The following is a 72,089-nucleotide window of genomic DNA, read 5'->3' on the forward strand; positions in this document are numbered from 1 at the left end:
TATTCGTTGATCTTGGACCGTTGCCACAAATCAGCTTTGAACGTACGGGGGATCCATTACAATTTGTTGAGATAGATAATGTTGCAATTGAGGAGGAGAGGGAGGAGGAAATGGAAGAAGAAGAGGAGGAGGAGGAAGAGGAAGTGGAGGAGGAGGAGGAGGAGGTTGATTATGAAGATGATGAAGAGGAAGATGAACACATAGAAACCGATGATGATAGTGAAGATTATTATAGTGATAATTAAGTGGTAATTTTATAATATGTTGAAGTAATTATTTTTAACAATAAATAATTTTATATTGTCATTTTTAACTGATAAATGTAATTTTAATATCGATTAATTTGACAGATATGGCTGATGTTATTGCTCAATCTCACGGGGGTGATGGTGGAGGATGCGATCCTCCACGTGGACCGGCAGATATCCCAGCTGATTGTGAACGAGGTAATATTTTACACATTGATATACTCCTTAAAATTTAACAATTAATCCATATTAATTTTAAAATATTGAATTTGCATACAATAGCGCCTCCAAGTAAACGTGGACGCCATAAGGGATTGAACACGCGGGAAAAGAGGGAACAGTTGGGGCGTCCTCTCCCTCTCGAGTGGGATGTGCGGGGAAGAACATATAAAGAGATCGGAGAGTACAGCTCAAATTTCTCAAGAGAGCTCGGATTACTTGTTCGACAGTACACAGATCCGAACTGTCCTCAATGGTCAAAAGTACCAAATGCCTCGAAAGAAAGAATACTTGCACATTTGGAAGTAAGTAGTTTATGTATTTTTATGTTAATTCTCATTTTATGTTATATATGATATTTACTAATAAATGTTTGTAAATTAGGATGATTTGTTTGATATTGGGCGTACTAGATATGGAAAAGGGCATATGCCTGGGATCTTGAGAGGCATTGATACTTCATGTGCTAAAAAGTATTCTGACTGGAAGTACGATATTAAAGAGCACTTAACGATTAATGGGCCACAAAATCGTTATGGTGGTTGCACGGATACGCAGTGGCAAAAAGCAATTGACTTTTTCCGTCGCCCATAAATTACGGTATTAATTTCTTGCTAAACTTAACTATCTTAATTAAATATATTACTAACGATAACTTTTTGCAAAAACGTTCTGTGGTCAACAAGGAAAATAGAAAGAAACTGAAAGAGCTTAGCTATGGAGGTTCTCAGTCAATCCCAACCTTACGCTATAAAAATGTTAGTTAATTAATTATTTTTTAGTTTATTTTTCTTATTTACGTTTAATTATTAATTTTATAAAAATATATGTACGTGACAGCGCAATTTAGAGACTGGGCAACTTGAGTCCATCCCGGATAGCTGGATGGATACTCACTATAAATCAGGCACAGGGTGGGTGACAGAGACAGCAAAAAATACTTGGGTACGTTAAGTTTTTTTAAACATTTTTCAAATTTTTAATTGTTTCAAAATTTTAATTACATTATACATTGTATCACAGGAGGAATTGCGTGCATACCGCGACACACAGCAGACACAGGCAACTGATACTGAGAGTTCCACACCAGTTTCGAGTGCGCCTGAAGATGAAGACATATCTTTGGTACAAAATGTCTTCGGAAAACGACGGGGCCACTAGAAAGGATATGGACGTATCCTTAACATAAGGGACCGAACTCCATTTGATTTTCGTCCTTCACAAACTAGAGATGAAGAGTTGTCTGAGATGAGAGAGCGTCTTCGACAGTTAGAGGAGCATGTCCGGACTCATTGTATCACCCCGGGATCTCAATCTGCCCCACCACCACCACCCGATGATCCTGATGTTGGAGCACCGACTCAGTAGGACTTATGTATGAATTTTATTACAATTGACTATTACATTATCATGTTTAAAACAAGTCTTTATTTTAATTCAACGAATACACTCTTATGTTTTTATTTATATCTTTAATATAAGTGTTTTAATTTTATTCTATTTTCTTATATTTAATTCAAAATAAATAAATAAATAAATAAGTAAATAAATAAATAAGGGAATAACAAATATAAAAAAAAAATTGGGGACAAGTCTATACCGAGGACATTGTCCTCGGTATATACCACCAAGATGTCGGTATATACCAGTACGATGAGAAATTGGGGTTTGTTGTACCGAGGACATTTTCCACTTTCTACCGAGGACATTATCCTCGGTAAAACTAATACCGAGAACATTTTTAATGTCGTCGGTATAAGTTTTGTTTTACCGACGCGGCTGTACCGATAACTTTATACCGACGACATTGTCTCGGTATAGGATATACCGAGGACATTCGAGCTTATACCGAGGACATTTGTTCTCGGTATAGGCCCTGTTTTTTGTAGTGATTCCTTAGTTTTCAATAGAGATGATCATCAACCGATGTCGTTCTGATATTTAATTTTAGTTGGAAAGGACATTATTTGATCATGTTTGGAGAGCTTTATTAGATTCGATAATAATATTAGACAATTTTGATAATATGAATTTATTATAAAATTGGAGAGAAAATTGAAAAAGTTAATCCAACATCTAAATAATCTATATTATTATGAGATAAACGTAACGACTCTCCTTTAGCACTAGTTTTAAACAATCTATGACAATGGCTCAAACAAGTTATTTATTAACCCTATTTTGCTAGCTTTTTTCAACTTAAGCTTAATATATAATCTTTTAATTTGTTCATAATAATATTGCCCAGAGTAGATGGCTTTTGTTCATTTAATTTGATTTTTTGGAACTCAGTCACCTACGGGTAACAGAATGTATTTATTGGGATTATATATATATATATATATATAAATCTTCCTATAATAATATAGATTTGTATTGAGTATTGATATCAACAAGTGAAATTCTTTTCTAGGCATATAATATTTTGTTGGGTTTTTTTGTGTATATACATTAATTAAAATCAAAGATAATACAAAATAATATACAATATACATACAAAAATAAAATATATATGACGCTATTTAATTAATTCCAAATCAAAGAGTTTCTATATTTATATATAATGATATCAAATAATTATAGAAATCAATAAACAATATTAATTATCAAATATTAATAAAATAATTCATAAATAAAAAAGGTTTTGTTACAATAGCCACGATCATGTAAGACTAATGTATTTTCTGAAGAAAAAAAAAGTTATGAAGGTTGACCAAATGTACTTAGCAAAGTAAACAAAATTATTTATTATGTACGGTATAAATGTACATAATAAAATTATCTATGTTTATTATTAAATTACAGAAGAAAAAGCTCTTGTAAATTAACAACCAAATAAAATATACAAAACAAATTGTATATAAAAAAACACTAAAATTTGAAAAACGTACAATAATAATGTTTATTTTTTGATATTATAGAATAAAGTAAACATAATAATATACATGTATATAACTACTATAAATCAACAACTAAATAAAATATAAAAACAAACACCATAAAAAAAATTACAGTTTGTAAAGCCTACAATAATGTTTATTTTTTGATATTTTTGAAATAAAATAAACATAATAATTTACATTTATGTAACTCAAAACATAAAAATAATATAAACATTATTTCGAATCATAAAAAAAGATCTAAATAAAAAAAAACCATAATCTTAATGAATAAAAGTTAATAATCATAAATATTTGATTTATATATATACATTCAATAAAAATAAACAAACTGCTCAAAACACGCTATTATGTCAAAAAAACAAAAAAGAATATAATTAGTCCAAAAAAACATACAAAATGCATACATTAAAAAACAAAACAAAATCAATAAAAATATAGGAGTACATTTTTAGTTTGGGATAGACACGGGTAAGTAAGATGTGACGAATGAGAGAATTAATGATTTCACAAAAGGAAATGTGTTTTAATATTCCCAATCAAAATAAATATTTTAACCAACATAGGATTAAAAAATAAAAGAAATTAATAAAAACAAATCATAAAAAAAAGGAAATAAATCTTAATTATTTTTAAATTGGTATACAAATTGTATATTAATAATTAATAATGTTTATATGTATATATATTGTTATATTAAATATATTATTGTAATAAATGTAAATTCCCGTATTTTGGTGTTTTTATATAGTAACTAATTAATAGTTTTAATTTCCCCCCTCAAACAAGGATTAATTTTGTTTTTATAACTTATAAATGGATTAGATACCAATTAAACAATTTAAAAGCAAGCTAGGCATATCTATTTACTATTTTGGCCACCCTCTAGCTAACTGACTCATTGAGACCTTAATTTGAAGAGAGATGGAGAGAAAAACTAGCAAAGCCTAAGAGAACCAAAAAGATAGAGAGCAACCTAACTACACACTTGATTTTTGTGAGTTTTAATTAATTATAATTATATAGATTGTAATTATAATCATTTTGCCATTGAAGAAAACTTTGTTTCTTCAATGGCTACCTTATTATTTCACATTAAGGTTCCTATTAATTCTCTTGTTATCATTGTGTTGTTATTCACTCAACATGGCTTAGCCCAGAATTTCTTTCACAACCCTTTTTCCGGACAATTCAGTGGAGAAGGGTTCATTGGTAATGGAAACCAGGCTGAAAAAGGCTTCTTCTCATCACAGTTTCCTTTCTTCTCCTTTGGCCATAATCCCCCAGCGTCTCCTGGTGACAATAATGGTGATGGTGGTTATGGAAATGGTAATTATGGTGGTAGTTATGGTGGTGGTGGTGGTGGTGATGGTGGCGGTGGTAATGGTGGCGGTGGCAAAGAAGATAAAGAAAAACCAAGTCCCGGTGCAAGTACTCCGGCGGACGATTCAAATAACGGGCAATTTGACCCAAATGCCACGCCGAATCTTCCGACGAATTTCAAAGGGAATTGGACCATAGTTTCTAAGAATAGTGGTGTGTCAGCAATGCATATTATTGTGCTTCCTAACAATAAGGTTTTAATCTATGATGCCTCAGCTTTCCACGTATCAGACATAAAATTGCCCAATGGTGAATGTATTCCTTTCAGAGATAAAAAAACTCATAGACAACTCGAAGATTGCTGGTCTCATGGGGTGGAATTTGATGTTCTTCGCCAAGGCAAAATAAGGCCCCTCAAGGTGTGTAGTACTTATTCAAAACATTGGTAACATCATTTCTGTATTTATGAATATTGAGCAAATCGATCTATACTGTATATATATGCATCATTTGTTAATTAGTATATGGCTGACGAGATATGTATAATATACATGAATGATTTTGGTTACGTACGTACTTACTATATACATAATACATACAGTTAGAGTATGATCCATGGTGCTCATCGGGAGGTCTTACAGCCGACGGTAGCATGATAGGAACTGGTGGCTGGGACAATGGAGTCAAAACAGTTCGATATTTTAAACCCTGCGACACTTGTGATTTCGTAGAATACAAAAAACCCTTGGCCGACCCAAGATGGTAATAATGTCATTTACAAACATATACATATATTTATATATATATATATACGCCTACCACTACCAACCCATATATTATATTTTCCAAGTGACTAATCAACATTTTAAACAAGTAGAGCCATTTCAATGCATATATGGATTGGGCTACAAAATTATAATAGTACAACATGCTGAAACTTAATTTTTATGTGACAGTAATATATATATAGTTGTACAAATATGATTAGTGATAAGATAATATAACTAAATAAAAAGAAATTATAATGGTACCGTTGGTAACACTTAAAATAATTTTTTATTTAATTAATTAAAAATCTGACAATTATACATAAAATGTTAGTTTTTTTATTTAATTAATTAAAAATTTAATAATTAAATATAAAATGTACTTGGTAACTCTATTTTTATTTATTAATTTTTTAAATTATAATTCAAATTTATTAAATTTTAAAAATATAATTTTTTCACTTTTAAAAAAAATTTCAATTTTATTTCATTAATTATTTTGTGTCGTACGTGAAGGTATTCAACACAGATAACCGTAGACGACGGGCGGTTCCTAGTGGTGGGGGGTCGGCGAGCGTACAGCTACGAGTTTGTACCGGCGGAGGGAGAATCAAACGATAAAGCGACATTCCTTGCAATGCTAGACGAAACCACTGATTTGGACGAGAACAACCTCTACCCTTTCGTCTACCTCTCCACCGACGGCAACGTCTTCATCTTCGCCAACAACCGCTCCATTCTCCTCGACCCCAAAACTCACGAAGTCGTTCGGGAGTTTCCCGCCTTGCCCGGCGGCGCCCGTAACTACCCCGCCTCCGGCATGTCCGCCCTCCTCCCCATCCGCCTCGATCTTCACAGCAACACAAACGACGTCGTTCCCGCTGAGGTCATTATCTGCGGCGGCGCCAAACAGGAAGCCTACTCTCTCGCAGGTAAAGGCAACTTCATTCCCGCCCTCAACGACTGTAATCGCTTGACCATAACGGACCCTAACGCAGTTTGGGAAACGGAAACGATGCCGTCACGGAGGGTCATGGGGGACATGTTAATACTCCCCAACGGTGACCTACTGTTGGTCAACGGCGCTCAGCTTGGTACAGCCGCGTGGCAATTCGCCGAGGATCCGAACTACGTACCTCTTCTTTACCGACCTGATCATCCGGTCCATAAACGTTTCGAGGAGCTTGAACGGAGTGAAATCCCACGAATGTACCACTCCTCGGCCGCCGTGCTCCCCGACGGAAGGATCCTCATTGCCGGGAGCAACACCAACGTCGGGTACAACTACACCGCCGAGTACCCAACGGAGCTAAGAATCGAGGCTTTCGCTCCGCCGTACTTGGCGCCGGAGCTGGCGAAGCGCAGGCCAAAAATCACAGAAGAGTCGGCGAAGGAAGCAGCGGAGCTTTCGTACGGACAGAATTTCGATATTGTGTTTACGCTAAAGGGACCGAGGACGAGAACGGCGGATATCAAGGTGACGATGTACCCGCCACCGTTTACGACGCACGGGTACTCGATGAATCAGCGTCTCGTGGTTTTGGATAAGAAAGAAGTTAGCCGTGTTTCTAAGGGACAGTACCAGGTTGTGGCTACCGCGCCGGCGTCGGCAGTTTTGGCTCCGCCGGGGTATTATATTTTGTTCGTAGTTTATCGTGGAGTTCCCAGTGAGGGAATTTGGGTGCGGATTAAGTAATAAGGGTGCACTTCAGGCACTGCTGATTTTTTTTAATTATTATATTATTGTTATTATTATTATTCGTTTTTAATTTGTATCATTTATATTTTATTTGTACAATGCATGTGGTGGAATTTGTTAAACAAAAAGCCCTACTGACTTTCTTTGTTCATATATATTAATATATGTATTATATAGCTATTAGCTAGTTCAAGTTCGGTTAGTTTAAAAAATATAGAAGCGAAAGAGAGTAGAAATTTGATTTGGTTTATTAAGTTGTGCAATTATTTATTATTATTATTATTATTATATCCGAAAGATGAAATATTCTATAATTAAATTAGTATAGTCATTCATAGTTCATTGTCAAATTATGACATGATATCAAAAATAAAAAATTTATATTTTATATTATTAATCGGGAATTATGTGGTAGGATGGTACTTTTTACCTTAGCTAGCGATACAACACACTTTTTATACGGGCACTTTAGTTTTTTTTGTTTGTCTTTTTTATCTTACTATGGTTCATTATTATTCGTTTGAATTTTGTGTTTTAAAAAATAATTTTTTGGACCATGTATTTTTTAAAATAATTCAAATAATCTCTAAATCCGATTTTGATCAAAAAAACTTGAACTAAAATTACAAATAATTCATCAAACTAACAACTCAAAACAAAAATACAATTATTCTACCTAAAAACTGTGTTGTTATATTTAATTTTTTGTTCTTCAAAATCAAATTTAGAAGTCTATTTGAACTATTTTACAAAACACATGGTCTAAAAAATAATTTGTCAAAACACATAGTCCAAAGTAATAGTCCAAAGTAATGATAAAATACTCATGTCTAAAAATGTATAAACTTTTTTTTCCATGGCATTGTTGTTTATAGTCATGATGAATCTTGTGTAAGTTTTAGAAAAATTCTTAAGTTCAAAAAATTACTTTTACATATATAGATATATATAACACATATATAGATATATATATATATAACACATATGCTTCTTTGAACTCTATTTTTCAGTTTCATAATTTTTAAAACCTTGCTGGAAATTCGTCATATATAAAGAATGTGCTCTATGAGTAGGGTAAAAAGAACTAACTATCATATACCACATACACTCTCATTATTATATATGTTAGATAAATGTTATTACTTTAGTTATTTTTAAATATAAAGTCTTTGAATTTGAAAACAAAAAACAGATTATACTTTTCATATTAATTATGGTTTTACATTATTTCTTGTTATTTGTCAAGAATTTTTTGTTAGAATGTGATAACGCGCGCGCACAAGATGCCCTGAAAATATTACAAAAACAAAGACATAACTGTAACTTTTTGGTGACATAAGAAACTTTTATAATTAAATTAAAAATTAATATAAATATGAGTGTAACATTAATTAAAAAAATTAAAGACTGTTGTCAAATTATTCAATTTTATTTTACTTTTTCTTTCAGCCAAAGTAAAGAACAATGACTGCACTATTATAAGAAGAATTTTGTTGTAAGAAAAAATACAAATTTGATGAAAAGATAAATAAACTTTTGTATTAATTTTTTTTAAAAGAACGAAAATATTTCAAACACACAAAATGGAAATAAGAATTGAAAGTTTAAATTTATTTTATTTTTCAATGTACTTTAGATTTGTTTTTTAGGGAACATCAGATTTGTTTAAATTCTAAATTTTCGTTGACAAAAGTATTTTATGTTTCTTATCATAAAAATTAGCTAATGATGAATCAGTTTGATAAATATACCAAATTAAGGATTTATAACATGATTGTCATAATTTATTGACCCTACCAAAATCGTCGTTTTTCAAAAAAAATTCTTTGACAATTAAGTTTCTAAATTTTAAAATATTAACAATTAATTCTGCATTTTTAATTTTTTTTATAAGTACTTTAGATTTGTTTTTTAGGGAACATCAGATTTGTTTTAATTCTAAATTTTTGTTGCCAAAAGTATTTTATATGTTTCTTCTCATAAAAATTATCTAATGATGAATCAGTTTGATAAACTAACCAAATTAAGGATTTATAACATGATTGCTCATAAATTTACCCTACCAAAATCGTCGTTTTTCAAAATTTTCTTTGACAATTAAGTTTCTAAATTTTAAAATATTAACAATTAATTCTGCATTTATTTTTTGGATAAGTTTACCTCTTCAATTAATCAATTTGTCGCCAATTATTTATCATCAATTAGTCATCATACCCTCTAATAATAATATAATTGTTAAAAATATTTAATTTATAGATAATTGTAGAGAAATTATAGTAAATAACCCAAAATAATAGCATCAAGAAGTTAATGTTCTCATTTTAAATTTTTTTAGAGAAATACATTGTTGATTACTAAATTGTCATTTTCTATCATTTTTTAATTTATATAGGAGAGTATGACTTTAATATAGTGGTTTATGTATATTAGTTTTGTTTAGTTAGTTTTTATTTTAAAGTTATATTGATTTTTTAAGTTTTTTATGGGCTGTTGGTATATTATTTTCCAACTAATGTATATATTTTTTGTGGTATAGTATATCATTTTTTTTAATATTTAGTTTCTATCTTATTATACATAATGCTAGTATATAATTTTGTATCATAGTATATATATTTTAATGGTAGTATATACTTTTGTTAGCCTAGTATATATATTTTTTAATAATAATTTTGTAAGTTATATTGGTATGTTATTTTTCAACTAAGTATATGTATTTTGTGGTATGATATATATATCATTCAAGAATCTATAAAAAACGAAAAAAATCAAAATAACTATAAAATAAAAAATAATTAAACAAAATTAATATGCATATACCATAATATTAAAATATTTATAATAAAATAATAATTTACTAAATGACATATTTGGTAATATAAAATATTAAAAAAAGTGTTAGACTATTTTACTACAAAATTAAAAACATGGACATTTATTTACTTTCACACACCATTAAGGACTATTTTGCACCAAACCCCATAATTGTACGAAAACTAATTCAAATATCATTTTAAAAGTACAATGTACATTCGTGCTAATAATATCTCTAACTTACGTAATCAACAATTTTCCGGTAAATTAAATTGATTAAAATACAAAGTTTATTAAAGGTCATAGTCATGAATGCACATCCACACCAGCTAAATTTTCTTCTCCCTCTATTATTGAACCCAACTTCTAGCTAGCAACTAATCCATTAATTAATGTCTCATCAATTGTCTGTATCCCTTAATATTCTAAGTACTATGTATATATCGATGTCATAAATCTTTTCATCACTGTCACCTTAGAGTAATTGTTCTTTTACATTAATAAATCAGCTTCTTTGGATTTACAAAAATAAAATTTTAGAACGCTGTCTTTTCTTGAAGCTAATTCTCCAAGTTCATGAATATTAAATCTTAGCACAAAATTCTGAAAGCTCCTATAGAGAAGAGAGAGAAGTGATGAATCATCACCATAGATTGGCTCCGACGAGAAAAATCTACATCTTGCTAGCAATGTTGCATAATCATTTCTATAACTACTACTTGATAATCAATAGTTACACACACTGCAACTGGAATATATAATACTAACCTTCATTGATGAATAGAATTCATAATTGGACTCAAGGAATTTTATTAATAACTATCAGAGACTAGCTACTACTTTTGTTTGTGTAAGGGAATAAGTTTCCCCACAAAGTTCGATGATATAAATTAAGTAAAACGGAACATTTTATTTAAGGAAAGAATAGAAAAGTTTGAGTATAGCAGAATACATTTTGTCGTGCTTTTTGCGATAGAGAGCTCGGTGGTATCTGATGATGGTAAACATTGGGTCGAAGCTCCTCTCGTCAGAGAGAAGAGCTCTCACCCAGAGAAGAAATTTAGAAGAGTTTCTTGTAGAAAGAAGGAACTCAAAACAATCATGTCCAAAAGAAGAGCTTGAAATAATTTCATCTGTAGAACAGAATTCAGTAGAATTTTTCTGAACACGTAGAGCTCATAAGTGCACTATGAAAGAATGTTAGCCTTTAATTGAACGCCCTCTTTAATTAAAGATAGAACAAATGATTGTGCTAGAAAGATTGACTCGTAGACTAATCATGTTATTTTGGGGACTAATCGAGATAAGTCATTCTATCAAATTCCTTATTATTTTATCTATAAATAGTAGACGAAGGTCTTATTTTGGGACCTTGGAATCATTCTTTACATTTTCTTGATTGTGAAATTAGAGAACGAATCACAGACTAATTGAAGTATCAGATAACATTTTTACATGTACTTTCACTTTGGTTCATTCTTTCAATTTCATTGAAGAACACATTCACCAAGATTGATTGAACCAATTGAACGTGTGTTTCAAGACTATGTCAGTAATCTCAAATTTGAAGAAGATAATTAATTTTATTTTAGAAAATTATTAATTTGGGAAGATTTTGAGCCAAACAGTTTGAATATAAAGCATTTCAAGAATAAGAATGTACATAATCTCAATTCTGAAAAAATTTGCAATCAAACGAAATTATATCCAATGACCAACATTTGACAATTCTATGATTATTAGATTTTAAATGCGATAAATTAAAACGTAAGAAAACTGCTGTTTATGATGGGATCAAGCTTGTAGCTGTATATAATATAAACACTATATACATAGTTTCTTTCGTTACATATTCATTGCCTGGGATTTCACTTAATCTGGAGAAATTTCTAAACAGCGAGGATGTTAAACAAGTATTATAATTAAGTCTGTTTATTTTACACTTTGTTCATTCATCTCACAAGTAATTTTTAACCACAAACCTCTCTATCTTTGTTTTTAGCCATCTTTAGAAATGGGAATAAGTTAATCAATATGTATATGTATAAATGCCGAATCAATCAAGTAATGTATCTTTATCAAGTAATTATAGCAAGAATAAACTTTTGTCTTTACTTTTTTTTTTGAGAAACAAAACAATAATAAAATAATGTAAAGTAAAAGTTGTGTAAATTACTACCGACCCAACTGGCTGGGCCTGGGAGTTTAGGCATTACCAAAAAAAGAAAAAAGAATAAAGAAAAAGTCTATTTTTTTTAGTGTGGTCTGATCTGACAAAAGAACACATGGGCGGCTATTGAATATAAAAATGCCATAAATCCTCATAGGTTGCCAAGCTCGTGCGTGAGATCAAAGGTATTTCATTTTTACAGTGGATTGTAATGTGCTGTCAAATTTGGTGTCTAAACAAATAGGCAAATGTCAAAGATAATTAATGTATAACGGTAAATCCTTCTAACAAACTATAACTTTTTTTAAGAACAAACTATAGCGTTAATCATATTATTATTATTTTTTACAAAATCATATTAAAAATTTTACATAACAAAAATGAGACTTTTCAGTTTCTTTTATTCTCTCTATAACTTTATATTTATATATATATAGGGAAATTCTTTTATAGGGGCTTTATTTTAAGCCATACTAATAGGGCTCTCAGTGTTTACAACTCGTGAACAGTTTTCGGCGCAATTTTTTTATGACCGTGTATATTGTAGCTATTTAGAGCATCCTGCAAATTTTCAAAAAATTCCGAATAGTTTACAGTACCGAAAACTAGGTTCAAACATGTTGTTGCACACGTGACTAATTTTTTTTATGCGTGTGGAAAACATGTTTGAACCTAGTTTTCGGTATTGTAAACTATTCGGAATTTTTTGAAAACTTGGAAGATGCTCTAAATAACTACAATATACACGGTCATAAAAAAAAGTCGCGCCGAAAACTGTTCACGGGTCGAGAAACACTGAAAGCTCTACCGGTAGGACTTAAAGTGAAGCCCCTATAGAAGAATTGTCCATATATATATTTATACAATTTTTTTATTAATTTCATTTACAACAGTTAAAATTAAAAAAAGTTTCCCCTCATAAACAAATTCAAAGGAGCTTCTCCACATAAATTATCTTTTATTGGTTGTTTCAATGTAAAAGGTAAGTGTTAACCGAGATTTTCGGCAACTCTATTAATGAACAATATTTGCTGGTAATAATAATAATGAGAGTAGAAGATCGACACGGGGTTTTTACGTGGTTGGGGCGTTAACTAGCCTTAGTCCACGAGTCTATATATTAGAGCTAGAAGCTTATACAATGGAGTTTTCTAGCTGTATCTGAACAGAGTTTCTGCCTTCTTTTTTCTTGGACCCTCCTTTACGTTGTTCTACAGCATATATTTATAAGCTGAGGGGAATACCGGGTCTGGGCCGGTTCTGACCCGGGCCCATCAGAGAAATGAGTGCAAGGGGCCTTTCTAGTGGAGGCCCAATACAAAGAGATATACAATACACGAAATTCAAACCAGCTAAGGCTCAATTGGTTGACCTGAGATATAAGCTTCGCCCGACAAAACGGCACTTTGGCTCTGACCACTTCGAGTCACGAGGCTGATTTAGGAGACAAGACCGGTCAGGGTACTTGGCTGCGCAGTCCTGACACATCAGTGAGCAATCCCGAGGCGACCCTTTCTGCAGGCGAAAAGTGGGGGACAATGCCCACGCGAAATGAGGCGACTTCAGGATCCTGGACGCTTGGCCCTTCACCCAGGGAGGGGATGATCCAGGTCCGTTTACCTTTGGCCTGCTCTGTTTACCATAGGCTCGGACCACACCAGGGTCCGGGACAGGAATGCATAGGCCGCGACGGTCTAGGCACTCTGGCCATCGCCGGGACCGTTCTTACTGAGGACGAACCCGGAGGGACGTCCCGGACCCCTCCAATGGGCCCAATCTGGAGTCCCTGGTCCGTACCAATCCCCTTGGGCAATACTCAAACCCAAGGACCCTGGGCCGGGCCCATACGCCGATCTAGTCCTCTGACCGTGGGCTAGGGCAAAGGCCCAAACCCCTGCAGGAAATGGGGATAACAATAAGATTTTAAATATTTTTTTTACTGCTAATATTATTATTTTTGAATAAAAGTATTATATATTCACATATATATATATTTTAATAATATGATATTTTATAAAATGATCTTAGAATTTGTTAAGTGGCGTTTTAAATTTGTTATGCGCTTCATGAAAACTTTTTAAACTTAAGTTTATAGTATATATTTCGTATAATATATTTCTTTGATCGATCTATCTATATATATACACACATTTATATATTTATTTATAACATGTAATATATATACATGGGAATTTTCTTATAGGGGCTTCACTTTAAGCCCTACCGGTAGGGCTCTCAGTGTTTACAACCCGTGAACAGTTTTCGGCGCGATTTTTTTTATAACCGTGTATATTGTAGTTATTTAGAGCATCCTGCAAATTTTCAGAAAATTCTGAATAGTTTACAGTACCGAAAACTAGGTTCAAACATGTTGCACGCGTGACTAATTTTTTTTATGCGCGTGGAAAACAACATGTTTGAACCTAGTTTTCGATACTGTAAACTGTTCAGAATTTTTTGAAAATTTACAGGATGCTCTAAATAGCTACAATATACACGGTCATAAAAAAAAAGTCACACCGAAAACTATTCACGAGTCGAAATACACTGAAAGTCCTACCAGTATGGCTTAAAGTGAAACCCTGTAGAAAAATTGTCTTTCATATATATATATATATATATATACTTATTTTTATAAGTAACTACTGTATATATCCCCCTAAGTCAATATATTTTAAGGATTATAATTAATGCTTATAGTATCTATATATAATTTAACTTGATGTTTTATCATATTTATTTTACAACTAAATCTCAATTAGGTATATTATTATAATTTCTTAAGAATGTATATTTATATAAATAAATATATATTGTTGTTATTTCAATTAATTGAGTAATTGTGTTAGCTTCATCCTCATGTTCCATTCTATGCTCCAAGTGAACATGCAATTTAAATAATAAAAAAGATGGTAATTTTAATTTATCTATTATTTTTTCATCTTATTTTTTAAAATTTATAATGAAATGTGTGTTTTATTTTTTATAGGTTTAGCACATGATCCTAAAATAAAAATAAGTGAAGACTACAATATTTTTTATTTTAGAATGTATTTTAAAATTTAAATCCAGCCTTAATAATTTTCTAAATTAAAACTATTTGAATGGATTAAAAAATAAATATATCCTCAAACTAATATTTCAAAAAAAAATCTCAATATGTATAATTTTAGTTGAAAGTTGAAAGATAACAAATATTAGTTAGCAATACATTTTTTTTAAAATAACATAACATGGATATAAATATTTTAGATTAAATATTATATACTATCAAAACTTAAAATTAATTAGTTAGTTTCATTTGTTAGATGTTCGTAAGATACATTAATTATCTGACATTTGCCTAAAAAAATTAAAGATAATTATATAACTAAGATTACAAGCGTCAATGCTCACCAAATTTGACAGCAGATTTGAGTCCTTTCACGATAGGGCTGAGTCTAGAAACCCCTGGCAAAAGTGACCATCTCAGCACAACTAGCATGTAGAGCGGTATATGACCATACATACTATTTAATCATCATTAACTATACAAGCTAAGAACAAACTTTCGTAAAACAAAACATAACAAAGAAAAATTGAAAAAAGAATCACAATGCCATTATTTCACATTGCATTGGGATAAATAGAATCTTTACTTATGCGTACATAGTCACATAATGTTGTAGCTGATATTTAATTAGTGAACAAACACATTTAATAACTAGAATAGTTCTTGTTCATATATTTGCTAAAAGGTGTGTAAAAAACTATGTGTGCAAGTGTAAGAAAGGAAGGACAGGTTGCCGAAAGAAAGGACAAACAATAATTCATAGTCCTCTTAATTCCCCCTTCTGGCAATCTGGCTTAACATAAATGGAAAAGTCAAAACTCTTCTCATTGATTGATTCATTACCTTCCCTAATAAAGATGAGTAAACATGCCACAAAATCAATTTTAGTAATCCAATGAGAAGAAAGCACACTTTATATAAACTTGTGGTATTAATTTCATATATTTGAGTAAACAACCACAAAATAAACTTGCCATCAAGAATTTAAAATCTTCTTGTGATGTCAAACATAAACAGGGTCATGGGGCAGGGGTGGGACATAGTGTTTTAGCTTGAATCTGGCCCCCAATCAATGAGATACCTAAGCTTTTCGACTCGTCGAGGATTGAGGGGTCAGTAATTTTCTCTCCTCTTGCGGACCAAACTGGGAAAGTGAATTACAAATTAGCCAAATCATTCTTTATGACAAAGACCTCTGGCCCATGTAACTTGGATCCTATGTTCAACACGAGGACAATTCCCTTGGCCAGCTTTGAAACATTTCCCTGCTTTTGCAAAAGGGAGAAGTAAACTGAAAATTCATAGAGCACAAGATATTCAGTTGCTTGATATTATGGAACCTTATCTAAACCAAGGACACAAATTCAATCAAACAAGCAACCATACATAAAAAGTCCAGCAGTTATGGTGGTCTTAGCAAGGGTTGAGGGCCACACTGTTTTGAATGAGATCAGCATTAAATCATGAAATGCTGAAAACACTAAAGTCATGTTATGCAAGACAAAAAAGAAAGAAAAAAAAAGAATCCATCATTTAAATGAAAAGCATTTAGTAACTGAGCACACATCAAGTACAATTATACAGATTATTTATACATGTAAGTCTATTAAATCTATTAATTGATTGCAGAGAGACATAGCGAAATGGTTAAAAACCTTGAGGAAAGGAATAAAAAACAAAAGGTCTATAGCACAGTTGACTCCTGAATTTATCTAGATTAGCAAAATGGTCTTCAAATGTTAGCTTTGCATTTAAAAATAATGACCATTAACTCCACATTTGTAAATTTGTAACAAATTTCGATATCTAGAATTTGTTGAAAATTCGAAAATTAAATTTTGAACTTGTAATCATTTGAACTTATAATTCTTGTAAGCATATCTTCTCAAATAAAAACAATATAACTGTCAAAAAAATTCAATTTAGAGTTGATCGATAATTAAACTAAATTTAAGTACTTATTACAAGAAAAATTAATCGAAGAATCATTTTCCTGACTGACTAAAAATTCATGAGGCGTCCATGCCATTTACCCTAAAGTAAATGACAACAAACGAGAAAAATATACTGAATGAGTTGAAAATGTAACTAAGCTCTGCAATTTTGTTCCGCAGAACAATGTAAACCATCCACTTGAATATTTGGACAAAACGAGAGCAAACAAAGTACATGATCATGAAAAATAGTAAGATTTTTAAATTAACATAAAAACTTGTCCCACTAGCAGGTATTGAAATAGTAACTGAAAATCTAAAACAGGAAATTGTTCAGATAATTAACAAAATAGTGGCGCGACAAAAAAAAAAGTATAACTTTGAGAATACACCAGGCTAATTATTCCAAACGTGAAATAAGAATGGAAAAACAAACAAACAAAAGAGCTAAATTTTTAAAGTTCTTTGGAGTTTTGTGCCTTATCTGTTTTCCTTTGTTATTGATGGGTGGAAAATTATAGTTTCTTTCATTTTCTTTCGTTTTGGTGTACGGTTATGGATAATTTATGTAATATTCTTTTGTGTGATATGTTTTTACTTGCAGAAAAAGATCTGAGCTTGCCTTCAGGAATTTTAAAGAAACAAAACAAAAAAGAAGCCAAAACTAAAAACAAGGAAAGAAATGGCTTACAATAATCAAACCTACAGAATCACAAGCAAATGCCAAATACCTGACCTAAGACTCTGATTGACAATCCAAAACCCAAGCAATCTTCTGGCTGGTGATAAGATAAGAAGCATTGCTTAGCCAGTCTATGAATCACCAGTCCCAAAGAAATGAGCTTGGTCGGCTGACTAGAGATCAGCTTGGTCGGGCTTTGGATGAGGAATGCTGGCATCTGACAAATGAGATGGCCTAAGCCTAAGCAGCAAGCAGTTCACAGAGTGAACTCTAATACGTTTCAGATTACCCTAATTAGCATAAAAGTGAAATCACCCTCCAAGGGGAGAAAATGTGCTAAACCTTGCTTCATGTACATGGGATTAAAAAAATATCAACATTCTTGTGCTACTAAAACCTCATACCATATGATAGCAATACACTAATTAATCACATTTGCGGAAGAAAAAAGTAATCGTTTTACAAGATAGAAACAATTATACGAAAAAGCAAATTCCTTCTACCCAGAAATATAGAGTTCATTTTGGAAAGTAGAATGGTGATAGACAGAAGTAAATCAGCTTTAGCAAATTTCTACAAACCATTTGTTATAAATATGTCTCAAATGAAGTAATAGCTAAAAAGCATTAGAAGACCTTTCTACATAGCATATTAACACACAACCATGTATTTGGTGTAAATCATGCAGCCATAAACACTACCTTTAATGTGTCTAAAGTGTCATATTCCTAGAGCATTTTGAGCCAAAGTTTCCCCTCACTTGAAGTTGAGTTTCTGTCTTTCTGATGTACTCGACAGTTTGCTGGGTAACTTCAGAAGTAGCTGGCATGAAAAGTGAATGTTTTGAAAACAATGAAACCAAAGAGGATAAAATAATTATTTTATTTTTTTTATAAAATAATAAATTACTCAAAACAAAAAATTTACTTCTTAGACATATGGAAGATCCTTGGTAAATAGAATTGCATTTAAAAATTAATCAGTCAACAAAGGGAAAGATTGGCTAACCAGGAGAGAAAAGCTCCAAGGAACACCAGAGACCCCAGTCTGAAAGATATAAAAATCTAAAAAGATCATAACAGCCAGTAATAACCAGGGACCAAGAAAATAAATAAATATTGTCAACAACCTTAACATATCACAATTCACATAAAGAAGTTTGGTATCACAAAAAAGAAAAAGAAAAAAAAAACTTCACATGTCATTCACATTACACAAAAGAAATATGAATACAAGATCGCTGTGTGTTCTTATAGCATATCTATGTACAGCACAGAAACCAAGCCTTGGGTTTCTATATTTCATAACAACCAATGCATTTGCAGTAACTTTAAAGCAAAATAATGCGAGCTATAGCACTAACTGAGGAACCAATGCAAATCGTCAAACTTAACAATTTTGCAGTCCACTGATGCATCACTGTTTTCTTCTCAAACAGACGACATTGCGGAAAAGACCATCAAAATCACCTCATATCTGCAGCTTCATGAACGTCTTGGTAGGGAAACTCTTGAACCCATGACACTGCTGAAACACAATGCAAAATATTCAATTAACAACAAACAAAGAGAATTGACAGCTTATTCAATATTTGTAAATATAATATGACAAACAGCAATAGCAACAGCCAATAAAATTACCTTCCAGATCACTTGGCAGAAGACACGCGTTGAAGAGATGAAATCCAGCTACTTGAAGGACCCACTTTATTACCACTTTCATGACCAGAATTTGCAGATTCAGTTGGCAAAACAGATTTATGTGCATGCCTTCTTGAGGTGCCAGCAAGTGTATGAGAAGAAGATGGCATGTAGACATCACTGACAACCTGCAAAAAAAAGTATCAAAGTTGATATTTTTGGAATCAGATTTGCAGTTTAAGAGCATACCAGGACAAGTGAGAAACATGAATATAAAATATAATCTGGGGAAAAAAACATTAATGAATGCTAGAAAGTAATTTACTCACATTCTTTTCAAGAGGATTACCATGACTCAAATTCTTTGTCACTGGCTGTTTAAATTGCATGTGAATGCCACGACCAGTAGCATTGGTAGATCGAATGCGGTCCGTGACCTCTGGTGAGTAAGAAACATTGGCAGCTCCAGCCACTACATAAGTTACAAAAGAAATTTTCATTTAATAGAAGCCAGCTGAAAATAGACATTAACAAACAAGAAAGGGGGAAAATATGTCTTTCCTACAACTTTATTAATTCTGAAAATTTTAGCACCTATATCAAGTCCCTTCTTTTTCTGTTAATTAAAAATAGAAATAAATATAACTAAAAGGGGAGCTATACTCCACAAACCAATGAAACGATTTAGAGTAATAGAATAACAAGACATAAACAAAGCCTAAAGCCAAATCTAACCTTGATGACTACCTATATCCATTTGCATAGCATGATTATTGCTCCCTCCATGAGCTGGCTGTAAAATACAGACATTCAACATTGTTATAAGCACAACAACACAGGCCAATCTCATACAAGGCAATAAATGCCAAATTTAGAAAAGATATTTCAGTAAACACACTCACAGACAATCGAGCTTGTGTTTTATTTTTTTGTGCCTGCTGGTATTTTATGATAGTCCAGTCAAATATGTAATCAAATTCATATCCTGCCATTGTCCAACAAGATTCACCAATGAGTTCAAAATAAATAAGTGCAACAGATGATGATGGAAGGGAAAAGAAACAATTAAATTTTGAACTTTCCAACCTTCACGAGAAAACAAATCACGGAATAGCCGCTTCAAGAATCCATAATCAGGTCTTTGATCGAATGTCAACGAGTGACAATAATGGAAATACGATGCGAACTCCACAGGGTGAGATTTACATAGAACCTTTTAAAAATAGCAATCAGTTAGATTTACAATACAAGGAACTATCCAAACACAAATGAATAATTGACATGCACCTCAATTGGAGTTGATAACTTCTTTTCGCATATCTTGTCATATTTTTGCTTTTTTGTGGCAGCTTTTAAACCCTGCCATGGAAGGCTAAAAAAAAAAGCAACTCCTTAATACAAAATTATGGCAATGATGTTGTCAAAGATAATATTAACAAAAATAAACTTAAGAAATAGAACTGAAAGAAAATATGAATAACCAAATTGATAGTGCAGATTGCATAACATCAAACAGAGTATTTAAAAGTTCTGCTTTACAGATACACATACTGAAAGTGTGAATGAACAAGTTAAAGAACAAATACATCCAACAAATTAAATAAAAATGCATCCACTTCTACGAGGAGAAACTTATTCTAACATATCAATTTAAATGGTGAAAACTAATGACATACCTTCCTCTCAAGAAATACAGAAGTACATATCCAAGTGACTCTAAATCATCCCTTCGACTTTGCTCTATAGGGAAAGCACCAATAAGTAAAATTAGTGTCATTAAAGTATAAAAAAATGAAAAATATAAAAACATAAAAACATAAAATTGTTCTGCTTACCAATTCCAAGATGCGTATTGCAGCTTGCATATCTTGCAGTCCCTGTTAAGTTTTTGTTCTCCCTGTACAAGGCACACGTCAATGGAAAATAATAATAGGTGGTATAAGCATTCTTTTCTTTTCTTTGGGTCTGGAAAGAGAGATTATATGGGAAACGTGTGGAAAGGAAAAAAAATACATATTATGAGTGAATGAATTGTATAAAAACTATCAACAATCAAACAAACCTGTAAGGAATGTGACGATTGGTTGTAGAATCCCTATATCTTTTTGCAAGTCCAAAATCAATTATGTAAACCTAACGAATTAAATCAATAATCAAACATTATATTGACAAATAAGATCACATATATACAAAGATGAAAATTTCCACCCAGAACAAGGTTTAAGAAAAAAGAGACAAATAAATCGTCACCTGATTTGCTTTCCGACCAAGACCCATGAGGAAGTTGTCTGGTTTTATGTCTCTATGCAAATATCCTTTGGAATGCACATACTCTATCCTCGTAATCTAGACCAAAAAGAAATTAGGTAAACAAATATAAACTTCAGCTTTCCCAATTATATGATTTGAAGCAAGAAGGAGAGGGGCTGATGAAAAAACAAAAACAAAAACAAAAAGAGGCTGCCCTAGATAAATTAAGTGGATAATGATTAGATTGTCAACGTAAATATGAGAAAGCTTCACAACCAACCGCAGACCATGATACACTAAATACAGAGAAATTAAATTTACAGAATGTTATATTTATTGATTAAAGTGTGTTGATCAATAAAAACATATGAGCCATTTATGCTTTGTTACTGACAGCAAACGAAAACAAGAAAGCTATTAAAAATACAATGCTTACCATCTGATCGGCCAGCATTACGACTGTCTTCAAAGAAAACTTCCTTCCACAATACACAAACAAATCCTCCAAACTAGGTCCCAGCAAATCAAGAACAAGCACATTTTCCTCCCCATCTAGGCCAGACCATTTTATGCCAGGAATTCCACCTTTGATTTAGTGCATAGAATACGAACAAAAGATATTAACCATCAATTACAAGTATATGGATACACCCAAAAAGAAAAAGATAAAAAAAAATTAACAGTCTCGTAATAGCTCATACTTCCTCCTTGAAGTGTAAGGTATAGCTTGGCCTCATATAGTAATTGAGGATGCTTTGTTTTACTGTTTTCCTGCAACCACAAAATAAAAACATTAAAGTTAGACAAATTGCTCCGGAGTCAAGGAGTCCATTAGCAACCAAATTTGCCAATTTACCAACAAAAAAAATTAAAGACATAAACTTGCGGCTTAAAATTACTGAAATGAACTAAGGATTTTTCCTGCCCAAAAAATAATATGTAAATAACTTAATGAGAATGAAATTCCCTATACATAAACATGCATATACATATACAAAATTTATAGCCACATACAAAACAAAACGCACAAAAACAGAACATCAAAATATCAGCTAAAAATATACAAAAAAAATTGAAATGACGATCACTATTCAAAACTCACAATCTTGACAGCGACGATCTCAAATGTGTCGATATGCGTAGCTGCAACCAAAAATCAAAACGATCACAAAAAGTTAAAATATCCGCTTCGAATACATATACATACGAACAGAAGTCCCGATTCAGCACTAACCTAGAAAAATTTCACCGAACGAGCCGCTACCGATTTTCCGGCCTAGCTTGAACTTGCCGCCGACGATCCGGTCCATGACGAATCGAATGGATCGGATCAATCAGATCATCGAAGTGGAGCAATCAATAGTTTGCAGAATCCCGATCCAAACAACTGAATTCCGATTTTCCTTTTCGCTTTCGAGAGAGAAACAGAAGCCACACAGAAAATGAGCTCTGATTGTTTTGTCGCCAAAAACTCGGTTTGTGTGGCTTTTGGTGTTAGTGAGGAGGATAAAGAGGGAATCGGGGAAAATAAAGGGGTAGTTTCGTAATTCGGTGTAGGTGGAGAGCGCGTTGACTCTTTGACTAATCCGATTCGGGTTTTAAGGTCCGGGAAGGAGGGACCGGATTCTATTCTTTCTAATCGGAGCGTCAGAGAGAAGGAATGCATCATTACGAGGATTATATATGTTTATTACTGTGTAATCACAACTCGCCACGTCGACATAATGGCGGTGTTGATATTATCATATTGCCCCTGTTAGGTTGATGATAATAGCGGGGCCCGGTTTCATCAGAAATTAATGGGCAGATGTATCATACTGGAAAGGGCTGGCTCAATGGACCCCACATGTGTGTCTGGTTTGGACGTAGTTGAGCCATCTCTAAGGCATACGTTACTTAAGGCCCATCAGTCCCTGGAAATTGCCCTCTCCGTTTGGTCCAGTTAGGCATAGTTTTGGAAGAGTTTTTCAAATCTTAAAATTATTTTTAAGTATGTTAGAATAAAATATAAAAAAAAATATTTGAATTTAAAAGAGCTTTCAAGAGAAACAGTAACTCACCAGCTTCATTGGGAAGGACTTCTAAAATGCACGGAAAATTATTTTCTTTTTGTAATAAATCTTTCATAATACCTATTTTACCCTTATTTTCTATTAAAAAAATTAATTATATTTATATTCTAAATTATGCATATAACAGTTATGGAATACGATTCTTTTTTCCTTAAAAGGTATTCTATCTAATTTTTCTAAAAATAAGTACTTAAGATTTTTTTAGTTTTTATTTTTCTTACTATTGTTTTATATATACAAACTCTTTCTCTAACTAAATTTAGATTTTTATATTTGAATATTCAATTTAAAATTTAAATTTTTTGTTAATTACGTTTAGATTTTTATGATTTATTTATTTATTAATTAATATTAATTGCAATTAGATTTTTTTTCTTCGAAAGAACAATTAATTTTCAAATAAGTTCAGACATAACATATATTATTATTATTATTATTATTATTATTATTATTATTATTATAAACATATATTTATGGTTAAATTTGATATTTATTTTATAAGAGTTTTAATACAGTATTTACCAAACACTCTCAAAAGCTCTTTAACAAAGAAAAAAACTATTTCAAAATATAAATACAAACAGGAATTAGAAAGCTCAAACTTTTACTTCTCTTCTTCTTATGTCTAATAGTAAAAGTTATGTCAAGCAGGTCATCTACTAGGGAAGACAGAAACAACCAAAATGTTTATTAATTATTTTTATTAATATTTTAGGATTGTGATATAAATTTTAAATAAATAAATAATATATCTTCTATATAAAAAGTGTGTAGATAAAAGAAATTTTTAGCTTTAATGGATTTTTTTTGTTAACTTTAATAGAATATTTTAAATATGTAACAAAATATACCTTCAAAACTAATTAAAAATAAATATTTATTAATTATATTAATATAAATTTAAATATTATAAAATATCATTATTATAATAATATTTAATACAAGACTATATATTTAATAATTATAATTATATTAATATAAATTTAAATTCAAATGTTATAAAAGATCATTATTATAATAATATATAATCTTATTTTTTTATGAATTATTAATTTAAATATTATAATAATATTTAATGCAAAACTAGATATTTAATACTTATATTAATATAAATTTAAATATTATAAAATATCATTATAATAATAATATATAATACATAATCTTAATTTTTATTAAAAAATTATCATTTATATGTAAAAAGTTATCATATATATATATTAAAAAATCATAAACAATGTCATTTATATATATATATATATATTATTATTTATTTATTTAAAATTTATATGACAATGATACAAATTTAATAAAAATAATTAATAAATTCTGTAAATAAAACTAAGCAAGCGTACATTACACGTTATTGTATCTAGTTATATATATAAGAATGACATAAACATATTAAAAAGAAAATGTTGACACCATTTTTCGTCAACTTAATTATATATAGCAATAAACAATTAATTTATAAATAATAGAATAAATCATAGATTTTTAACGTGGTTTAGCAGTTAAAATATGTCTACGTCTACGAGTCACTATTATTATGAACACTTTGTAAAAGCTTCGGATGAAAGCAATTTGGCAGAGTCTATTCTCAGTACAAAATTGTGCATGAATACAAACGACCTAGTCCAGGCTATTTATAGACCTAGTTGTAGGAATATTTTCCCCTCAATTCAGGGAAGTTACAATCAAATGCTTAAATTCAAATAAATATATAAATTAATGATACAAATCAAATGCATTAATTAAATAACAATCCCATAAAAATAGGGACTCGTTACATGGTGTTGACCAATCCCAAAGTAATAGGGATTTCCCAACATCTTTTCTGTGTGGTAAATGCATCATCGAGCTCGAACATTGCCTCAATGTGCTTTTGAGATCACTCATAGCTTCGAGCTCATCATTCCAGTTGTTGCCTTCTCCTCACTCGTTAAGTCGATCGAACTAGTCCCTCGGAGAAGGTTGGTATCTTCGAGCCTGCAACTCATGCTCGAACGCTGATAGCACATTTGGAACTGTTCAACAATTTGTACAAGTGTACTGCTAACACTTGTTATTCCCGAGCTTACTCTTTACGAGCCTACATTTCAAGGCAATTTATTTAATCTCGAAATTTGGGTGTAACAGAAAACTAAACCAAAACATTGTTTATGGTTTTTTTTTTTAATAACACGATAATTTTTTAGATTACAAACTACCCTATTTAAAGTACAAAACATTCATGATGTTATTCAAATCATATTTTAATGATTGAAGAAGAAACTTTTTTATTCTTGATAGAAGATAAATATTATTCTAATTTCTTATTTAGTTACACAGTCATATTATTTGTACACACGACACTTATATGTAATGTATATTATGTATTATATATTATTGTAATAATATTTTATAACATGTGAGTTTATATTAATCTAATTATTATATATCTAGTTTTGTATTAAATATTATTATAATAATAATATTTTATCATATTTTAATTTATATTAATATAATGACTAAATATTTATTCTAGTAAATATTATTTGTTATATATTATTATATTAATAATATTTTATAATATTTGAATTTATATGGATATAATTAATAAATATCTAGTTTAGTATTAAATATTATTATAATAATAATATTTTATAACACTTGAATTTATAATATTTGAATTTAATAATGATATTTTATAACATTTGAATTTATATTAATATAATTAATAAATATTTATTTTTAATTAGTTTTAAAAGTATATTTCGTTAAATATTTGGAATATTCTGTTAAAGTTAACAAAAGAAACTGTTGAAACCAATAATTTTTGTTATCTACACACTTTCTATATAGAAGAGATATATAAATGTTGTAACGCCCCAAATTATCTAACATGGCTTAGTGCCTGGATTAGGGGGGCGAGCGGCAATAATTGAATTAATTGAGTGCTTATGTGTTATGATCATGCTATTATGTGAATTGTGTGAATTGTATTATGATATGATTATGTTTTTCATGTTTATGTATATTAAATATGCATGTGGGGTCGTTTCTTATTCAAATGGCATTTTCGTAATGTAACGACCCAACTATTCTAGACCTTGGACCATTAATAACTACTATACTAATCTTAAGAAAAACATACATATGAAAACACCATAACTTTATTTAAAACTGTGAAGTAAAGGTTTAAATACATAAAAATCTTACTTAGGATATGGGATCTCATTGTTTTGAAAATAAAACAAAACATAACTTAAATAAATTAGTTACAACATTAAGTGCGAAAAAATAATACATAGAAATCATATCTAAAAGACTTAAAAACTTCATCCTCGAATCATACACACAATCCACCGATTCTATCCTACCTCAATACACATCCCCAAGCTGCCAAGAACATTGCCGCTGCCATAACTATTTTCCTGCACATATAAAACATAAAGGAATGAGCATAATGCCCAGTAAGGAAAATCTACCACAAGCATGAAACATATACATACACATAAACTATAAATTATAAACTATAAACTATAAACTATAAACATATGACTATATAAATACAATATCTATTATAATGGCCATCATACTTCTTGGGACTTGCTAGCTAAGCAATCATATGCCCATAAATTTAAGGGGCTAGTTATCTAAACAAGTCATATAAATTTATGGAGTTGTTATTTAAACAATCACATGCCCAAGAAATCTATTATTGGGACTTGTTATCTAAACAAGTTATATATTTGTTATCTAAATAAATTATGTGATTGTTATCTAAACAATTCATATACTATAAACATATCATACTTATAATATAAACATATATCAATAACATAAAAGTATACAAATCTACCCTATTTTCCTTACCAAAATACTGGGATATGAGAACAAGATCGGGACTTTGGAACACTCCTAAAAACCATAATAGATAGGTGAGTATACTAAGGAAAAGAGATGAAAAGAACTAACTACACCATCAAAAAGATACTTACCAACAAAAATCTTACGTTCAAGATCTTAGATGCCTAACCAAGAATAGAGAATACGAGTTAGGATTTGAGTAGAAAAACTATAAGAATCAGTACAGAAAGGAACTAGAATTAGGAATACCTTGAATGCTTCTATGACCGAACTACACCTCGAACCGAAATATACTATAAACCTTACTTCCCAAGTGTTTATTAAGCTTATAACCCCAACCCAAGTGTTTAACACTCTAAAATAACCTAGCAGCTTGTAGACTCTTAACGCAGCTTGATGAATGAAGAAATGGTTGGGTACTAGGTCCTATTTATAGAGTTATAGGAATAAAAATCTTCTTTTTGGCTTTGAATAAAAATAATGAATTTAATTGAAAATATTTGAATATTCTTCAGCCAAAGGCTTAGGACTTGGTCATATTGTTCAGAGAGAGGTTTAAGGAGTCAAAGCTTGATTTTTAAAAACAAAAAATAATAAAAACAAATAGAATCCTAACTTCTAACTCCCTAAATCTCGTAACTCTAAACTCACCTGCAATAAAATCAACATAACTGGAGTTGTAGAACTCCGATTTAGACTGTCTTTATACCGTTAGAAAGCTAATTCAATTATCTAAAACTTTCTAGAAATACTATTTTTCGAAATTCATATCATAACTGAGTCAAAAATAGATCGGAATTTACAGTACCCTAAAGTTATGAAAAATCTATTTAATTATCTAAATAACAACATAATCCACAAATAAATAAAATTGTGACAAATGTCATGCTCGTAACAGATTTTGGTGAAGACTAAGTCTTATACTTCTCTTATTTTATCATTAAAATAATAATTCCTTAATAATCATGCATATGACAAGTGTCATAATCCTATTAGCTCTATCTAAACCTTAGGAATAACCATGCTCATGACAAGTGTCATATTCTTATTAGCTTTATCTAAACCTTAGGTTATAATTAATATTCTTAAACTATAGGTTAAACTTATAAAATCCATAACTATTGCTAGGAGTTTCCAACTAAGTCCCGGCTTGAACCAAAATCCACAGTAATAAACATACTATAACTACTACTAGCTATTACTATTACTACTACTAGCTAACTAGCTAAGTAAAGTTCTTAGACTCTACAATTCTCCCCTACTAAAAAGAATTGCGTCCTCGAAATTTACTTACCAAATAATTTCGGATATCGGCTTTGCATGTCCTCTTCCAACTCCCACGTTGCCTCTCATTCTGAACTATTACTCCATAGAACTTTGACTATTGGAATACTCTTGGACCGTAACTGCTTCATCCCTCTATCTAGGATACTAACCGGTCGTTCCTCGTAACTCAAGTCTTTCTGGAGTGCTATCGTATCGTACTTGAGGACATGAGATGGGTCTGACACATACTTGCGTAGCATCGAGATGTGGAACACGTTGTGACTATCTGCTAGTGCTAGCGGTAGGGCTAGTCTATACGCAACTGCTCCCACTTTGTCCAATATCTCAAAAGGACCTATAAATCGGGGACTAAGCTTGCCTTTCTTCCCAAACCACTTTACACCTTTCATAGGAGATATCTTCAAGAAGACTTAATCTCCGACTTTGAATTCCACATCGCGTTGCTTGGCATCCGCATAGCTTTTTCTGACGGCTTTGAGCAGCAAGCATACGCTGTCTAATAAGCGCTACTGCTTCTTGAGCTTGTCTAACAGCTTCGGGACCTAGAAGCTACCTTTCTCCTACCTCGTCCCAGTGCAACGGTGATCGACACCTTCTTCCATATAGCAATTCATAAGGTGCCATCCGGATCGTTGACTGGTAGCTATTGTTGTAGGAGAACTCTATACGCTCAGACTGCCTGTCTGTCTGAGGATGAAAAGTTGTACTAAGACTTAACTTAGTACCCATGGCTTGCTGTAAACTTCTCTAAAATCTCGATGTAAACACCGTCCTCTATCCGATACTATTGTCTTGGGGATTCCATGCAACTGTACTATCTCTTGGACATAGATGTCTCCATACTGGTCTGCCGTGTATGAAGTCTTAACAGGCAGGAAATGAGCTGACTTGGTTAGTCTATCTATTACTACCCAAGCCGAATCATGCTGCTTTTTCGTTCGTGGCAAACCCGTCACGAAATCCATAGCTATATCGTCTCACTTCCATTCTGGTATGCTAAGAGGTTGAAATAAGCCTGCAGGCCGCTGATGTTCTGTTTTCACTTGCTGGCATACTAGACATTTAAACACAAATTCTGCTATGTCCTTCTTCATCCCCGGCCACCAATATATTACCTTGATGTCGTGAGTCATCTTGGTCGACCCTTGGTGAATTGAGTACGGGGTACTGTGCGCTCCTTCTAGAATCGCCATCTTAATCCCTTGATTATCTGGCACGCATACCCGATCCTTATATCTCAATAATCCTTGACTTAATATTGAGAAATCTGTGGCCTTGCCTTCTCTGACTACATCCATATGTGTCGCTAGTGTGTCGTCATGCCCTTGCCCAACCCGTATATCTTCTAGCAGATTTGATTGGATAGACAAATTAGCCAGCTTGCCGATAACTACCTCTATTCCGGCATTGATCAGCTCCTGCTGCAGCGGCTTTTCCATTCCGGCTAGAGCTGCTAAACTTCCATAACTTTTCCTACTTAGCGCATTGGCAACTACGTTTGCCTTTCCCAGGTGGTATAAGATTTCGCAGTCGTAATCCTTCACTAGCTCTAACCACCTGTGCTGCCTCATGTTGAGCTCCTTCTGAGTAAAGAAGTACTTTAAACTTTTGTGGTCTGTATAAATCTCGCACCATTCTCCGTAAAGATAATGGCGCCAGATTTTCAACGCAAAGACCACTGCTGCCAACTCCATATCATGCGTTGGATAGCATTGCTCGTACTCCTTCAGCTATCGTGAGGCATAGGCTATGACCTTGTCATTCTCATCAGCACGCAACCCAACCCTTGCTTCGATGCATTGCAGTAGACTACGAACTTATCGTTGGGTGTCGGTACACAGAGTATTGGTGTTGAGCACAGCTTGTCCTTAAGCAACTGGAAGCTTTCTTCACATCTATCATTCCAGTTGAATCTTTGCTGTTTCCTGGTCAGGTTGGTGAGTGGAGTGGCTATCTTAGGATAGCTCTCTACGAACCTCCTATAATAACTTGCTAATCCCAGAAAGCTCCTTACTTCAGATGCGTTCTTTGGTCTTGGCCAATTCTTCACGGCCTCTACCTTTGATGGGTCTATTGCAACTCCGTCCTTGGATATAATGTGCCCGAGGAACGCCACTTACGAAAGCCAAAACTCGCATTTCTTGAACTTGGCGTAGAGTTGTTGCTCCTTTACTCGTGACAAAATCAACCTCAAATGTTCCTCGTGCTCAACTTCGTCCTTAGAGTATACTAAGATGTCGTCGATGAACACTACAACGAATTTATCTAAGTAGTCATTGAAGACCCTATTCATCAAATCCATAAACGCGGCTGGAGCGTTGGTAAGACCAAAAGACATAACTAGAAACTCATAATGTCCATAACGAGTTCTAAAAGACGTCTTGGGAATATCCTATTCCCGTACCTTGAGCTGGTGATTCCCGGCCCGTAGATCAATTAAAAAAAATGGTTGCCCCTCGGAGTTGACCAAACAAGTCGTCAATTCGGGGTAGCGGGTACTTATTCTTATTTGTCACCTTATTCAGCTCGCTATAATCTTTATGTAATGACCCAACTACTCTAGACTTTGAACCATTACTATCTTCTATACTAATCTTACGAAAACATACATTTGAAATAACATATCTTTATTTCATAACTGTAAGGTAAAGGTTTAAAACTATATAAAATTCATAAGTAGGACATTGGGATCCCATTGTTTGAAACAAAACATAACTTTGACATAATTAAAACTTATTACAACCAATTCCGGAAAAATACATAGAAAACCATAATTAAAGAGACTTTATCCTCGAATCGAAAGCTCGGTCCATTGATTCCATCCTGCCTCAATACACATCCCCAAGCTTCCAAGATCCTTTCCCGCCACCAAAGCTATTTTCCTGCACATATAAACATAAATGAGTGAGCCTAATGCCCAGCACGGAAAACCTAACATGTAAATCATATACATAGAATTCATATCGCAACATATACTAAAACATATCATAAACATATGTCACACATACTATAATGGCCATTATTACTTGGGGCTTGTAAACTAAATAAGTCATATGCCCATTAGATTTGCGGGGCTTGCTAGCTAAGCAAGTCATATGCCCATAAATTTATTGGGGCTTGTTAGTTATACAAGTCATATGCCCAAGTCTACAACTGTTATACCCAAAAATTGGAGATCAATGACGTGGCAATAATGGTGACAAGTGGCAGTGCATGGTCAGTAAAAGACACATTAATAGTCAATAAATACATTGACTCCTCAGAGTTGTGATAAGGTGACCCGGTAGACTGACGAAGAATTTGGACTGCTTGAAAGATGTCATAACCAAGCCAAGTGCACCTTGGTCCGAGGAAAGCTAAGGAGAGTGCATCCTAGGAGGCTAAGGAGAATGCATCCTAGGAGAGCTAAGGAGAGTGCATCCTAGGAGGCTAAGGAGAATGCATCCTAGGAGAGCTAAGGAGAGTGCATCCTAGGAGGCTAAGGAGAATGCATTCTAGGAGAGCTAAGGATAGTGCATCCTAGGAGAGCTAAGGAGAGTGCATCTGAGGAGAACTCAAGAGAGTGGTCCTAGGAGACCCCAAGGATGTGGTCCTAGGAGACCCCAAGAGAGTGATTCTAGGAGACCCCAAGAGAGTGATCCTAGGAGACCCCAAGGATGAGGTCCGAGGAGGAGAGCCCAAGAGACCTTGGTCCGAGGAGAACTCAAGAGAGTGGACCTAGGAGACCCCAAGGATGAGGAGAGAAGTGCATGACCTACAACCATGCACGTCCGACCAACAAGTGTATGTCCTACCACCATGCACATGTCCGACCAACACTTGCATGAGTGGTCAGTAGGAGAGGTGGATCAACTAGCTAGAGGAGGACTAAGTCAAGATTCCCAGAAACAGCTTCAACAAGATACGCGGGAATCTCTCATTCTTCCCACAAATGGGGGGTTTGTTACATTTTGAATTTTGAATGTTTCTTTGTAATCTAAATGTAATAAATATAATAAAATATCCCGGTTCTAGGGGATACCGTATGTATGACCCTAAGCCTATAAATAGAGGGCTTATGGGATGAGAGAGGGGCTTCTTCTTTCTGCTTCTTCTTTCTAGAGAGAGAAAATTTGGGTCTGACTATTCTAGAGAGAGAAAGGGCTGACATTTGAAAGAATTCTTGTATCTTTGCAATCTGTACTGGAGAAACTCAGTTGGCTCAGTCCATCTGATCTTGAGTACAGATCTATAAATCACAACTCTAAGTGGATTAGGCTATTACCGACAATCGGGGCTGAACCACTATAAAAATCTTGTGTGTTCTTTATTTTCTTTATTAAACCGTCTGTGTCGTTTAAATTCTCTTGAAGGTTCGTCGTTTTTGACGTTCTCACGTCGTTGGCTAAAAACACAATCGACAACAACATACATAACATAACACATAAATCATAAGTTAACATAACACATAAATCATAAGATAACATATAGCATAACATATAATATCCTATCCTATTTTCCTTACCAAATATACCGGGATATGTGAACAGGTTTGGGACCTTGGGACACTCCTAAAAACCATCAAAGGAAGGTGAGTATACTTAAATAAAAGGGATGAAAATAATGAAAGAACTATTCCATCGAAAGATACTTACCAAGAACCTTATGTTCAAGATCTTAGATTTCCTAACCAGGAATAAATAATAGAGTTAGGATGTTGAGTAGAAAACTATAAGAACTTAAGGAAAACAATACCAAAATGAACTAGAGTTTGGAATACCTTGAATGCTTCTATGACCGATCTAAACCTTGAACCGAAATGTGCTATAAACCTTACTTCCCAAGTGTTTGGTAAGCTTATAATGATTAAGCTTATAATCCCCAACCCAAGTGTTTAAGCACTCAAAAATAACCTAGTAGCTTGCAGCCTTTGAACTTTGCTTGATGAATGAATAAATGGCTGGGTACTAGGTCTTGTTTATAGAGTTCAAGAATGAAAAGATCTTCATTTAACTTGAATAGAATAATGGCTTCTTAAGTGAAAAATATTTGAATTATCGTTCAGCAGAGGCTGAAGACTCGGTCAGAAAGATGCTGGACTTATCAAGAGGTTAAAGATTAAAATGAGAATGTTTTCAAAAACATTCAAAAATCCATCAAAGGAGCCGATATATCACCCCTAGTAGGCGATATATCGCCTGGGCCAGTATGCCCGAGGCTCGTCGAGGTGATCGTGCGAAGTTACGTGTTTTTTGTATCCCCGTATTGCGATATATCGCCCCCTATAGCTGCGATATATCGACATACGCTAAATATTTAAACACAAAATTGCACATTTTCAGCCTAATTTGAATTGAGTAAACAGTCTTGACTAAGTCCTCTAACATTTTCAAAGCTGATGACAGACCCTAGGATATTCAAAAATTACTCTTAATAAACTTATTCCTCAAAAATACTTAATTATCATTAAACATACATAAGACAAGTGTTACTATCTTATTGGGTCTATCTAAACCTTATAATATAATAAATATCACCATCAATATCAGCCATATTAATCAGACCTTAGGTTAAAATTAATATTCTTAAACTATAGGTTAAACTTAGAAAATCTACAAGTGTTACTACGAGTGTCCAATTAAATCCCGGTCTGAACCAAAATCCACAGTCATAAAAAATACTACTACTATTACTATTATCTAACTAGCTAAGTAAAGTTCTTGGGCTCTACAATTCTCCCCTACTAAAAATAATTTCGTCCTCGAAATTTACTTACCAAATAACTCCGGATACCGGCCTTGCATGTCCTCCTCCAACTCCCACGTTGCCTCTCGTTCAGAACTATTACTCCATAGGACTTTGACTATAGGAATGCTCTTGGACCGTAGCTGCTTCACCCCCTATCCAGGATGCTAACCGGTCATTCCTCGTAACTCAAGTCTTTCTGGAGTGCTATCGTATCATACTTGAGGACGTGAGATGGGTCTAACACATACTTGCGTAGCATCGAGATGTGGAACCCATTGTGACTATCTGCTAGTGCTGGCGGTAGGGCTAGTCTATACGCAACTACTCCCACTTTGTCCAATATCTCAAAAGGACCTATAAATCGGGGACTAAGTTTGCCTTTCTTCCCAAACCGCTTTACACCTTTCATAGGAGATATCTTCAAGAAGACTTGATCTCCGACTTTGAATTCCACATCGCGTCACTTGGCATCCGCATAGCTTTTTCTGACGGCTTTGAGCAGCAAGCATACGCTGTCTAATAAGCGCTATTGCTTCTTGAGCTTGTCTAATAGCTTCGGGACCTAGAAGCTACCTTTCTCTTACCTCGTCCCAGTGCAACGGTGATCGACACCTTCTTCCATATAACAATTCATAAGGTGCCATCCCGATCGTTGACTGGTAGCTATTGTTGTAGGAGAACTCTATCAGCGGCAAGTACTTATTCCATGATCCTCTGAAATTAAGTACACATGCGCGTAGCATATCTTCTAAAATCTAAATCGTACGCTCTGACTGCCCGTCTGTCTGAGGATGAAAAGTTGTACTAAGACTTAACTTAGTACCTATAGCTTGCTGTAAACTTCTCCAAAATCTCGATGTAAACACCGATCCTTTATCCGACACTATTGTCTTGGGGATTCCATGCAACCGTACTATCTCTTGGACATAGATGTCTCCATACTGGTCTGCCGTGTATGAAGTCTTAACAGGCAGGAAATGAGCCAACTTGGTTAGTCTATCTATTACTATCCAAGCGGAATCATGCTGCTTATTCGTCCTTGGCAAACCTATCACGAAGTCCATAGCTATATCGTCCCACTTCCATTCTGGTACGCTAAGCGGTTGCAATAAGCCTGCAGGGCGCTGATGTTTTGCTTTCACTTGCTGGCATACAAGACACTTAGACACAAACTCCACTATGTCCTTCTTCATCCCTGGCCACCAATAGATTACCTTGATGTCATGAGTCATCTTGGTAGACCCTAGGTGAACTGAGTATGGGGTACTGTGCGCTTATTCTAGAATCGTCTTTTAATCCTTTGACTATTTGGCACGTATACCCGATCCTTATATCTCAATAAACCTTTACTAGATATTGAGAAATCTGTGGCCTTGCCTTCTCTGACTGCATCCATATGTGCTGCTAGTGTGTCGTCATGTCCCTGACCAATCCGTATATCTTCTATCAGATTCGACTGGATAGACAAGTTAGCCAGCTTGCCTACAACTACTTCTATTTCGGCACTGATCAGCTCCTGCTGTAACAGCTTTTCTATTCCGGCTAAAGCTGCTAAACCTCCATAACTTTTCCTACTAAGCGCATCGGCAACTACATTTGCTTTTCCCGGGTGGTATAGGATTTCACAGTCGTAATCCTTCACTAATTCTAACCACCTGCGCTGCCTCATGTTCAGCTCCTTCTGAGTAAAGAAGTACTTTAAACTAAGGCTGGCAATTTTCGATACGACTCGAAAATGACACAAAATAAATGGGTTTGGGTGACACATTTAATTTTCGTGTCATAATCGTGTCGACACGTTTAACATGTTTATTAAACGTGTCATTTTCGGGTCAACACGCTTAACCCGAAAATGACACGCTTAAGACACGTTTAAGATGATATAAACATTTTAATTTATTTATATTATGTTAATCGTGTCAATTTCGTGTTGTGTCAATTTTGTGTCGTGTCATTACACGTTTAATTGTGTATTAATCGTGTTAGTTTTAGATTTGTGTCAATGACAAATTTATTAAACGTGTTATCGTGTCGTGTCGTGTGACCTGCTAAGATAATCGTGTCGTGTACGGGTTTGGATTTCTGACACGAATAATAATTGTGTCGTGTACGGGTTTACTCTAATCGTGTCGTGTCATAATCATGTCGACACGATTATGACACGATAACACGAATTGCCACCCCTACTTTAAACTTTTGTGGTCTGTAAAAATCTCGCACCGTTCTCCGTAAAGATAATGGCGCCAGATTTTCAATGCAAAGACCACCGCTGCCAACTCCATATCGTGAGTTGGATAACGCTGCTCGTACTCCTTCAACTGTCGTGAGGCGTAGGCTATCACCTTATCATTTTGCATCAGCACACAACTCAATCCTTGCTTCGATGCATCGCAGTAAACTACAAACTTATCGTTGGGTGTCGATACACAGAGTACTGGTGCTGAGCAAAGCTTATCCTTAAGCAACTGGAAGCTTTCTTCGCATCTATCATTCCAGTTGAATCTTTGTTGTTTCCGGGTCAGGTTGGTGAGCGGAGTGGCTATCTTAGAAAATCCCTCTATGAACCTCCTATAATAACCTGCTAACCCTAGAAAGCTTCTTACTTCAGATGCATTCTTTGGTCTTTGCCAATCCTTCACGGCCTCTACCTTTAATGGGTCTACTGCAACTTCGTCTTTTGATATAATGTGCCCGAGGAACACCACTTGCGAAAGCCAAAACTCACATTTCTTGAACTTGGCGTAGAGTTGATGCTCCTTCAGTCATGACAAAATCAACCTCAAATGCTCCTCGTGCTCTACTTCATCCTTAGAGTATACTAAGATGTCGTCGATGAACACTACGATGAATTTATCTAAGTAGTCTTTGAAGACCCTATTCATTAAGTCCATAAATGCGGCTGGTGCGTTAGTAAGACCAAAGGACATAACCAAGAACTCGTAATGTCCATAACGAGTCCTAAAGGCTGTCTTAGGAATATCTTCTCCCTTTACCTTGAGCTGATGATACCCGGACCGTAAATCAATCTTTGAAAATACAGTCACGCCTCAGAGTTGATCAAACAAGTCGTTGATCCGGGGTAGCGGGTACTTATTCTTAATCGTTACCTTGTTCAGCTCGCGATAGTCTATGCACATCCGCATGCTTCCATCCTTTTTCTTCACGAATAGCACCAGTGCTCCCCATGGTGAATGGCTCGGCCTAATAAAACCCAAGTCTAGGAGTTCTTGTAGCTGCGTCTTTAACTCCTTGAGTTCCGTAGGTGCCATCTGGTATGGTGCCTTAGAGATAGGCTCAGTGCCCAGTACTAATTTTATCGTGAAGTCAATGTAACACCCTGGGTAGCCAAGACTGTTACACTGTGTGTTTATAAAGTGCTAGATTTGCTAATTAAGTCATTTAATTAAAAACGTGTTATTGAAACTATAAAGGAACTAGGGTTAAAATGTTTTGGTCTCAAAAGTCACATTTTCATAAAGAAACGTTTCCTGTTTACACGAGATCCCAAAAATATCAAGGTTAAAGACTGTTTACAAAGACATAAGGTTTAAATACAATATCAAGCCATATTAAGGCAAAACAGACAGTTAGGCAATCCCTGTCCTGATTCACTCCTCGACCATGGCGATCGGACAACTGGCTATGTACATTCAACCTCGCAGCTCTCCATCTCAGGATTGGTCCAACTTGCCCTTGCCTTTACCTGCACCACGTAGCACCCGTGAGCCAAGGCCCAATAAGAAAACACAACAACAGAGCATAAGCAATCAACAGACAATTTAGTATCTCATGTCGCATCACATATTCTCAACCATATAAACAATCAGTATAATCAAGTATTCCACATACTAAACATATCAACTCATATCATATATCATTTCACAAATGATAACTAAGGCTAGCGCCCTCAGGTCGCTCCCTCCGTTATCCCACTGACTCCGGTCCACTTAAGCCGAACTCAGTGAATATTAAGCTGTCCTTGGCTACCAGTGGCCAAGCCGCGCCCTTGCGCAAATATTGTGTAAGACACCCTTAGGCCGCTATCACATGTCCCATGGAATAATACCATCATTGACATAATAAAAATATCGAGAGCACTTAGTCCCATCACAAACACATAACCGGGTGCAGTTTTCTTACCTTTCAATTCGCTAGCTTTGATCACCTGACTCCTTGAGCACGATCCCTCTCGAGCCCTAGCGCTCACCTAAACACAACCATAGGTCAAAGTCATCATCAAACCTCAAGCCCAAAACCTAGCCTCAGGACCAATCCCGAGCCCCCGGGAAGTCCTAGTTCCACCAAACAAGGTGGTGGAACCAAACCCCAAACCCTTGGTCAAAAACCCTTGCAAATAACCCTAAAATCCCTTTCTGAAGACAGGGTAGCGCTACAGCGCTCTTGGGAGGGCGCTACAACGACACAAACAGAAGCAAAATCCCCTGGGAAGCTTGGCCTAGCGCTACAGAGCCCAAAGGCTAGCACTGTAGCGCTAGTCACAGACAGGCAACCTCCAAATTTTCCCTCCTGCAATTTCCTCGAACCAAACTCAACCAAAACTTCTCCAAACCCTCACCAAACTAAAAAACAACCTTATTAACACACTCCACTCATCCCAAGCACCCCAAATACCCAAAATTCAAGCACATGCATCCCTAATCCCAAAATTCACCATAGCCACTCCTAGACATCAAAAACTCAGCAGAAACCAGCCAGAACATCAGAGTTAAAAGCTTAGAATTCATACCTTTAATGGGAATTCGATTTCAAGACAACATCTACACCTCCTTAGCTTGCTCTTCCTCAACCTTTGGCCTGAATTCCCTAAAGTTCTCATCAAGTTCAGCTTATACACCATACTTCAAAACCAAAACCAGAAACTGAAGAAACTACAAAGCCTTAAAGTGTTAGGGTGTTCTTGCTAAACCTCTACCAATTCTCCAAGCCTAGCTTAAGATTCTTGATGCTCAGCTTAACTTAGCTCCTCCCTGAGCTTTGCCCCAAAAATACTCAAGAAACTGATGAAGAAAGCATAAACCGACCTTAGGAAACTCTCTGTTTTCTCCCTTTCTTTTTCTTCCTTTTCCTTCTTTTCTTTCTTCAGACTTCTATATTGTTCTAAATTTCCCACTAAGTATAAAGCCTTAACTTATCTATCTCTGAGAAGCCAATTGACCAAAATGCCCTCCTTATTAATTCTAACCCTTTAATCCACTTAGGGCCATTTTAGTCATTTTACCCCAATTCCCGCTAACTCCTCAAGTGTCTCTAATATTTACCGCTTAATTCCCGATACCTAATTAATCACCAATAATATTCCTCGATCTCAAAATAGACTCCAATATACTGACTAAATTCCCATTTATACCCCCAGGCTCACCCCGAGCCGGGTATAAATCCCCGCCATGACTTTTTTGCTAGTCTGCTCACTAGGATCGTCTCGAGTCACAGATCACTGATATATCCACATAATAATGTGGTCTCGACAATTATCACATATATCAATACAGTTATGCCCATAATGGCCAAAATTACGATTACGCCCTTCTAGCCTAATCAGGGCCTACATGCATACTAATACACATAGTCATGCATCTCGAATATTCAAATAGTCATATAACATCATTTAAATCATAATCATGCATTTAATCATTAAAGTCACACATAATTCTCATTATGCCCTCCAGGCACACTAATCAAGACCCTTAAGCCTTATTAGCGAATTTGGGTCGTTACAGTCAATTTCCCGAGTTGGCGGCAATCCTAGCAAGTTATCGGGAAATACTTATGGGAATTATTTTACAATACAGACGTCTCCAACCTTAAGTGGTGTCTCCTTTACCACATCCGTGATGCTGGATAAAAACGCTTGACATCATTTTTCCATCATTCTTTGAGCTTTGAGAGATGATAGTAACGGGGTGCGCAATCCTGAAGCTTGTCCCATGAAGCATAGTTTCTGGCCGTCAGGAGTCTCGAACATCACCTTCTTGCATTTACAGTCGATGGTTGCGCCATGCCGTGCTAGCCAGTCCATGCCTAGTATTACGTCAAAGTCCTTGATCACCAATTCTATTAGGTCTCCTTCTAGTTCTACGTCCTCGATCTTGATCGGTACGCCTCGTACTATCCGTGATGATAGAACTACTTTGCCTGAAGGCAACTCGGTTACAAACCTAGTTCTAAATCTTTCACAAGGTTTGTCTAGTTTTTCTATCATTCCTAATGAGATATATGAATGAGTGGCTCCCGAATCAAATAATACAGAGCATAAGTTATTGAGGATAGAAACCTGACCTATGACCACCTTATTGCTAGCATCAGCCTCTCCTTAGGTTAAGGTAAAAACCCTAGCAGGAACCATCTTGTCGTCTTTCTTCCCTTCTGGCTTGCGCTGAGGACAATCTCTTTTCCGGTATCCTTCCTGACCACAGTTAAAACATTCCTTGGTGTTTGCACGACATTCCCCAGGATGTTTCTTCTGACACTTAGCACTGTTGGGTTTTATGCCCTTATAAAACCATGTCGGACATGTAGCACGATTTCATATTATCAATAAAAGTAGTAGAATTCATTTAGTTTGACAACTGTGTTGCTTGTTTGTTTTATTACATGATTATTTAAATAATACAAACATTTATAAAATCTCGAACATATGGATAGTTACAATTATAGTGACTAGGCCACAGTGGATTATAGTTGTAATTATATGTTCAAAAGAACGAGTCCTAAGATTAGATCATTGCATTAGATTTTCACTGATTAAGCAATCTACGATATGATCTACTTACACATTCAGGGTGTGATATCTTGTCCAAGGTATCGACCAAGTAGAAAAGATCGGATGTATTTAGTTACATCGGACTAGGACCGATATTGATTATTGATTGATAAATAAGTATCGTTGTTATCAAATCTAATCGATCTCACCACGTTGACCATATATTAAGTCGATCTTAATTCTGAGTGATAATATTCTGTTGATTATATTATTTAAATCTTTTGACTTGTTCGTTACCAGCTTACCCTACGGTCTAGCCCATACTTACATCTTGGAGATTTGTTAGGGTAATTGAATGGGAGTATTATTCATAAATACAGAATCTATAACTTCTGTATGAGAAGTGAAAAAATGATTTCCTTAATTGCTTTGTTCAAAAGGTTAAATGATTGAGATCTCATTTCTATGATTAAGTTCACGGAAATATCATTTATAAGGAACTTAGTGGGAGTTAAGGATAAAATACTGATGAGGGGTAAAACGGTAATTTGCACCCAACTCGTTAGTAAGTCATCGATAGAGGATTGGCTGATTGTAATGGTTATAACAATGGATAGCGTATTTATGGTTTTGAAAATACGTTCTATGAATTCAAGAGTACAATTCCGAGTCTATAGTGGAGTCACGAGGAATTAATAAGGTACTGAAATTATTCGTAAATAAATTCACGGTAACTTGTTGGAGCTTGATTTCATGGATCCATGGTCCCCGCATCACCTTTGAGTAAATCATCTAGAATGTCTCAATTAATTGATTTAATTATCAATTAGGATTTTTAAAGTTGACTATGTCAATTTTGGAAAATTTACAGAGATGTGAGATTTAGAGAATAAAAGAGAATCTTTGGGTAAATTTATTAATATTGATAAATTGGTATCAATATAAATAAATAATATTAAATCAAGTTCAAATTATAATTAGTTAATTTGAATAAGGATTTAATTAATTAATTAAAAAATAAATAAATAAAAGGTTTTGAATTTAGGCCCAGTTGGGATTTAAATTCAAAATAAAGAGATTGGGCCCAAGTCCATTTATGGCAGCCCAAGGCTTTTATTTTTGTTTATTATTTTTAATTAATTTAAATTTAAATAAATCCCATTAAGTTGCCTATATAAGGAATATGATATCTAGGGTTTTCACAAGCAAGTCAGTCTCAGTTGATTTGGGTAAGTGAAAACCTAGACACTCTAATCCTTTCTTAGCCACAATCTTTTCTTCTTTTATAGATCTCTATCTCATGTGTTGAGAACCAGCCCACACTAGTTCTAGGTTGATCAAAGACTTGGTGAGGAAGACTGTGTTGCTGATCTTGTTCAATCTCTTGATAATACTCTGCTACAGAAAGGAATCAAGGGTTAGAGAGATTGAAGGATGGAGTTGTTTCAGTTCCGCTGCGTAATGTAAGTTTTTACTTTACTTTGTATTTGTATCAATTTCATAGGAGCATGTTCTAGGAATTTTCATGTTTGTTTGATAATATGTAAATTGCATGAAAATAAATAAAGATCCTGCAAAGAGTTTATCCAACAATTGGCCTCAAAGCCATAGGTTGCTAGTTTATTTTCATGAAAGAACATGTATGAAATTGATTGATATGTTAGGTGTTAATTGGATGGTACATGTTATTGGTGTATGTGTTTTGTTTTCTTATGTAAATTTAGCAATAATTTGGTTGTTTTTGACTTGTTTTGGATTTAAAAACTGCACAGATTTAAAAAAAAAAAAATTGACTAATTTTTGCAGTGTGTGTGCTGGGCACGCATGGAGCCGCCAGCGAGACCCGGCCATGCGGACGTCCGTATGGCGTCGGTGCCGAGACCCGCGCACAGCATTTTTTCGCAAAAAAAAAAAATTAATTGGATATTTTGTGCAGTTATGTTTAAAATATTTAAAATTGATTATCTGATAATTTTATAGATATTTTTTCTTTTTAAAATATTTTGAATTTGTTATGTGATAATGAGGACATTTTAAGATATTTTTTTTTATTTTTTTATAAGTAAAATATTAAAATTAGTTATCTGATTATTCAAGATATTTTTATTGTTTAAAATTTTTATAATTAGTTATCAGATAATTCTAGATATTTTTAATTTGGTTAAAAGATATTTTGATTTTTTAAAATTTGTTAAAATATTTAAAAATAAAATATCTTATCATTCCTAACAACTTAACAACCTTGGTTAAATTAATTATTTGAAATTGAATTTTGTTTGATAAATTATATTTTAATTAATTTAATATTTTGTAACTTGTTTAATTAATTATATTAAATTTTGTCCGATGAATTCTATGTTAATTAATTATGGTATATTACAAAATAGTGTATTGTTGTGGTATATTTGCATAATTTAATAATACATGCTTATAGAATAACATGTTAGGCCCATCCAATTATTAACATATCAAGCATCATTATTAAGTTATTTTTTGCATTAGGGCTTTAAATATAAGTATAATGATGGCCCAATTTTTGCGTTTAAAAAATGTGGGAAAACTCAAATAAAACTTTCATAAAATATTAGGTTTTATTTGTGCCCAATTGAACATGTAAAGTTTAAATTCCTCTCTTGTGGGTAGTTCCACTTGTGAAGGCCCATTTGCTTTGCATTATTAGATTGGGCCTAATCAATTGAATAACAATTAATAAAACAAAGGTTCAAATTCCTGTCTTTTTGGGCTTTGTGTGGAAGTTAGGGAGCCTTAGTAGTGGGTTCGACATACTGAACTCAGCTCTCCTCCATGCAAGCTCGAATTGTTAAGACCCATTTACCTAAGTTGGACTTAATTGTATTGGGTTATTCTTTTTAGTTGGACCTAATAATTGATTTGAAACGTATTGATTCTAATTTTTGGATTAATTTTCAGTGGTAATTTTAGAATTAATGAAAAATTTATAAACTATGGTTTGTTGATTATTTTTATAATTTGGCGAACCTTAGTTGATTTATTGATTATTTTGATAATTTGGAAAACCTAAGTTGATATTTTTTCAAAAAGAATAAAATACTAAAATATTTAATAATGAGTTTTAAAAATTTTCAATTCGATCTCCACCGTTGATTTAACAAGGTTAGAGTTCAGTGGGGCCTCATGGCGCTTTGATTTCGTCTCCCTACGGAAGGTGCTCACTGGACTTCTTAACATGGTTAAATTTCTTAAGATAGATGGTTATAGATGGACCTTCTATAGACTCATCCCTACGGTGACTATAGGAATTAAGTCTATAATAATCGAAACCGATGGTCAAACTCATAAAGTAAGAAATATTTGTGACTCTCGCCTACCGGGACACATGAGTTTCCGTTACTTTGATCGGATGGAATAGGTAGTTAATAAAAGTCTATGACGTTTTATTAATTGAGATGTTTCTCTATTTAACTACGTGAATATTTGTGACTCTCGCCTACCGGGACACATGGGTTCATGGCTAGCTAAAGTACCTAAGAAATAGAAGATAAGTGTTTTAGTATTTTGCTTATCTCAAAACATTTTGTATGTTATGCTATTTCTAAAATATTTAATGAATAAATGTTTGTCAAGCAATGCGTTGATTTCTACTCAGTTGATAGTAGAAGCTCTAGGCTTCCCACCTCATACTCTCTCTGATCTCTAAAATGTTACTCCATGGTAAGAACCTCACGAAATGTTTGTCCAACATCAACATGGTGTTGATTTTAGACAACATCGAGTTCGTGTTAATCAAAGATATTCCTATTTTTTCCATGCAACGATCACCAAATCCTTTAAAGAGGATTGATGATGGTAGTTCGAGCAAATGAAAAAATACTAATACTACTAAACAAGCTCATGGAGAAGCTGCTTTGAGCTTCTTCTTCGAAGAGCAAGAGAGGAAGAAATTCATACAAAAAGAACAAGAAGTCAACTGGCAAGGCACCAAATGCTGCAAAGCATCTTGGAGCAAGGCCTGATTATAAGTACACAAAAAGGGGAGTGTTTCCAACTGCAAGGAGACTGGGAATTGGAACAAGATTGTCCGGAACTCAAGGCATATGGAACCCAAAATAATTAAATTTGTCTTGGATGCATGTGATTTTAGAGGATGATACTTCGGTTTTGGATCGCTGAATCACAATCTACTAACACATGCATGTACCTTTTTACACTTTTAGCATTGGGAAAGCCATGAAGGATAAAAAGGCACGGCTTGGTATCCATCAAGGGTTGTTCGTATCAAACAAGGCAAAATGATAAGCTTGAATGAATTTTTGGAAATAAATATATTGTTTTAAGACAATGTTTATTTTATTATGATTTTCAATGAAAATTTTAATTTAAGTTTTTCTTATTACATCAACAACAATTTGTAGTTACTTTCACAGGTAATAAAATCATATTTCTTTAAATGGATGTGAATTGTGGGGTGGATGTAAGAAAACAGGCTATACCTATTGCAACTAAACAAACCCTATGTTATAAATAATGAGTTGTTTAAGACAGCTAATTCTAGGACCGTTAAACGACAAAAGGTCAATAACGTTAGAAATGATGTACCTTTGGCATTTTCGCTTGTCATATTTGTTATGATAGGATTCAAAGACTAACAAAGGCTGGGCCTTTGAGGGAACTCATCTAGGGTGACCTACCTGTTTGTGAATCTAGTCTCGAGGGCAGAATGACAAAGCGTCCATTCTCTGTGATAGGAGAAAGGGCCAAAGAACCACTAGGGCTAGTATGTTCAAATGTCTGGGGACATATGAATGTTCAAGCGAGGGGTGGTTATGAGTATTTCGTCACCTTCATTGACGATTGCTCTAGAGACTCATGTAAGTACCTAAAGCATAGGAATTCTGTGAATTTGTTAAGAAAGTCAAAGAATTCATTGCTATGGCTTTAAAACCAAATTAGGTAAAACGTTAAAGATCTTGTGATCTGATAGGGGTGGAGGATATTTGGATAATCATAACCAAGATCATTTATGTAATGACCCACTAATCTAGACTAATTGGACCATTATCGAAACTATACATAAAACTTACATTTTTACGAAAATACCATAATTTATTGAGTAACTTGAAAATAAGAGTTATTTACAAAGAAACAGAATACTAAGAAGGATTTTGGGATCCCATTGTCTTTAAAACAAAACAAGATTTAAAATAAAAGACATTTCATAATAATGCGGAAAATACACATAAAAACCATAAAAACATAAAAGGAGACTATATCCTCGAATCGAATAACGCTCGGCCCCTTGACTCCATTCATCATCGATACACATTCTCCAAGCGTCACGAATCTTTCCGCCTCTAAACTTATTTTCCTGCACATAAACAGAAAGGAGTGAGCCTAATGCCCAGTAAGGAAAATCTAACACAAAGTCACATACATAATTTCATAAGAAAACATAAAGACTTAACATAATACATATAACATACACTTATTATAATGGCCATTATTACTTGGGGTCCCATAGACTAAACAAGCATATGCCCATGGGGTTAATGGGGTCCTACTAGCTAAGTAGGTCATATGCCCATAACCCATTTGGGGTCTTGTTAGTCATATGGGTCATATGCCCAAGCCTACATACACATATACATATCATAACACTTTTAATAACATAAACATATAGATAACATAAGCACATAACATATTAATTCTAGCCTATTTTCCTTACCAAAGTTACCGGGATAAAATGGACTGAGTTAGGACTTTTGGAACACTCCTAAAACCACAATGAACAAGGGTGAGTCTAAAGAAAGGAGATGAAATGAAAGAGAATAGGAAGACTAAACCATTAAACGAAAATATGCTTACCACCACTTAAGTGCTTAAGAACTTGGATTCCCTAACCAAAAATAAGAATAAGGTTAGGGGACTGAGTAGAAGGTTTTGAGAAAAGAAATAACATAGAATACAGAAAGGACTAGAGTTTTGGGTTTACCTCAAAGATTGCAAGATCAATCTAACATCCACCGAAATACTATAGCACTCACTTACTTCCCAAGTGTTTGATAAGCTTATGATGTTTAAGCTTATAGTTTTTCCCCAAACCAAGTGTTTACACTCTCTCACTCACTTAACACTAGCAGCCTCTGAACTTAGAGCAAATGGTGAATAATGGCTGGGTACTAGGTCCTATTTATAGAGTTTGGGAATGAAAATATCTTGATTTTACTTGAATAAAAATAATGGCTTTTTAGGTGAAAATCATTTGAATAATCGTTCAGCAGAGGCTGAAGACTCGTTCAGAAGATGCTGGACTGTTGAAGGAGTTTGAATGGCTGAAGGGAAAAGAATTCAAATGTATTTGAATTCATGCTGGTGGAGGCGATATATCGCCCCCTATAGGCGATATATCGCCTGGACCTTTGTTCCCGAGGCGACCGTGCATCGATTCGTGTTTTCCGTATCTACGTGCTGCGACATATCGCCCCCTATAGCTGCGATATATCGGCATACGCAGAATATTTAAACACGAATTTACACATTTTTAGCTAAGTTTGAATGGATTAAACAGCCTTGACTAAGCCCTCAACGTGCTCAAAGCTGCTGACTGACCCTATACATTCAAACTTTTACCCTTATTTAATTTAATCCTAAAAAATACTTAATACTTAATTACCATTCAAAACATGTGCTTAAAATCCTATTGGTTGATGTCTAAACCTTATAATATAATAATATAATCCTTAATATCAGACACATTAATCAAACCTTAGGTTATACTTAATATTCTTAAACTATAGGTTAAACTTAGAAAATCTATAAGTACTACTATGAGTGTCCAAATAACTCCCGGTCTGAACCAAAAATCCAAAGTAACAATGATAACACTAAACATACTATAATACTACTAAACAATTAGCTAAGTAAAGTTCTTGGACTCTACAATTTAATAGAACTTGAAGATTTGTCTAAAACAACTGCCCCAAGGACTTCGCAACAGAACATTGTTGATGAGCGGTGTGAATCGCACATTTATGAAAATGTGTGTTCTATGATAAGCTATTAAACTCTACCAACTTCTTACCCAGATCTTTTCTGGAGACATACTACCTAGACCGCATGTGATATTTTTTTAAATGTTGTGCTATCTCAAAAGTTGTCTCCAAGACACCACTAGAATTATGAAATGGTCGTGAACTTGGTTTACGTCATTATGGAATTTGGTGGTGTCATGTTTTTCTCATGAGGAAAAAGGTAGAAAGCTAGAACAATGAGCTGAGGGTTTGCTTGTTTGATGGCTATTCTAAAGGTACTCAGGGTGGTCTGTTTCATAGTCCAGTAGACAAGAAAGTGTTTGGCTCTACAAATGCTACTTTTCTGGATAACGACTACATAATGAATTTCAAGTCTCATAGAAAAATAGTATTAGTTGGAAAAACGATAAACTATTGTTCCATTCTTACCGACGCAAGTCGATGTAAACAAGATACATTTAGAAACCACTAATCCAAGTCAGAAAGTTACGATGCCTCGTCATAGTGGGAGGATTTCTTGGAACCCGGTACCTATGATATGGATAGTGAAACCCACAAGTTGGTTGGGGACACAAGTAACAATGATTTGTTGACCTTTAAATAGGCAATGGGTAGGTTTAAAAGGGATTTTTGACTCAAAGCCAAGTACTAGGTAATAAAGTCTAAGTACTCTTAATTTGTCTGAGATCTTGTAGATGTGCCATTGGACTTTAGGCCCATGGGGTGCAAGAGGATCTATAAGAAGAAGAGAGGAGCTGATAGAAAGGTCGAGACATTAAAGGCTCGACTCGTGGCAGAGAGAGAAATTTGACTTAGAGAAAACTTTTTCTCCAGTAGCCATGTTAAAATTCATTAAGCATACTCTTATCCATAGCCACAACTCTTGATTAAGAGATAAGGCAAATGGATATCAAAGAAGCATTTTTAATGGCTATCTTGATGAGACAATTAACATGTATCAATCAGAAGGATTTAAAGTAGTTGGACAAGAAATTCGGCAAGTTGAGTAAGTCAATCTATGGACTTAAACAAGCTTCGCGCTCCTGGAACTTAAGGTTAAATGGAAACATTAAGACCTGAGTTTTTGAAGAAAATGTAGTTGACCCTTGTGTTTGACAACTTAGGAAAAAAGACATTGTGGTGTTTTTAATCATTTATGTAGATGATATCTTATTCATTGGAAACAATGTCAAGAAATTATCAAACATAAAGAACTGGCTAGAAACGAAATTCCATATTTCGTTATAGCAAGTCGTGTTCTTGGTATCCAGAACATCAGGGAAATAAATAACTGAACTTTAGCTCTAACTCAAGTGACCTACTTTAGTGAGGTGTTTGGTCATTACTCTATAACAAATTCCGAGAAAGGATGTTTAATGTCTTGACATGGAATTTATTTTTCTAAGTAGCAGTCTCCACAGACTCCTTAACAGAAAGAAAAGCTGTAATGAATTCCTTATGCATTTGAAATTAGAAGTCTAATGCATGCTATGTTATGTGTTGTGATCGAAGATCTTCTATGCAGTGGGAGTTGTGAGCAAGTGTCAGTAAAACCTTGGAAATAAACAATAGATGGAAGTCGGTATCTTTGATGGACTAGAGACTATATGTTAGTCTTTTCAGGTGGATCTTTGTACCTGTTAGGCTACACATATTCAGATTTTAGACTGATGTTGAAGACAAGAAGTCTACTTCTGAAAAATGTGTTTAATCTTGGGGGTGGAGCTATGATTTGGAGAAGCGTTAAGCTATCTGCCATTTTAGAATCCACTTTGGAAGCTGAGTACATAGCTGCGTCTATGGCGGCTAAGGAAATATTCTGGCTAAGGAAGTTCTATACGGATCTCGGTGTTATTCCAGAAATGGATAAACCACTCATTTTTTCTAGTGACAGTAATGAGGCAATAGCGAATTTGAAAGAACCTCAAAGCTACAAAAGAGCAAAGCATATAGAGAGAAAGTACCACATTATCGAGGATGTGTGGAGAAGGTGTGAAGTGAAGGTGATGAAGATAGCATTGTAAGGCAATCTTTCATATCCCTTTACAAAGATATAAGCAGAAAACATAATTGTGAAGCATGTAGAATGCATGGTTTTGAGAAACATGTCCCATTTGTTTTAAAAAGGCAAGTGGGAGTTTTTTGGGTTTTATGCCCTTATAAAACCATGTCAAACATGTAGCACGATTTCATATTATCAATAAACGTAGTAGAAATCATTTAGTTTGACAGCTGTGTTGCTTGCTTGTTTTATTACATGATTATTGAAATAATACAAACATTTATAAAATCTCGAACATATGGATAGTTACAATTATAGTGACTAGGTCACAATGGATTACAGTTGTAATTATATGTTCAAAAGAACGAGTCCTAAGATTAGATCAGTGCATTGGATTTTCACTGATTAAGCAATCTACGATATGATCTACTTACACATTCAGGGTGTGATATCTTGTCCAAGGTATCGACCAAGTAGATAAGATCGGATGTATTTAGTTACATCGGACTAGGACCGATATTGATTATTGATTGATAAATAAGAATCGTTGTTATCAAATCTAATCAATGTCACAACGTTGACCATATATTAAGTCGATCTTAATTCTAAGTGATAATATTCTGCTGATTATATTATTTAAATCTTTTGACTTGTTCGTTACCAGCTTACCCTACGGTCTAGCCCATACTTACATATTGGAGATTTATTAGTGTAATTGAGTGGGAGTATTATTCATAAATACAGAATCTATAACTTCTGTATGAGAAGTGAAAAAATGATTTCCTTAATTGCTTTGTTCAAAAGGTTAAATGATTGAGATCTCATTTCTATGATTAAGTTCACGGAAATATCATTTATAAGGAACTTAGTGGGAGTTAAGGATAAAATACTGATGAGGGGTAAAACGGTAATTTGCACCCAGCTCGTTAGTAAGTCATCGATAGAGGATTGACTGATTGTAATGATTATAACAATGGATAACGTATTTATGGTTTTGAAAATACGTTCTATGAATTCAAGAGTACAATTCCGAGTCTATAGTGGAGTCACGAGGAATTAATAAGATACTGAAATTATTCGTAAATAAATTCACGGTAACTTGTTGGAGCTTGATTTCATGGATCCATGGTCCCCGCATCACCTTTGAGTAAATCATCTAGAATGTCTCAATTAATTGATTTAATTATCAATTAGGATTTTTAAAGTTGACTATGTCAATTTTGGAAAATTTACAGAGATATGAGATTTAGAGAATAAAAGAGAATCTTTGGGTAAATTTATTAATATTGATAAATTGGTATCAATATAAATAAATAATATTAAATCAAGTTCAAATTATAATTAGTTAATTTGAATAAGGATTTAATTAATTAATTAAAAATAAATAAATAAAAGGTTTGAATTTAGGCCCAGTTGGGATTTAAATTCAAAACAAAGAGATTGGGCCCAAGTCCATTTATGGCAGCCCAAGGCTTTTATTTTTGTTTATTATTTTTAATTAATTTAAATTTAAATAAATCCCATTAAGTTGCCTATATAAGGAATATGATATCTAGGGTTTTCACAAGCAAGTCAGTCTCAGTTGATTTGGGTAAGTGAAAACCTAGACACTCTAATCCTTTCTTAGCCACAATTTCTTCTTCTTTTATAGATCTCTATCTCATGTGTTGAGAACCAGCCCACACTAGTTCTAGGTTGATCAAAGACTTGGTGAGGAAGACTGTGTTGCTGATCTTGTTCAATCTCTTGATAATACTCTGCTACAGAAAGGAATCAAGGGTTAGAGAGATTGAAGGATGGAGTTGTTTCAGTTCCGCTGCGTAATGTAAGTTTTTACTTTACTCTGTATTTGTATTAATTTCATAAGAGCATGTTCTAGGAATTTGCATGTTTGTTTGATAATATGTAAATTGCATGAAAATAAATAAAGATCATGCAAAGAGTTTATCCAACAAGCACATGTCGGGTATTCCACATAACCCGGCCTATTTCACCCATTATTTGTCCGTGCCTTCTTATCGCTGTCAGATTGCTTGTTATCAAGATGCCTTCTCTTCTGACCGTTACTGTTGTTGCCTGACTGATTGTTGTTATTATGGTTGTTGTTCCGATTGGTCTGAGGTTGACTCTGCTGTCTAGGCTTAGGCTTACTGGCTTCTTCTTTACTTACATTAGCATGCAACCTCTCTACTTCTATTGCCGTCTCAAGAACGTCGGCATACGTAGTATTCCCCGGGTTTGCTAGCTTAACCCCCATCTCGATCTTCGGTCGAAGTCCTCTAACGAACTTGTTCACCCTCAGAAAATCAGTTGGAACCATCTCAGATGCAAACTTTGCTAGGCGGTCGAACTGACGAGCATACTCTGCCACTGATGAACTACCTTGCTTCAAGTTGGCGAACTCCTCAACTCTTGAAGCGAGTACAACTTAATTGTAATACTTCTTGTGGAACAGCTCCACAAATCGAGTCCATGTCATGGTGGCAACATCATACGATTGCTGGACCAAGTCCCACCATTTCCTGGCATCCTTCTTGAGCAATGACGAGACGCAGGATATACGGTCTGCTCTGCATTACTGAGATTCATGTGCGTCAGAATTGGCTCCACATTCCTTAGCCACTCTTCTGCCTCAAAGGGGTCTGTAGTCCCTTCGAAGTTTGGAGCGTGTTGTTTGTGGAACCTCTCATAAAATGGCACCATATGCTGTACTGGATACGGCGCATAGTTCGCCACTGGCCATCCCCCATATGGACCAACTTGTTGGGGGTGCTGAGGCCATTTGCTGTGGTTGCGGCTGGGGTGGAGGCTGAGGCTGAGTCTGGGGCTGAGCCTGCTGTCGCTGTTGCTGCAAATGTTCCTCGACTTGTTGTCGCAGTCTGGCGATCTCCGCAGTGTTGTCAGCTGGTGGTGCCGGCGCGTTGCGGCTGGCAGTAGCACGCACTCCTCTTCTGCGAATTGGAGGGGCTTCATTACTCACTGGAGCAGCATTGGAGGCATTTCCATTGGTGCGTGCAGATCTTCGGAGCGACATCGTAGCAGAGTTCTAACAGTTGAAAGAAACATGTTAGAACTTTACCTAATAGGCTCTAAGGAAAAACTTATTCTAAAACAAACATATCTCAGACCTATTGATTATGACTTCTTAGGAAAATTTTATAAGTCTTCTTTATTTTTAGAATGGGTTTCTATACTTAGAAAAACAAGCCATCTTTAGTATTTCTAAGTCTGTTTCTAATCATCCTATATGACTTAATTCTCAGGCTCGAAACTCATCTTTGTTCCAAAGTTAACCATATTGAGGGAGGGCTGGGATCAGTAAAATCATTCCCACTACTATGGCTCCCTAACTCTCAATATAGAAATTTGGTTCATTGATTTGTATCCACCCTTACTGAACTTAGTCATTATTTATTTTATTTATTATTTATTATGATTGCGAAAAAAAAATTCAAACTCATACATGATAACAAAATAACATGATATTAATTTGGAAAAGAGTTTTCACTTATTACAACCATAGAACAAACAATAAATAAAACAAACAATGAAACTAACTATTCTAAAAATCAAGATCTTCTACATCTGATCCTTCATCTAGCTCTTCATTATCACGTGCCTCAAAATGTCCTCGAGGAAGGTTCGTAAAAATCCTATGTTTTTGCTCATTTGTAAACTGAAATTCTGATTTTGCAGTGAACCTAACTAAGAGAAAGTAATATCGCATTGCTGCTGGCAGCTCATCTTCATCATCCATTGTTTCCCATATCTCCTCTAAGGCTGCAATTACGGGATGAAAATCTCTAAATATTCTAATTACTAAAACGTATTGTTTCGTTGCTCTCATCATGATTTGCTTAGACTATTGAAGGTGACCTATTTCTCTGTGGAACAAAAGCAGTCTCCGAGTGATTCTCTCTAGTGTTCCTATGGTGTTTCTCGGTTCTCTTATTCTCTTTAAAGCCTTAATGGATCAGATATCCTCATAGGTTAATGCCCCGTTCATACTTCACTGAAAACATAAATGCTAAAATCGTTAGCTATACATATAAGCATAATAACTATAACTTAAATACTTACTTGGCGGTCAGATTTGGAGCTTTGAATGTGTATATCGAGGAGAACTTCATGCGGATGAACCGTTGCTCTGATACCAATTGTAATGACCCAACTATTCTAGACTTTGGACCATTACTATCTTCTATACTAATCTTACGAAAACATACATTTGAAATATCATATCTTTATTTCAGAACTGTAAGGTAAAGGTTTAAAACTATATAAAATTCATAAGTAGGACATTGGGATCTCATTGTTTGAAACAAAACATAACTTTGACATAATGAAAACTTAATTAAAACTTATTACAACCAATTGCAGAAAAATACATAGAAAACCATAATTAAAGAGACTTCATCCTCGAATCGAACGCTCGGTCCATTGATTCCATCCTGCCTCAATACACATCCCCAAGCTTCCAAGAACCTTTCCCACCACCAAAGCTATTTTCCTGCATATATAAACATAAAGGAGTGAGCCTAATGCCCAGCAAGGAAAACCTAACATGTAAATCATATACATAGAATTCATATCGCAACATATACTAAAACATATCATAAACATATGTCACACATACTATAATGGCCATTATTACTTAGGGCTTGTAAACTATAAAAGTCATATGTCCATTAGATTTGCGAGGCTTGCTAGCTAAGTAAGTCATATGCCCATAAATTTATTGGGGCTTGTTAGTTATACAAGTCATATGCCCAAGTCTACAACATACATAACATAACACATAAATCATAAGTTAACATAACACATAAATCATAAGATAACATATAGCATAACATATAATATCCTATCCTATTTTCCTTACCAAATATACCGGGATATGTGAACAGGTTTGGGACCTTGGGACACTCCTAAAAACCATCAAAGGAAGGTGAGTATACTTAAAGAAAAGGGATGAAAATAATGAAATAACTATTCCATTGAAAGATACTTACCAAGAACCTTATGTTCAAGATCTTAGATTTCCTAACCAAGAATAAAGAATAGAGTTAGGATGTTGAGTAGAAAACTATAAGAACTTAAGGAAAACAATACCAAAATGAACTAGAGTTTGGAATACCTTGAATGCTTCTATGACCGATCTAAACCTTGAACCGAAATGTGCTATAAACCTTACTTCCCAAGTGTTTGGTAAGCTTATAATCCCCAACCCAAGTGTTTAAGCACTCAAAAATAACCTAGCAGCTTGCAGCCTCTGAACTTGGCTTGATGAATGAATAAATGGCTGGGTACTAGGTCCTATTTATAGAGTTCAAGAATGAAAAGATCTTCATTTAACTTGAATAAAATAATGGTTTTTTAAGTGAAAAATATTTGAATTATCGTTCAGCAGAGGCTGAAGACTCGGTCAGAAAGATGCTGGACTTATCAAGAGGTTAAAGATTAAAATGAGAATGTTTTAAAAAACATTCAAAAATCCATCAAAGGAGCTGATATATCGCCCTTAGTAGACGATATATCTCCTGGGCCAGTATGCCCGAGGCTCGTCAAGGTGATCGTGCGAAGTTACGTGTTTTTCGTATCCCCGTATTGCGATATATCGCCCCCTATAACTGCGATATATCGGTATACGCTGAATACTTAAACACAAAATTGCACATTTTCAGCCTAATTTTAATTGAGTAAACAACCTTGACAAAGTCCTCTAACGTTTTCAAAGCTGCTGACAGACCCTAGGATATTCAAAAATTACTCTTAATAAACTTATTCCTCAAAAATACTTAATTATCATTAAACATACATAAGACAAGTGTTACTATCTTATTGGGCCTATCTAAACCTTATAATATAATAAATATCACCATCAATATCAGTCATATTAATCAGACCTTAGGCTAAAATTAATATTCTTAAACTATAGGTTAAACTTAGAAAATCTACAAGTGTCACTACGAGTGTCCAATTAAATCCCGGTCTGAACCAAAATCCACAGTCATAAAAAATACTACTACTATTACAACTATCTAACTAGCTAAGTAAAGTTCTTGGACTCTACACTATACATATCTGCATGCTTCCATCCTTCTTCTTCACAAATAGTACCGGTGCTCCCCATAGCGAATGGCTCGTTCTAATGAAACCTAAGTCTAAGAGTTCTTCTAACTACATCTTTAACTCCTTGAGTTTGGTAGGAGCCATCCGGTATGGTGCCTTGGAGGTAGGCTTGGTGCTCGGTACTAATTCGATTGTGAAGTCAATTTCCTGCGTCGACGGGAATCCTGGCAAGTCATCAAGAAATACCTCTGGAAATTCCCTTACAATATGTACATCTCCGACCTTTAGTGGTGTTCCCTTTACCACATGCGCAACGCTAGCTAAGAATGCGTGACATCCTTTTTCTATCATCCTCTGAGCTTTAAGAGATGAAATAAACGGTGTATGTAGTCCTAAAACTTTTCCCATATAGCATCGTTTCTGACCGTCAGGAGTCTCAAACATCACTTGCTTACGTCTGCTATCGATGGTTACACCATGCCTTGCTAGCCAGTCCATTCCTAATATCATGTCGAAATCTTTAATCTCCAGTTCTATCAGGTCTCCTTTACGTCCTCAATTTTGATCAGTATGCCTCGTACTATCCGTGATAGGGGTGGCAATTTGGGTTACGACACGATGACATGACACGACACGACACGATTAAGGTAAACACAAACACGACACGTTTAATAATCGTGTCGTGTTCGTGTTTGAGTTTTTGACACGTTTAATAATCGTGTCGTGTTCGTGTTTACCTTAATCGTGTCGTGTCATAATCGTGTCGACCCATTTAATAATCGTGTCGTGTCATAATCGTGTCAGACACGATAACACGAATACTTTACATAGGTTTTCTGATTTTTTTCGTATAATTATGATTAATCGTGTTATCGTGTTCGTGTTGTGTTGACCCGTTTAATAATCGTGTCGTGTTCGTGTTCATATTTTTGACACGTTTAATAATCGTGTCGTGTTCGTGTTGATCTTAATCGTGTCGTGTCATAATCGTGTCGACACGAATCTGACACGTTTACACGAATTGCCACCCCTAATCCGTGATGATAGGACTACTTCACCCGAAGGCAACTATGTCACAAACCTAGTTCTACAAGGTTTTTCTAATTTCTCTATCATTCCTAACGAGATATACGAGTATATTGCTCCCAATTCAATCGATACTATAACATATACTATTGAGGATAGGAATCTGACCTGTAACTGCTTGTTACTAGTGTAACGCCCTGGTTACCCCAGAACAGTTACGGTGAACCGGAAATTTGACCCCCTACCCGAGTCCTTTGGTTAAAAACGTGCATCTAAGTGTTATTAACAGGCTAAGGTGAAAAACCAATAAAAATGAAAGGATATATTTTATTAAATACATAAAACTGTTCATGGGCCCATCAAAGCTTTTACAAGTTATTTACAACTCAAACTGGTCATTATTGTTTCAAATTTACAAACCCGCCGACCTAAGCGGCAAAAATAGGGTAAACCCCCTAGTTCCTCTGAGAACCCCTTGGTCGTGGTGGTCAAGCGGCCGCATATGTACACATCACCACCTAAGCTCCACTCAAGGTTGGGTGAGCTTTTCTTTCCCTTTACCTGCACCACATAGCACCCATGAGCCAAGGCCCAGCAAGAAAACACAATATAGCATGATATAATATCAACAATGATCATAATAATCATTCAGGACTATCAGTCCAAAACAGATAAGTGACAGTCACAGAAGTCACTAAATTGGGTATAGCTCCATTTATACTTGTGACGAAAGGGTCACCGAGGCTTAACAGATAAGTGAACCTTTCAATAGCTTAAACATGATAGGTGCATGGTGACTGGTCACCAACATAACCTTCCTCATGACCATAGAGCCATAGCCCTGGAACATCGTTCCCTAGCCACATGACGAACGATCACCTAGGCCTTTGGCCCTGGCTCTCAGTTACTAGTCTTAGACTAGCCAAGCACTTATAAGTTCATCGACCTTAGGGTCGGTCCAGTGTTAATGCCTTAGAGTCATTCAACGCTGATATCGATTAGATCTAATCTTCATTCGGCCTTGCGTTCAGGACGCTTATGCCGTATCTGACTCTTAGGTCAGTGTCCCTGACTAGTCAGTGCCATATACAAGTAAACAACATTCACTAGCATTTAATATGCAATCCATGTCCACATTTATCAATCAACATGCCTCAATAACAATCACGCATGTCACATACACATGGTGCAGTTTTCTTACCTCTGATTCGAGCGAATATGAATAAAAGAACGACCCTTGAGAACGATCTGACTTTTAGTCCTTTAGCGGTCACCTAGTCATAACCAAATACGGGAAATCATCAATAAAAATGATCAACATAGGTTTCCAAACCAATATCTAGCCTCTGGGACATCAATCCAAACTAATCTAAGTAGTACGAACAATCCCGAGGCCTAAAACTATGTTCCCGGGGTCAAAACACACAAACGGGCTCAAACCTGCCCAAGGGCTGCGGCCCTAGCACCTTGTGCCGCGACCCCCAGCCATTCCTGAAGCAAGGGTTGTGGCGCCCAGCAGGCACAGACTCAGTCACCTGCTTCTTCGAGCTAGGGCCGCGACACTCCAAGAACAGGGCCGTGGCCCCCAACCCAGAACATGCCCAAACTCATTTTTCTTCATTCCAAACCCTCCAAAAACACACCTAAACACTTACAAATCATCAAATCAAAGTTCCCAAGCTTCCCAATGATCCAAAACCATCAAATCCCATGGCTCAAACGAACCAAAACCTCAATGATTCACAAAAGCCAATTCTAAGCTTAGAAACTCTAAAAACTCAAAACTTAAAACTTAGATTACCTTTGATTAGGTTATTTCTTGTCAAATACTTCGGTCAAGAAGCTTCTAATCTTTCCTAGGATCGCTATGCCTCGATCCTCGCTTGATTTCGACTCCTAGAACTCGAGATATCTTCGCAAACGCTTCGAACAGTAAAAATGAACTAACGGGAAAGAACGAGAGGTTTTCTAACGTACGTTCTATCTGACAAGCTACTTCAAGCTTAAGTAACCTCGAATAAAACCTAGTGCTCGGGGTCCCAAAAACACCCCCGGTGTAACGACCCGAATTTGCTAATCAGGCTTAGGAGCCTTGATTAGTGTGCCTGGAGGGCAATAAGTGGGTTAATGTGCTTATATGTGAATTTATGTGTATATATGATTATGATGCGTGTTTAATTGAGTTAAATGTGCATGTGGTCCCCGTTTGAATAGTAGGGGCATAAATGTGATAAATGAGATAAATGTTGTATATGTGTGATGTGTCTGTACAGCACGATCCGAGACAGTCCTGGGGAGCGGTTAGCCAGAGAGTCACAACGGGGTTGAGATTTGGACTCAGAGCGAGTTGAGGGGTAATTTGGGTATTAGATGAGTTATGGGATTATTGGGACATAGAAATAAATATTTGGAGATATATTTGAGGATAGAATGTCTAGGCGGGAATATCTGGGAAATTTACCATTTTGCCCTCGGGGACGTTTTGGTACCCCGAGCCTTGAGGTAACCATATAGATTTAAGCTGAATAAAACAAAATAGAGGAATGGTTTAGAAACTTAAGGAACCGACTTTAGCTTACTCTTCCCAATTGAAGTTAGCTTCTATCTCTTTCTCTCCTTCACTCTCTAAGGTTTTCAAAGGGAATTCTTGGTGCAAGCTAGTTTAAGCAAGGGATTCAGCTGTGATAACTTAGGAGCTTAAGGCTTGAGGATAAAGGTTCAACTTCAGAGGTTTAAATCAGCAAGAGGTAAGCTTTTTCATGGAAGTTATGTTCAAGTTTCAGCTGTGTTTCCAAGCTTTGCATGTGGGTAGAATCAAGGCTGTTTTTGGGTATTCTAGTTGTATTTTTGGAGTAGATTTATGTTGGGTTTAGTGTTGATATTGGGCTGGAATGATGGTGTTATTATCTAGGATTGTTAGCTTGGTTTTGGTGGGAATTGGTTTGAAGAAAGGATAGAAAACTGATGTGGAAATCTGGGTTCGTTGTGGGCGCCGCGGCCCACGTGCGCGCGCGGCCATGGGAGGCCGAGAGATTCACGCGGGCCGCGGCGCTTGGTGGGTGCGCCGCAGCCCGTGTGGGGGACAGTGGGGAGCTAGCCTCTGTTTCGAGGCTAGCCGCGGCTCTGGTGGGTGGGGTCGCAGCCCTTAGTGCCAAATTGGGTTTTTAGGGTATTTTAGGCTTGGGAACCTAAGGGGTAAGGCTCGGGATGAATTTTATCACCTAGATTGATATAATTCAAGGACCCAGAGGTTAGGGTTATGGCTCGAAGATATTTATGGATTAGAATTTAATGGATGGACGTTGTTAATGTTTTGTGACTAGGTTTTTGGCGAGGCTCACATTAGAGGACTGTGCTCGGGGCATCGGTGCTCAGAAAGCTCGGAACTCAGGTAAGAAAACCCCTGTTTCCATAGAGCTTGTGTGCAAGGCTGAGCCCAATGTGTTGAATGGAAATGATATGCAGGGCCGAGCCCAATATGTTAGAACTGCAGAGCATAGCTCTTTATCTGTTTATGCTTGAATTATGTACTTGTTGTTATATCATGTATGATATTATGTGAGTGATCGGCATGAGCCGGGAACGGTGTAGACCGAGAACGGCGTCAGGCACGTTGAGTGCAAGGTCGAGAACGGCAAGGGGCCGGGAGCAGCGTTGAGCACGTGGGGTGCGAGTTGCCAGGGCGAGTCCCTAAAAGGATACCTGGGATATCCTCACGGTATGGTCCGCGAGCCTAGAGCTTGGTAAACGCCTGGGATGGCTAGGCCGTACGTGTTTAGCCATTGATGGCCTATTTATATGCTTGACTTGTGTATTGCATATGTTATCTGTTATGGGTTTTCTTGCTGGGCTTCGGCTCACAGATGCTCTATGGTGCAGGTAAGGGTAAAGAGAAGATCAACCAACCATGAGTATAGCAGGCGTGAGGCGGCGTGTACATGTTTGGCCAGTCTGGCTGCCACAGCCAGGGGATTTTGGGTGATGCTTGTAAATGAACTTAGATTTTGTCGTTTAGTCGACTCAGTACAGTTCTATGTTGTAATTATTTTCTGAATTGTATTTTGGGATCCCAAGTGTAAAACTTTTATGGTTTACTATGAAAACTACTATTTCTAATGTTTTTCTTTTATTTATGGCTTAGTTACACGGTTTGACTTAAAACCTCGATTAGCGAGTTGAAAGCACGATTTTAAACTCACTTAGTAACGGCTCTAAGAAAGTAGGGCGTTACACCCGGGGACATTATAGTCAAAACTTCCAGAATTTCACCGTGATCACAATAACTCCCAATTTATCATCAAATAACATTCTCATAACTCAATATCCCAATAAAAGACCCCCGTTATGACAAAACTGCTAATTCATAATATAAGATCGTCTCATGCCGAATAGCTCGAATATATCTCCATAATAATGGAATCTCATTCATAAATCACAATATGCACCCAAATTCACGAATATGCCCTTAACGGGCCAAATTACCAAAACATCATAATATTCAAATGTGGACCCACATGCATGCGTATAACATCATATTATAATATAATTCACATAAACATGCATATATTAATTTAATGGCATAATTAAACAATTATGGCCCTCCCGGCCTACTAACCCAGCTATTAAACCACATTAGGGATTTTGGGGCATTACAACTATCCCCTCCTTATAGAAATTTCGTCCTCGAAATTTACCTGAATAGCTTGGGATACTGACTCTGCATATCTGACTCCAGCTCCCAGGTCGCTTCCTCGACCTTGCTGTTCCTCCACAATACCTTAACCAAAGGTATCATCTTATTCCTGAGGACCTTATCCTTTTTGTCAAGTATCTGAACCGGCTGCTCCTCAAAGGAGAGATCTAGCTCAAGCTCTAGATCTTCATAACTCAAAATATGATTCACATCAGATACATACCTCTGAAGAGCTGATACATGGAACACATTATGTGTTGTAAATATTTGGCCTGGCTGGCTGCCACAGCCAGTGGATTTTGGGAGATGATTGTAATAAAACCTAGATTTTGTCGTTTAGCCGACTTAGTTGTACTTATGTGCTGTAAATATTTCTAAATAGTATTTTGGGATCCCAAGTGTTAAACCTTTATGATTTTCAATGAAATAGAGTTATTTCTAAGGTTTCTACTTTGCTTATGATTTAATTACACTTTTGCTTTAAAAGCCTCGATTAGCGAGTGATTGCACGATTTTAAACTCACTTAGTAACGACTCTAAGGTAGTAGGGCGTTACAAGAATGACCAGTCACAGATTCCACAGCCAGCTCCTGTAAACTGGCAGCAGATTGTTAGTGATCTGCAGGTAACAGTGTTGAGACAGGGGGAAGAGCTTCGTCTCCTGAGACAACAGCAAGCGCCTGCAGTGGCTAGTGTATCAGAGGCACCTCATGTGTCGGTGCCAGCAGCTGAGCAGCTGCCTGAGGTTGGAAATAAATGGGAGCCTCTTTACGAAAGGTTCAAGAAGCAACAACCTCCAGTATTTGAGGGTAGTGCAGATCCTGCCAAGGCTGAACAATGGATGAGTATGATTACCACTATCCTTGAGTTCATGAGGGTGGCTGGTAATGAGAGGGTGGCTTGTGCCACTTATATGTTTCGAGAGGATGCCCAGATCTGGTGGGAGGTTATTACCCAGACCAGAATTGTTAATTCCCTGAGTTGGGAGGAGTTTCAAACTCTGTTTAATGAGAAATACTACAATGATGCCATCAGGGCAGCTAAAGCTGATGAGTTCATTAGGCTACTTTAGGGGAGTTTGTCAATCACTGAGTATGCCTTAAAGTTTGATCGTTTGGCGAAGTTTTCCATGGAACTAGTGCCCACTGATGGGACCAGAAGAGAGAGATTTCTTCAGGGGCTACAGCCCAGATTAGCCTGTGATGTACGTATTACCACTGTGGCTGGGGTTACTACCTATGCACATGTGGTTGAGAAGGCACTCACAGCTGAGAGTGCAAAGAACAAGATCTGGCGAGACAGTGCAGTCAGAAAGGAGTTTAGGAGGACAGGTCCTCCATTTGTGGGTTCAAGTAGGGGTGAAGGCCCCAGTGAGCAAAAGAGGACGATTCCTGACACCTTCCCAGTTCCAGGTATTGATAGGTGGCCCCGTGGTATTTCAATGGGTCATCCAGGTGGTAGTGAAGCCTGGAAGTCTTATCCTGAGTGCCCTAGATGCAAAATGCATCATTTCGGAGAGTGTAGGGCAAGGGCCTGCTTCTAATGTGGAGCAGTGGGTCATCTTAAAAAGGATTGCCCTAAGGCAAGAAAAGAAGAACCCAGAAAGGCGGACAGCTCGGCCCCAGCTCGAGTGTTCGCATTGACACAAGCAGAGGCTGAGGCTTCTCCCTCAGTTGTTACAGGTCAGCTTCTTAGTGCTGGAACCCCTTATAATGTATTGATTGATTCTGGTGCTACACATTCTTTTGTTGCTAGTAGTATTATTGATAAACTGTGTAGACCTTGTGATTTTTATGTTGTGGGGTTTAGAACTCTGTTACACATTGGGGAGTTAGTGGTATCCAGGAGATGGGTCAGATCTTCGCCAGTGACAGTGGAGGGCAGAGAGTTGTCAATGGATTTGATAAAGTTGGTTATGACTGACTTCGATATGATATTGGGTATGGATTGGTTGGCAAAGTATGGGGCAACCATTGATTGCAGAAGGAAGATGGTCACCTTTGAGCCTGAAGGTGTTATATTATTTTATAATATAATGTAATATTATATTATATTATATTATAATATAATGTTTTAGATTAAATAAATGTGACAAAGAGTGTCACATATTGTAACATATAATAGAGAGTTACAATATTCAGATATATGAGATATATCCAAATATTACCCTTTATTGTGTAAATTTTTTGTTACACAATATTGTGATGAATTTCATAGAGCCATATGTGAAATGGTTGTTAGAGATATGATTTAAACCCCAATAATGTGTTTTGGGAGTTAAAAAATCATTTGGGAGGGTTTGGAACCGTTTGGAAAAACATCACATTTTTTGTGCTGAAATTGGTCGGTGGCCGCGACCACCAACATTCAGTGGCCGCGGCCTGTGGGTCAGAGACCAGTGGCCGCGACCACTAATGTCTCTGGCCGCGGCCACAGGCCAAAACTAACCAATTTTTCAGTTTTTTCAATCTTTGTTGAACGGCTCAAAAAACCCAAATAACTCCCAAATCTCATTTTTAATTCCATATTAATCCAATTAAACATTGGTAATAGCCATGGGGGTTGGTGGAATTTGAAATTAAAAGGGTGTCTCTAAACTCTATAAATAGGAGCCTATAGCTCACTTGAAAGATACAACATTTCTATCCATTAGAGCACTTGGCTAGAAACACCTTGAGGCTTGATAATTCCATAAAGCTTTTCCAATATCTGAGAGAGATCCCTTAGTGCTTGAGTTAGGGGGAAATAAGCTTTTGGACAAAGGTTTTAAACCTTGTTCAAGTTGGTGATCCCCAACCCTCTTCACTTAGGTTGTGTAAGTGAGAGTTTGCTTGTGTTTCTGTTCTTCTTTTTATTCTATTGCTTTTCTTCTTATTCTCTTGTTCTATTTACTTGTATATTTTGTTTAAGAGTTGTAATATTTTCTTTTGGTCTAAACACTTTATTTTACTTGTAATCTTTTGCTTAGAGTTGTATTCTCACTATTCTCTTATTGATCATCATCTTCTTCATTTTCTTTGTTTATTTGTAATTTTCAGTTATAGAGTTGTAACCTTATTTAATCAATCCATTTTTATTTGAAATATTATTGCTTAGAGTTGTAATATTATAATCATTTCCATTGAGACAAAACAATTTTTTCCTAACATTTAGCACCTGACTCGATAGGCCTCGATAGGACTCAATAGTAACCAGATAATATCATGCTTTGGGATTGTTTAACACCTACCTCGATAGGCCTCGATGAGACTCGATATGCTTCGATAGTTACCAAATTGTTTTACATTTTTAACATTTTTTTATTTTTTTTTTCAGATGCCTGACCTTATTATGCTGTTGGAGAAGCACTTTCCTGGCCGTGTCACTTATAGGGGTAGTGTCTACTTGGATACCCTTATAGAACAGTTTCAGAGGCATGGTCTAACTGAAAGGGCACAAGCATGCCCGTTGGGACAATTCTTTAAGGCGAAGCCGTTTAGTTTTTCTGGGGTTCTACTGCATCAACTAATGTTGCGTAAGGTAGAAAGCAAGAAGCCTGAAGAGGGTCAGTTCTACATGGGCAACATTCTGTGTAGATTTGGTATTGCAGAGTTTGCCCAAGTTACTGGGCTAAATTTTGGGAAATCACCATCCCTAGAAGAGTTTAAAGAGCATCTTTCAAGTGATCGGATCATCCATGAATATTTTAATGGTGATTCGAAAGTTAGTTTTGGTCACCCATTTGCTTCAAATCCTTTTCCATCTCAGGTGATAACACAATTGTTGCTTTTCCAGCTCTTTCACGTCTATCTGCAAACCAAGACTGAAGAGTGAATCTTATGAATTCAAGAAAAATGGCGACTAGAAAGCTCCTTGCCTCCTTGGTTTTATTGTTGAAGCTTTCTGCATAGTTACTCGTCATGATATTGTATCGGTTACCAGGAAAATAAGCGCTACTCCACCTTTCAAAGCCAATTCCCTCTAGATATTGAGCAATGGGTGGATCAATTACCTTAATCTTGTCAAAGAACTTGTGAAATTTTGTTCTTCGAAATGCGTACGGTGCACACCCCATGATGTCTTGCACGTGGTCAGTTTTGAATTTTGCCACCACATTCATACATATGTGATGGTAACATGAACCGTGATAGGCATTTGGGAACACAAGCTCCAAAGCATGATTAATGCTTTTATACCTATCTGATACAAAAGCATGGTTCTCAACGTCCCTTATGGATTCCTTCAATTTTCTCATGAAATAAGTCCAAGAGTTATGGTTCTCACTGTCCACCAATGCAAATGCAATTGGAAACAATTGGTTGTTTGCATCCAACGCAACAACACAGAGCATGTGGCCACCATACTTATTCTTCAAGAATGTGCCATCCACACAAATTACAGGACGACAGTACAGGAAACCACGCCTAGAAACACCAAGGGAAAAGAAGCAATACAAGAAACGACCATCTTCTGCTACAAAATCAGTAATTGTACCTGGGTTCTTATGCTCCAACTGACACAGGTATCCAGGTAACTTGGAGTATGATTCCTCAAGTGTCCCTCTGACATACATAAGAGTCTTTTCTCTGCATCTCCACGCCTTCTCATAGCTCATTTCGACCGCAAAATGGTGCTTCATTGTAACGACCTCCTTTCTTAACATACATATATAGTGTAAAAACAAATTTTAACCTAAATATGACAATACTGAAATTCTGAATTTACAAAATCTTTATTAAACAATACATAAATAATGTTTATAACCTCAAACCACACAATACTCACAACTAAATAAAAACTTTATCTTACATACAAATCTTAATACTTTTATAAATCATTTTCGTGGCGTTACTACACCTTAACGTAGAAATGAAAATGTATCCAACTGATAAATTGAAAAGCTTTATGTAAATTACAAAGTTCATGAAATACTTTTAAAGCTTTAAGTAAATGATAAAGTTCACAAAATACTTTTAATGAAATATAATAAAACCAAGTTTCTTGTTTATTTATAAAATAGCATAGCAGAACTCCACTCCCTTCAGGTCAGCCCCATATGTACAGTCATGTTGGCTCCACGTATACTCATCAACGATTTATATTTGGGGCCTCTTACCTACAATACAAAACATTAACTGATGAGCTAAGGCTCAGTAAGCAGAATAACTACCTCATATGCATTAAAATAAACGTGCAACATGCTATGTATTCTCTTTCTTTTACTTTCCTTTCTTTTGGGCCCTAGAGGATGCTGCTGCCGGCATTACATAGGGAATCACATTCCCACCTGAACATAAACATGATAATAGGGAATTTCCCTCATAAACATTCATCATATAGGGACGTACATCTCCCTCCTTACATTTTTGGGACTTAGGTCTCCCAAGCAGCACCTCTACTTTAACGTTTTCAATAACTTGTCTGTGAACATTAAGCGTGCTTATGCATAATATAACATTCTTGAAAATAACTTATGCATAAGAACAATATGACAGATTAACATATAAAGCATATAAATGCACATAATACACATAAAATACTTGTATTGTAGATGAGGATTCTACTTACCTTGCATCTTGATAAAACAACCGAAATTGTTAGCTTCCTGGTAAAAACACAAACTATTAACTTACATAAAATCTACATGATGTAATTTTAGTTTATAGTTGTTGTTATTCTATTTTTCTTTTCTTCTTATTTTATTGTTTATTTTATGTCCAGGCATATGGTCATACTATAATTGTCCATGGCAAGATCCTGGTCTAAAAGTCGTGGTCATGGTCATACGGAAATGTCCAGGTCATAGTATCAGTCCATAATAATAGGGAATAAGGTCATATAATAAAAGTCCAAAGTGTGACCATAGCCTATATAAGTTTAGTATTATAAAGATACATAAAAAAATAGTTTATATTTCAATTTTGGCATTTGTAAAATATGACGACATGGTAAAATAATCCATATATAAATTTTAGCATTTTAATGGCATAGTATAGTAATCTATATAAATTTTGGCATTATAATGGCATGGTAACATAATCCATATATAAATTTGGCATTATAGTAAAATAATCTATATATAAATTTTTGGTATTATAACGGCATAGTAAAATAATCTACATATAACTTTTGGCATTATAACGTCATAGTAAAATAATCTATATATAAATTTTGGCATTATAACGGCATAGTAAAATAATCTATATATAAATTTTGGCATTATAACGGCATAGTAAATTAATCTATATATAAATTTTTGCATTATAACGGCATAGTAAAATAATCTATATATAACTTTTGGCATTATAACGGCATAGTAAAATAATCTATACATATATAATAACTAAATAACTGAAAAGAAAGGCTCGGGAAGAGCTTACCTAAAAGATTTTCGTAGGCTAGCGTTACGGACAGAACTTCGCCTAGATCTCCGAGGTTTAGAACTTTAGAAGGATGTTAAGAATATTTTTGGGTAGAGTAAGAGAAAGGAAATGAGGTTTTTGTGATTTCAAGATGAGTTTTGGAAGGGCTATTTATAGGAAAAACTTGGGATACTATTCTAATAAAATATTAAAAATAATAAGCATAGTGGAATAATAACATATTCAAAATATCAAGCATAGTAATTTGCTTAAGTCATCAATGTGTCACTACTGCATCAACATGTGGAACCCATGGGGTGGACTCCGCTGTGGGACCCATGTGGACCCTACTGTGGGACCCTTGCGGACCCCACTGTGGGACCCACTATGAATAGTACTCGGTGAATAGTAAAAAATGAAAATTTCCCAATCTTCTTATATTACTTAGTCTAGCATTTTTGACTCACAAACTTTTCTGAAAAAGTTTCTCTAACACCCATAAATTAATTATTCCCACCTGTTGGTTACTTCAACAACTTAGAATTGTTAAAATCCCATAATAGAAAACAACTACACCCCCAACGGTCATGAACACTATTCACCAACGGTCATAAACGGCTAGTTTTTGCCCTATAAATACTTGTTCCTTCAACCATTTATTTGCACAACTTCTTCATCTCTTAACCTTCTAGATAAAATTCATCATCAAAACATGAATTTCTCTTTATTTTTCATAACTTTAGTGATTGTTTGCTTGTATTTAGCATCATTCTATGGGTATTATACTAATGAAATGCCTATGAATGTTATAGTTGCATATTCATTAGTTATTCTTCCACTTTACTTAATAGCTCTAACATTCGGTTAGCATTGTAATGCACTCAAAAATGAATAAAAATATCTTCTCTTATCTTTCATAATTGTTATAATTTGTAAAAAGAAATGGGAGTTACATTCATGTCCCCCCTTATGTTGTTTTCCATGTACCGAGTACCATCAGTAGCAAATTTCCTCTTGATTAGGTGCCCAACAAACCACGGTGATGCTTGACGGTGGTCCTTATCTCGAATTTCTTGTGAGCAAGTGTGTACTTCGTTGTATACAGTAATCTCGAACATTTCAGATCACATTTTTTTCTTACCCCTCAATTTCAAACCACAATCAGGATCCTTGCAGGTAATGTACCACACATCAGTCCCATATTTCTTCACCATAAACTCAAAATTATTCTTCATCGCAAATATGGATGCTTTGGTTTTCAATTCAAGCTTGTTCTGAAAGAACTTCCCAAGGAGCAATTCTCCTGAAGCTTTGCTGGTTGAGGAATGATGTTGATGTGAGGCCTCTATATCCTTTTTGGTGAACATGGGAGCACTCCATGTTCTACGATCTTCACCTAAGTCCAATGGAGAACTCCATCTAAAACTATCATCGGTTCTACTTGGACCTGGACGACTACTGCTGGTCCCAGGTATTTGCCGATCTTTTATTCTGCGCTCCTCATCTACCATAACATCTGAACTCTGTGTTGGAAAATCTGCCCTAATATCTGGCCCACCAAGATCTGTTGCATCAGCAACAGGATCGTCGTTGACATAAGGATCGTAGCCATAGGGATCGTACTCCGCCGTGTCATGCAAATATGGCGGATCTCTAACCGGGATATCATCATGGACTATGACGTCTGGATTTATCTCGGGAACACATGTTCCAACGTCACCTTGAGTTCCTTTGAAGCCATGACATGGAGGAGAAATGTTCTCTTTAAATCGAACTTCTTTATTAACGCTGGCAGAAGCTGATGCATTTCTTATATCTCCCTTCTTAATCAATGTCACACATAGAGGAATCAGCTTCTCTACAGATTTCGATGCTAACCCAATGAATGCACGCACATGCCTATCATTTTTTATAACAGTAGGTTTGATGGATTGTGATAGGCATGTGTACGGGACCTCAATTTTCAAGTCATGCACACATTTATCCACTTTAAGCTCATCGTACAGAATTTCAAGCAGTTGCTCATAAGTCACACCCTTTTCCATGGGCAGAACTTGATTTTCAGCATCCCTGAAAATCCAATCCCTATTTTCAAGTTCCCAAACACCATTGAATGCAACAAATATGGAAACAGTCGAATATGCAACAACAAAAAAGGTCAAAAAGTTAAACTACAACATAAAACAGCAAAATATCGATTCATATCGAGGTCAAACTATCAAACTATCGAGGTCAACCCATCGAGTCCAATCGAGGCATACACTACATAAATTAAGTTTTATGCCTCTATCGAGGTCTATTGAGGACCATCGAGTCTCATCGAGGTACCCATTGTTCCTAAAGTCTGAGGTTTTTATCGAGGTCAATCGAGGACCATCAAGGTAGCCATTTCCCCCCTTATGTGACGGTTTTATCGAGGTCCATCGAGGACCGTCGAGTCTCATCGAGGTAGCCATTTCCCTCTTATGTGATGGTTTTATCGAGGTCCATCGAGGCATATCGAGGTATACAAATAATATAAATATGTGAGGGTTTATCGAGGTCCATCGAGGACCATCGAGTCCTATCGAGGTAGAAAAATGATATAAATAAATGAGGGGTTTATCGAGGTCCATCGAGTCCTATCGAGGCAGACAAAAAACCCGGAAAAAAAAAGCAAGAAAGGAATGAAAATTCATTCCGACAGTGAAAAATTACAATAAAACATGAAGGCATACACAGATCTGTTCGAAATAGCAAAATCAATGTTGATAAACAAGTTTCCTCACTACAGATAACAAATATATACTTACCCATACGATTTTTGATCTGAAATCCAAAATGAAGTCATTGCGTTCAAATGATTCACAACTTGCCCTGAAACAAGTTCGAAAATTTGTATAGATTAAACTGCCTTACTTTTTTTGTGTACAAGAGCTTGAGAGATAGAGAGGGAAACCGTGAGAGATAGAGAGGGAGAAGACAATGGGAGAAAAAGAGGGAAATTTATGATGGAGGCATTTTTTGGAATCCAAATAATACTAGAATAAAAATGTTTGGTTTTTTTTCGGTTGGTATAATTTTATTATACAGTGTGACTTAATGCATTAAAAGTCAAATTTCCCTTATAAAATTTAAATTGATGTTCATGATAATTAAAGTAAATATATTTAATTATTAATTTTGTTAATAAAATATAAAAGTATTTTGTATTATTCTACAAATATATTGCTTTTAGAAGCTTAAAAAATAAATATATTTATTTAAATATTGTACATATTTTTTTATATAGTTTTCATTATATATAATTTATAATTAAATACATCCCCATAATTAAATAATAAAGAATATATAATTAATAATATATTAAAAATAAAATAATAATTTTATAATCATCACTCCATCGTTTTTGTTTTCCTTCTAATATCAAAGAAAAGGAAAGAATATTATACTATCTCCTTCCTATCTTACCAAACAACACAAAATATTATCCCTCTCCTCTCCACTCCCTCTTAATCTCTCCATCATTCCTAATCCCTCCAACCTTCCCCTTAATCAAATTGGCTCTTAACAGGGACTGAAGGGTGAAAGACCTGGGAGACCCAAATGGTGGGA

At 35.2% G+C, this 72,089-nt stretch overlaps 3 protein-coding genes across 28 annotated transcripts in view; 2 read left to right on the forward strand and 1 right to left on the reverse strand.

Annotated features, from left to right (window-relative positions):
* The first annotated feature begins 4,440 nt into the window (after positions 1-4,440).
* Positions 4,441-7,153, forward strand: LOC133795352 (aldehyde oxidase GLOX1). Its single transcript, XM_062232805.1, has 3 exons — positions 4,441-5,109; positions 5,292-5,452; positions 5,974-7,153. Exons 1-3 carry the CDS (start codon positions 4,441-4,443, stop codon positions 7,151-7,153), a joined length of 2,010 nt encoding a protein of 669 aa, XP_062088789.1.
* An 8,331-nt stretch (positions 7,154-15,484) lies between these two features.
* Positions 15,485-23,286, reverse strand: LOC133797073 (casein kinase 1-like protein 3). Of its 24 annotated transcripts, none has more exons than XR_009875593.1 (19): positions 22,933-23,285; positions 22,801-22,841; positions 22,400-22,469; positions 22,135-22,283; positions 21,699-21,794; positions 21,511-21,581; positions 21,284-21,345; positions 21,125-21,188; positions 20,736-20,820; positions 20,535-20,661; positions 20,351-20,433; positions 20,184-20,241; positions 19,778-19,920; positions 19,449-19,636; positions 19,278-19,332; positions 18,817-18,855; positions 18,510-18,630; positions 16,579-16,627; positions 16,089-16,483 (listed from the first exon to the last, which is right to left on the reverse strand). XR_009875593.1 is itself a non-coding variant. In XM_062234860.1 (15 exons), the coding sequence occupies exons 1-14, from the start codon at positions 23,006-23,008 to the stop codon at positions 19,457-19,459; spliced, it is 1,305 nt and encodes a 434-aa protein (XP_062090844.1). In that variant the 5' UTR covers positions 23,009-23,285; the 3' UTR covers positions 18,988-19,335; positions 19,449-19,456. The 24 variants fall into 24 exon arrangements, 2 of the variants coding, with proteins under 2 accessions (XP_062090844.1, XP_062090843.1); XR_009875592.1 differs by having other exon boundaries at positions 16,579-16,663; XR_009875587.1 differs by having other exon boundaries at positions 17,858-18,630.
* A 48,636-nt stretch (positions 23,287-71,922) lies between these two features.
* The window catches only part of LOC133797076 (uncharacterized), a 1,775-nt gene continuing 1,608 nt past the window's right edge, over positions 71,923-72,089 (forward strand). For all 3 annotated transcript variants that reach the window (XM_062234865.1, XM_062234866.1, XM_062234864.1), the window contains exon 1: positions 71,923-72,089. This exon is cut by the window's right edge and continues 443 nt beyond it. In XM_062234865.1, the coding sequence (XP_062090849.1) occupies positions 72,081-72,089 (9 nt within the window). In that variant the 5' untranslated portion in view covers positions 71,923-72,080.

The sequence above is a fragment of the Humulus lupulus genome, chromosome 8, assembly GCF_963169125.1.
Source record: "Humulus lupulus chromosome 8, drHumLupu1.1, whole genome shotgun sequence".
Taxonomy (NCBI): Eukaryota; Viridiplantae; Streptophyta; class Magnoliopsida; order Rosales; family Cannabaceae; genus Humulus; species Humulus lupulus.

What these genes read in the sequence shown, in the direction of transcription:
- LOC133795352 (XM_062232805.1), top strand. Translation starts at nt 4,441, where the DNA reads ATGGCTACCTTATTATTTCACATTAAGGTTCCTATTAATTCTCTTGTT. An exon ending in GCAAAATAAGGCCCCTCAAG is followed by an intron (nt 5,110 to 5,291) that starts GTGTGTAGTACT and finishes TAATACATACAG; the next exon opens with TTAGAGTATGATCCATGGTG. An exon ending in CCCTTGGCCGACCCAAGATG is followed by an intron (nt 5,453 to 5,973) that starts GTAATAATGTCA and finishes TCGTACGTGAAG; the next exon opens with GTATTCAACACAGATAACCG.
- LOC133797073 (XM_062234860.1), bottom strand. Translation starts at nt 23,008, where the DNA reads ATGGACCGGATCGTCGGCGGCAAGTTCAAGCTAGGCCGGAAAATCGGT. An exon ending in AGATCGTCGCTGTCAAGATT is followed by an intron (nt 22,470 to 22,800) that starts GTGAGTTTTGAA and finishes TTGTGGTTGCAG; the next exon opens with GAAAACAGTAAAACAAAGCA. An exon ending in GGATATAGGTAGTCATCAAG is followed by an intron (nt 19,921 to 20,183) that starts GTTAGATTTGGC and finishes TAACTTATGTAG; the next exon opens with TGGCTGGAGCTGCCAATGTT.